Source organism: Ranitomeya imitator, chromosome 4 (assembly GCF_032444005.1).
Source record: "Ranitomeya imitator isolate aRanImi1 chromosome 4, aRanImi1.pri, whole genome shotgun sequence".
Lineage (NCBI taxonomy): Eukaryota > Metazoa > Chordata > Amphibia > Anura > Dendrobatidae > Ranitomeya > Ranitomeya imitator.
Genome location: NC_091285.1, coordinates 678,992,065 through 679,064,153, shown reverse-complemented (window position 1 = coordinate 679,064,153; position 72,089 = coordinate 678,992,065). Strand labels below are relative to the sequence as shown.

At 46.3% G+C, this 72,089-nt stretch overlaps 3 protein-coding genes across 7 annotated transcripts in view; 2 read left to right on the top strand and 1 right to left on the bottom strand.

Moving 5' to 3' along the window:
- The window catches only part of MBLAC1 (metallo-beta-lactamase domain containing 1), a 12,118-nt gene extending 7,055 nt beyond the window's left edge, over positions 1–5,063 (bottom strand). Inside the window, exon 1 of the mRNA XM_069767361.1 lies at positions 4,983–5,063. Within this exon, the coding sequence (XP_069623462.1) occupies positions 4,983–5,024 (42 nt within the window). The 5' untranslated portion in view covers positions 5,025–5,063. The remainder of the gene's footprint in view (positions 1–4,982) is intronic.
- Positions 5,064–5,287: 224 nt separating this feature from the next.
- Positions 5,288–15,357, top strand: TAF6 (TATA-box binding protein associated factor 6). 3 transcript variants are annotated; one of them, XM_069767360.1, is made up of 16 exons: positions 5,288–5,374; positions 5,475–5,580; positions 5,821–5,951; positions 6,879–6,965; positions 7,061–7,214; positions 10,658–10,714; positions 10,804–10,923; positions 11,014–11,156; positions 11,231–11,308; positions 11,489–11,590; positions 11,692–11,874; positions 12,849–12,923; positions 13,009–13,134; positions 13,243–13,416; positions 13,544–13,759; positions 15,007–15,357. In XM_069767360.1, the coding sequence occupies exons 3-16, from the start codon at positions 5,832–5,834 to the stop codon at positions 15,226–15,228; spliced, it is 1,857 nt and encodes a 618-aa protein (XP_069623461.1). In that variant the 5' UTR covers positions 5,288–5,374; positions 5,475–5,580; positions 5,821–5,831; the 3' UTR covers positions 15,229–15,357. The 3 variants fall into 3 exon arrangements, with proteins under 3 accessions (XP_069623461.1, XP_069623459.1, XP_069623460.1); XM_069767358.1 differs by having other exon boundaries at positions 5,821–5,981; XM_069767359.1 differs by lacking the exon at positions 5,288–5,374 and having other exon boundaries at positions 5,443–5,580; positions 5,821–5,981.
- Positions 15,358–30,670: 15,313 nt separating this feature from the next.
- On the top strand, positions 30,671–62,970 carry LOC138677314 (calpain-5-like). Of its 3 annotated transcripts, none has more exons than XM_069767357.1 (16): positions 30,671–30,806; positions 32,177–32,564; positions 34,279–34,413; positions 37,673–37,887; positions 37,984–38,173; positions 39,568–39,761; positions 39,846–39,923; positions 40,599–40,794; positions 40,939–41,061; positions 41,147–41,343; positions 41,435–41,556; positions 41,627–41,760; positions 42,394–42,775; positions 43,216–43,557; positions 57,760–57,871; positions 60,962–62,970. In XM_069767357.1, exons 2-13 carry the CDS (start codon positions 32,409–32,411, stop codon positions 42,562–42,564), a joined length of 1,911 nt encoding a protein of 636 aa, XP_069623458.1. In that variant the 5' UTR covers positions 30,671–30,806; positions 32,177–32,408; the 3' UTR covers positions 42,565–42,775; positions 43,216–43,557; positions 57,760–57,871; positions 60,962–62,970. The 3 variants fall into 3 exon arrangements, with proteins under 3 accessions (XP_069623458.1, XP_069623456.1, XP_069623457.1); XM_069767355.1 differs by having other exon boundaries at positions 60,959–62,970; XM_069767356.1 differs by lacking the exon at positions 30,671–30,806 and adding an exon at positions 31,043–31,160 and having other exon boundaries at positions 60,959–62,970.
- Positions 62,971–72,089: the final 9,119 nt, after the last annotated feature.

Here is a 72,089-nt window from a genome sequence, read left to right as displayed (position 1 = left end):
CTCCCTATATCCGGTCTGTTACACGGGATGTCGGGGGGCACCTCCCTATATCCGGTCTGTTACACGGGATGTCGGGGGCTCCTCCCTATATCCGGTCTGTTACACGGGATGTCGGGGGCACCTCCCTATATCCGGTCTGTTACACGGGATGTCGGGGGACACGTCCCTATATCCGGTCTGTTACACGGGATGTCGGGGGCTCCTCCCTATATCCGGTCTGTTACACGGGATGTCGGGGGCACCTCCCTATATCCGGTCTGTTACACGGGATGTCGGGGGCACCTCCCTATATCCGGTCTGTTACACGGGATGTCGGGGGGCACCTCCCTATATCCGGTCTGTTACACGGGATGTCGGGGGCACGTCCCTATATCCGGTCTGTTACACGGGATGTCGGGGGCTCCTCCCTATATCCGGTCTGTTACACGGGATGTCGGGGGCACCTCCCTATATCCGGTCTGTTACACGGGATGTCGGGGGCACCTCCCTATATCCGGTCTGTTACACGGGATGTCGGGGGGCACCTCCCTATATCCGGTCTGTTACACGGGATGTCGGGGGCTCCTCCCTATATCCGGTCTGTTACACGGGATGTCGGGGGCACCTCCCTATATCCGGTCTGTTACACGGGATGTCGGGGGACACGTCCCTATATCCGGTCTGTTACACGGGATGTCGGGGGCTCCTCCCTATATCCGCTCTGTTACACGGGATGTCGGGGGCACCTCCCTATATCCGGTCTGTTACACGGGATGTCGGGGGCACCTCCCTATATCCGGTCTGTTACACGGGATGTCGGGGGGCACCTCCCTATATCCGGTCTGTTACACGGGATGTCGGGGGCACCTCCCTATATCCGGTCTGTTACACGGGATGTCGGGGGCACCTCCCTATATCCGGTCTGTTACACGGGATGTCGGGGGGCACCTCCCTATATCCGGTCTGTTACACGGGATGTCGGGGGCACGTCCCTATATCCGGTCTGTTACACGGGATGTCGGGGGCACCTCCCTATATCCGGTCTGTTACACGGGATGTCGGGGGCACCTCCCTATTTCCGGTCTGTTACACGGGATGTCGGGGGCTCCTCCCTATATCCGGTCTGTTACACGGGATGTCGGGGGCACCTCCCTATATCCGGTCTATTACACGGGATGTCGGGGGCACCTCCCTATATCCGGTCTGTTACACGGGATGTCGGGGGCACCTCCCTATATCCGGTCTGTTACACGGGATGTCGGGGACACCTCCCTATATCCGGTCTGTTACACGGGATGTCGGGGGGCACCTCCCTATATCCGGTCTGTTACACGGGATGTCGGGGGGCACCTCCCTATATCCGGTCTGTTACACGGGATGTCGGGGGGCACCTCCCTATATCCGGCCTGTTACACGGGATGTCGGGGGGCACCTCCCTATATCCGGTCTGTTACACGGGATGTCGGGGGCACCTCCCTATATCCGGTCTGTTACACGGGATGTCGGGGGCACCTCCCTATATCCGGTCTGTTACACGGGATGTCGGGGGGCACCTCCCTATATCCGGTCTGTTACACGGGATGTCGGGGGCACCTCCCTATATCCGGTCTGTTACACGGGATGTCGGGGGCACCTCCCTATATCCGGTCTGTTACACGGGATGTCGGGGGCACGTTCCTATATCCGGTCTGTTACACGGGATGTCGGGGGGCACCTCCCTATATCCGGTCTATTACACGGGATGTCGGGGGCACCTCCCTATATCCGGTCTGTTACACGGGATGTCGGGGACACGTCCCTATATCCGGTCTGTTACACGGGATGTCGGGGGGCACCTCCCTATATCCGGTCTGTTACACGGGATGTCGGGGGCTCCTCCCTATATCCGGTCTGTTACACGGGATGTCGGGGGCTCCTCCCTATATCCACTCTGTTACACGGGATGTCGGGGGCACCTCCCTATATCCGATCTGTTACACGGGATGTCGGGGGCACCTCCCTATATCCGGTCTGTTACACGGGATGTCGGGGGCACCTCCCTATATCCGGTCTGTTACACGGGATGTCGGGGGCACGTCCCTATATCCGGTCTGTTACACGGGATGTCGGGGGGCTCCTCCCTATATCCGGTCTGTTACACGGGATGTCGGGGGACACGTCCCTATATCCGGTCTGTTACACGGGATGTCGGGGGCACCTCCCTATATCCGGTCTGTTACACGGGATGTCGGGGGCTCCTCCCTATATCCGGTCTGTTACACGGGATGTCGGGGGCACCTCCCTATATCCGGTCTGTTACACGGGATGTCGGGGGGCACCTCCCTATATCCGGTCTGTTACACGGGATGTCGGGGGGCTCCTCCCTATATCCGGTCTGTTACACGGGATGTCGGGGGCACCTCCCTATATCCGGTCTGTTACACGGGATGTCGGGGGGCACCTCCCTATATCCGGTCTGTTACACGGGATGTCGGGGGGCACCTCCCTATATCCGGTCTGTTACACGTGATGTCGGGGGCACCTCCCTATATCCGGTCTATTACACGGGATGTCGGGGGCACCTCCCTATATCCGGTCTGTTACACGGGATGTCGGGGGGCACCTCCCTATATCCGGTCTGTTACACGTGATGTCGGGGGCACCTCCCTATATCCGGTCTGTTACACAGGATGTCGGGGGACACGTCCCTATATCCGGTCTGTTACACGGGATGTCGGGGGCTCCTCCCTATATCCGGTCTGTTACACGGGATGTCGGGGGCACCTCCCTATATCCGGTCTGTTACACGGGATGTCGGGGGCACCTCCCTATATCCGGTCTGTTACACGGGATGTCGGGGGGCACCTCCCTATATCCGGTCTGTTACACGGGATGTCGGGGGCACGTCCCTATATCCGGTCTGTTACACGGGATGTCGGGGGCTCCTCCCTATATCCGGTCTGTTACACGGGATGTCGGGGGCACCTCCCTATATCCGGTCTGTTACACGGGATGTCGGGGGCACCTCCCTATATCCGGTCTGTTACACGGGATGTCGGGGGGCACCTCCCTATATCCGGTCTGTTACACGGGATGTCGGGGGCTCCTCCCTATATCCGGTCTGTTACACGGGATGTCGGGGGCACCTCCCTATATCCGGTCTGTTACACGGGATGTCGGGGGACACGTCCCTATATCCGGTCTGTTACACGGGATGTCGGGGGCTCCTCCCTATATCCGCTCTGTTACACGGGATGTCGGGGGCACCTCCCTATATCCGGTCTGTTACACGGGATGTCGGGGGCACCTCCCTATATCCGGTCTGTTACACGGGATGTCGGGGGGCACCTCCCTATATCCGGTCTGTTACACGGGATGTCGGGGGCACCTCCCTATATCCGGTCTGTTACACGGGATGTCGGGGGCACCTCCCTATATCCGGTCTGTTACACGGGATGTCGGGGGGCACCTCCCTATATCCGGTCTGTTACACGGGATGTCGGGGGCACGTCCCTATATCCGGTCTGTTACACGGGATGTCGGGGGCACCTCCCTATATCCGGTCTGTTACACGGGATGTCGGGGGCACCTCCCTATTTCCGGTCTGTTACACGGGATGTCGGGGGCTCCTCCCTATATCCGGTCTGTTACACGGGATGTCGGGGGCACCTCCCTATATCCGGTCTATTACACGGGATGTCGGGGGCACCTCCCTATATCCGGTCTGTTACACGGGATGTCGGGGGCACCTCCCTATATCCGGTCTGTTACACGGGATGTCGGGGACACCTCCCTATATCCGGTCTGTTACACGGGATGTCGGGGGGCACCTCCCTATATCCGGTCTGTTACACGGGATGTCGGGGGGCACCTCCCTATATCCGGTCTGTTACACGGGATGTCGGGGGGCACCTCCCTATATCCGGCCTGTTACACGGGATGTCGGGGGGCACCTCCCTATATCCGGTCTGTTACACGGGATGTCGGGGGCACCTCCCTATATCCGGTCTGTTACACGGGATGTCGGGGGCACCTCCCTATATCCGGTCTATTACACGGGATGTCGGGGGCACCTCCCTATATCCGGTCTATTACACGGGATGTCGGGGGCACCTCCCTATATCCGGTCTATTACACGGGATGTCGGGGGCACCTCCCTATATCCGGTCTATTACACGGGATGTCGGGGGCACCTCCCTATATCCGGTCTGTTACACGGGATGTCGGGGGGCTCCTCCCTATATCCGGTCTGTTACACGGGATGTCGGGGGCTCCTCCCTATATCCGGTCTGTTACACGGGATGTCGGGGGCACCTCCCTATATCCGGTCTGTTACACGGGATGTCGGGGCCACCTCCCTATATCCGGTCTGTTACACGGGATGTCGGGGGCACCTCCCTATATCCGGTCTGTTACACGGGATGTCGGGGGGCACCTCCCTATATCCGGTCTGTTACACGGGATGTCGGGGGCACCTCCCTATATCCGGTCTGTTACACGGGATGTCGGGGGGCTCCTCCCTATATCCGGTCTGTTACACGGGATGTCGGGGGCACCTCTCTATATCCGGTCTGTTACACGGGATGTCGGGGGCACCTCCCTATATCCGGTCTGTTACACGGGATGTCGGGGGCACCTCCCTATATCCGGTCTGTTACACGGGATGTCGGGGGCACCTCCCTATATCCGGTCTGTTACACGGGATGTCGGGGCCACCTCCCTATATCCGGTCTGTTACACGGGATGTCGGGGGCACCTCCCTATATCCGGTCTGTTACACGGGATGTCGGGGGCACCTCCCTATATCCGGTCTGTTACACGGGATGTCGGGGGACACCTCCCTATATCCGGTCTATTACACGGGATGTCGGGGGGCACCTCCCTATATCCGGTCTGTTACACGGGATGTCGGGGGCACCTCCCTATATCCGGTATGCCCCGCAGTCTCCGCTCCCTGCACACACTCCCGGCCTCCATCCTCCCGCCATGTCTCCCCTTCACCGCTGTTATCCCCGGTCTCCCACCTCCATTCTGCTGCTAGGATCGTTGTACCGGTAGTTTGCCATTTGAAGGATCCTGATTGGCTCTTGCACCCGTCTATCATACCATATAGTATTCCTTCAGCCAATTACAGCTTAGAAGGGTGTGTCTAATCAGTTTTAGAACTACAACTCCCATAATCCACCTCCGTTCTTTTATTCGAGTCATTTTGATAGACTGTACTGTTTTTTTTAAACTTTTTCGTCAATTTTGTTCATATTTTGTCGTTGTTAGATGAATATAATGTTGGTACGTTGATCTATTGTTGCGCATGCGTCAAGTATAAACACGCCCTCTTTTATACGCATGCGTAAAGCTTCCGGTTCCGACCTTCTCAGGTCCTGGCAGAACCACACTAACCTCTCCTCTCTTCTAGGTGATGACGTCAGTTGTGTATTCCGGGGCCGGTCATGGCCACATTTCCGTGTCTGCAGATGTCAGGATGATTTTTATTTATCGTTTTTATCCCCGTTTAGTCCCCCGGGCCGGGGAGGTGTGCACCGTCCTGACAGGATGTTATTGAGGCCGCCGGAAGTTTACCTGGGAACCGGAAGTAGTTAGCAGCTCGTCCTGGAGAGGACGGTGAGTGCGGGAGCTGCTGGTATTGGGGGTCTGTAGGAATGTGCTGCCCCCAGTGATGGCCCGGGCCGGTAATGGTGGGCAGAGCTGCACGGTGTCTGGCCGGGGTACACAGCTTGTCACCTCAGCTGCTGCAGAACGTCTTTTGTTGTAGAAACTTTATGCCCATCAGTCTCTTAAGAAGCTGAGTTGTGTGTTGTTACCCTGAGGTAGCCGGGGCTGACGTGTTCCTTCCTCCCTCAGGCTCTCCTGTCATGGCGGAGGGGAAGAAGATCGGGAACGCCGTCCTCCCCAGCGAGTCCATGAAAGTGATCGCCGAGTCCATTGGAGTCTCCCAGATATCGGAGGAGACGTGTCAGCTGCTCGCCCAGGAGGTCAGCTTCAGGATCAAGGAGGTCTTCCAGGTCAGAGGTCACCACCACTAGAGGGCGGCGCTGTCCTCTCCGCTCCCGCCTCCTAGAGGGCGGCGCTGTCCTCTCCGCTCCCGCCTCCTAGAGGGCGGCGCTGTCCTCTCCGCTCCCGCCTCCTAGAGGGCGGCGCTGTCCTCTCCGCTCCCGCCTCCTAGAGGGCGGCGCTGTCCTCTCCGCTCCCGCCTCCTAGAGGGCGGCGCTGTCCTCTCCGCTCCCGCCTCCTAGAGGGCGGCGCTGTCCTCTCCGCTCCCGCCTCCTAGAGGGCGGCGCTGTCCTCTCCGCTCCCGCCTCCTAGAGGGCGGCGCTGTCCTCTCCGCTCCCGCCTCCTAGAGGGCGGCGCTGTCCTCTCCGCTCCCGCCTCCTAGAGGGCGGCGCTGTCCTCTCCGCTCCCGCCTCCTAGAGGGCGGCGCTGTCCTCTCCGCTCCCGCCTCCTAGAGGGCGGCGCTGTCCTCTCCGCTCCCGCCTCCTAGAGGGCGGCGCTGTCCTCTCCGCTCCCGCCTCCTAGAGGGCGGCGCTGTCCTCTCCGCTCCCGCCTCCTAGAGGGCGGCGCTGTCCTCTCCGCTCCCGCCTCCTAGAGGGCGGCACGTTTTTTTCAGTCGAACCCCCTCTCTGTGGACAGCACTTAACTTTTTCCTGGTTCCAGTCCCTGGGACTTCGTGTTCTCCTTTTTACATTCACGTCCCTTAGAGGGCAGCACTCTGCTTTTCTCAGTCCCGCCCCCTAGAGGGCGACGCTGTACCTCTTCCAGTCTTGTTCCCTGGGGGGGGCAGCACACTCTGCTTTATTTTTTTTTTATCCCAACCCCCACTCAACCCCCCCCCCCTCCCGAGGTCGACGCTTTCCACCTCCACATCTTACTTCCCACTTTCACACTTCTTCTCTTTCCTCCAGGATTCAATGAAGTTCATGCATGTGGGCAAGAGACAGAAGCTGAACCCCAGCGACATCGATGCTGCTCTGAAGCTGAAGAATGTGGAGGTAAGGAGCGGGGGTCTCTGGGTGTCCCTGTGCGTTCCCCCACAGCTGCTCCTATACCTGTACGTTTCAGACTTAACCCCTGCATCTCCCGGCAGCCAATCTATGGATTCCACGCCAAGGAGTTCCTGCCCTTCCGTTACGCCAGCGGCGGAGGACGAGAGCTGCACTTCTATGAAGAAAAGGAGGTGGACCTGTGTGACATCATCAGCACCCCGCTGCCCCGCGTGCCCCTAGACGTCTCCTTGAAAGGTGAGTGACCTGCAGATCTTGTCCTGGTGACCACACCATGATCTGTGGGTGTGCAGTACCTGCTGGGGAAGTGGGAAGTGGCGCCCCCTGGGAACTAGTCCTAGAATTCAGTCACAGATTGTATCACATGATCCTTTTCAGGGCTGCCGATTGGTTTTCAGGCATCATGTGATACCATAGAACTTGACAGTTCTTACATTTTCGCATAGGTCTCATAAAGTGACGTTGTTTGACACAATATCCTTCAGCTACACAGACAGTCTCCTAAAATGTTCACAAGTGTTTTTAATGCTTGAGTTTTTTTTTTTTTTGCCCACTCGCTATGATAGAAATCCGTAGTGTCTGGTGTCACTGTGATGGCGCGGGCCTGGAGGGTCGCGGCATCCGGTGTATAGTGTCTGTCAGGAAAAGTTCACTTTTAGTCTGCTCTCTGGCGCCCCCTACCCTGCTGGCCACTAAGGGTATTGATAGAGGATAAGAAAGTGAGCACTGCTGCTCTAATTTATGTTGAATATTGCGGCACGTGATGAGACGGGATGTACAGTGGGGCAAAAAAGTATTTAGTCAGTCAGCAATAGTGCAAGTTCCACCACTTAAAAAGATGAGAGGCGTCTGTAATTTACATCATAGGTAGACCTCAACTATGGGAGACAAACTGAGAAAAAAAAATCCAGAAAATCACATTGTCTGTTTTTTTTAACATTTTATTTGCATATTATGGTGGAAAATAAGTATTTGGTCAGAAACAAAATTTCATCTCAATACTTTGTAATATATCCTTTGTTGGCAATGACAGAGGTCAAACGTTTTCTGTAAGTCTTCACAAGGTTGCCACACACTGTTGTTGGTATGTTGGCCCATTCCTCCATGCAGATCTCCTCTAGAGCAGTGATGTTTTTGGCTTTTCGCTTGGCAACTCGGACTTTCAACTCCCTCCAAAGGTTTTCTATAGGGTTGAGATCTGGAGACTGGCTAGGCCACTCCAAGACCTTGAAATGCTTCTTACGAAGCCACTCCTTCGTTGCCCTGGCGGTGTGCTTTGGATCATTGTCATGTTGAAAGACCCAGCCACGTTTCATCTTCAATGCCCTTGCTGATGGAAGGAGGTTTGCACTCAAAATCTCACGATACATGGCCCCATTCATTCTTTCATGTACCCGGATCAGTCGTCCTGGCCCCTTTGCAGAGAAACAGCCCCAAAGCATGATGTTTCCACCACCATGCTTTACAGTAGGTATGGTGTTTGATGGATGCAACTCAGTATTCTTTTTCCTCCAAACACGACAAGTTGTGTTTCTACCAAACAGTTCCAGTTTGGTTTCATCAGACCATAGGACATTCTCCCAAAACTCCTCTGGATCATCCAAATGCTCTCTAGCAAACTTCAGACGGGCCCGGACATGTACTGGCTTAAGCAGTGGGACACGTCTGGCACTGCAGGATCTGAGTCCATGGTGGCGTAGTGTGTTACTTATGGTAGGCCTTGTTACATTGGTCCCAGCTCTCTGCAGTTCATTCACTAGGTCCCCCCGCGTGGTTCTGGGATTTTTGCTCACCGTTCTTGTGATCATTCTGACCCCACGGGGTGGGATTTTGCGTGGAGCCCCAGATCGAGGGAGATTATCAGTGGTCTTGTATGTCTTCCATTTTCTAATTATTGCTCCCACTGTTGATTTCTTCACTCCAAGCTGGTTGGCTATTGCAGATTCAGTCTTCCCAGCCTGGTGCAGGGCTACAATTTTGTTTCTGGTGTCCTTTGACAGCTCTTTGGTCTTCACCATAGTGGAGTTTGGAGTCAGACTGTTTGAGGGTGTGCACAGGTGACTTTTTATACTGATAACAAGTTTAAACAGGTGCCATTACTACAGGTAATGAGTGGAGGAAAGAGGAGACTCTTAAAGAAGAAGTTACAGGTCTGTGAGAGCCAGAAATCTTGATTGTTTGTTTCTGACCAAATACTTATTTTCCACCATAATATGCAAATAAAATGTTAAAAAAACAGACAATGTGATTTTCTGGATTTTTTTTTCTCAGTTTGTCTCCCATAGTTGAGGTCTACCTATGATGTAAATTACAGACACCTCTCATCTTTTTAAGTGGTGGAACTTGCACTATTGCTGACTGACTAAATACTTTTTTGCCCCACTGTATATATTCCACCGGTTCCTGATAGGAATGTATATAGATGGATAGTCCCTAATACCACATGAATACGAAATCTATGCTGCCACCACCGACCTATTATAGGTGGATCGGACACCCGTCTGATAGCGTGAATTTGCTCAGAGTATGTGGCGGATCGCTCATAGAGCAAGAAGAACAAAGCTAGCAAATTTATAAGTTTACTCCTGAAAAAAATCGGCAGTGTTTACAAAAGAAACAAATACAAGTATGTACAAAGAGTTATGAAATGAAACGTATGAAGGGATGAAAATAAGAAACGTACTAATTCTCAGTCACAGGTATGATGTGTCGATAATGGGTAGAAGAGATCCCAAAGAAATGATCCAGTACCACAGCATAGTGTTCAGCTGACTCTCCTGGCTATGAATGAATGCCAAAAATGGAGGTTCCTTTTTTATGCTTCGGCCATAAAATTAGGAACTCTCAATTTTCTGACCTCTCATATGAGCTGTTTTCTGGAAGGTACACATAGCTTGGAAAGTTATCGATAACTCCTGTTCTTCCTATCTTGGGCCTGGAAGCCTAGAGGCCAACGATATTGGCATTATTTTTTCCCTTGCGATTTTACTGGGTTTTTTTTAGAGTCCAAACCCGGCATGTCTGATTTTCTGGTGGACAGAAGTTTATTTCTCAGGTTTCTGATGGCCCTAAATGTCGCAAATCGCTGCCATGCGTAACCCCAAGTGCCCAGATCCTGGAAATCTAATTTTCATGTTTCTGGGATTAATGTGTTTTAGTGAATTTGAGTTTTTCGCTTATAAGACAAAGAGGTTTTTTGGATGGAAAAACTGATTCAGCTCCTAGTCCTAGCAGGCAGTAAAACTCACATTCCAAAGCTGAGCATCTTCCTGAAGAGAGAGGTGGGGTGGAAATCCACAGAGAGAGAGAGAGAGAGAGAGAGAGGGGCTGTACGTAGGATTCGGTCCCACAGAAACCTATGGTGGGAGGAGTAGTAGGCCAGCTCAGGCAATGGAAAACAATTCATATTTTCCTGACAGTGTCGCGCGATGAAAACAATGCTGCAATTTGCTGGATTTTTCTTTTTTCCCCAAATTCACCAAACTTTGATTTTTTTCATCATTTTTCATTAAATTATGTGAAAAAGTAATTGGCGTCATTGACACCTACATCTCGTCATCATACGGTTGTGTGGATGGGAAAATAAAAATGTCACGGCTCTTGGAAGAAGGGGAGGTAAAGATAATGGTCAGGGCAGGGTTATAGATGAATAATTCCTGAATTTCGTTTTTCCCTCGCAGCTCACTGGCTGAGTATAGAAGGAGTGCAGCCGGCCATCCCCGAGAACCCTCCACCAGGTGACATGTCTCCCCCTTCATCGTACATTATATCCTCCTGTTTATTTATTTATTTTTTAATTACTTTTTTTTTAATTTTTCTTCTCCAGTTCCTAAGGAGCAGCAGAAGATCGAGGCCACCGAGCCGCTGAAGGCGGTGAAACCAGGACAAGAGGAAGCCCGAGGACTCGCGGGGAAAGGCCAGGGGGCCGGTGCGGTGGACGGTAAAGGTGAGCGCACGCGTGCGTCTGGTGTACCCACTCCTCCTCCGTGGTGTCACCTGGTGGTTTACATGCCGCCCGTGTTTCTGGTCTTTCCAGGGAAGGATAAGAAGAACCCCATCCTGGAGGGCGCTCCTCTGAAGCTGAAGCCGCGCAGTATCCACGAGCTGTCTGTGGAGCAGCAGCTGTACTACAAGGAGATCACCGAGGCTTGTGTGGGCTCCTGCGAGGCCAAGAGAGCGGTGAGTGGAGGCGTCCTCTCCTGGAGTCATCCGCGGCGTCTCCTCACATTCCCTCATCTGTGGTTCTTCTGTAGGAAGCCCTGCAGAGCATTGCCACCGACCCCGGCCTGTACCAGATGCTGCCGCGCTTCAGCACCTTTATATCAGAAGGGGTGAGTATTAGTCATTTTTTCACAGGGTAGGAGGACATCTGTGCTGTGAACGAAAGACCCTGGTCCAGCAGCCTGCGACCTTCTCAAGGGGTCTTCTGCCTCATTGTACCCTAATCTTCACGTCTTCCTATCATTAGTGTCACAGTTGAGATTTTCCACCCCGTTCTGTCTCCCGCTCAGGTTCGTGTCAATGTGGTGCAGAATAACCTGGCCCTACTCATCTACCTTATGAGGATGGTCAAGGCTTTGATGGACAATCCCACCCTGTACCTGGAGAAATACGTAAGTATGGGGGGGTCTTATATAGAGTATGTTTCATCCTGGGCTTCAGATCATATAATGTACAGGTCATAACACGGTCCTCTGTACCAACTCTACTGCAGCTGCATGAGCTGATCCCGGCAGTGATGACCTGTATCGTCAGCCGGCAGCTGTGTCTGCGGCCAGATGTGGACAATCACTGGGCTCTAAGAGACTTTGCTGCCCGACTTATAGCGCAGATCTGCAAGAACTTCAGCACGACCACCAACAACATCCAGTCACGAATCACCAAGACTTTCACCAAGGTGAGCAACTCGGTCATATAAGCTACTGAACAGTATGTTACTACTATAATACTGCCCCTATGTACAAGAATATAACTACTATAATACTGCCCCTATGTACAAGAATATAACTACTATAATACTGCTCCTATGTACAAGAATATAACTACTATAATACTGCCCCTATGTACAAGAATATAACTACTATAATACTGTCCCCTATGTACAAGAATATAACTACTATAATACTGCCCCTATGTACAAGAATATAACTACTATAATACTGCCCCCTATGTACAAGAATATAACTGCTATAATACTGCTCCTATGTACAGGAATATAACTACTATAATACTGCCCCTATGTACAAGAATATAACTACTATAATACTGTCCCCTATGTACAAGAATATAACTACTATAATACTGCCCCTATGTACAAGAATATAACTACTATAATACTGCCCCCTATGTACAAGAATATAACTGCTATAATACTGCTCCTATGTACAAGAATATAACTACTATAATACTGCCCCTATGTACAAGAATATAACTACTATAATACTGCCCCTATGTACAAGAATATAACTACTATAATACTGCCCCCTATCTACAAGAATATAACTACTATAATACTGCCCCTATGTACAAGAATATAACTACTATAATACTGCCCCCTATCTACAAGAATATAACTACTATAATACTGCCCCTATGTACAAGAATATAACTACTATAATACTGCCCCCTATCTACAAGAATATAACTACTATAATACTACTCCTATGTACAAGAATATAACTATTATAATACTGCTCTTATGTACAAGAATATAACTACTATAATACTGCCCACTGTATACAAAAATATAACTACTATAATATTGCCCCTATGTACAGCAGTATACATATATACTATAGTGCCGCCTCCTGAGTATTGGGATGTGCCGTCTCCTCCTCTGTATATTCTCATGCTTTCCTCTCTCTCGCTCAGAGTTGGGTTGATGACCGCACGCCCTGGACCACACGATACGGGTCTATTGCCGGTCTGGCGGAGCTCGGGGCTGATGTGAGTTGCTGGACATTAGTTTCTCTGGGGATTGGGATACAAATCTGATTTTTGACTTAATTTTGTTTTTTGTTTTTTCTTGTAGGTAATTAAAACTCTGATTGTTCCCCGTCTGCAAATAGAAGGCGAGCGGCTGCGCAGCATCCTGGAGGGTCAGGTGTTGTCCAACATTGATAAGATCGGAGCAGACCACGTGCAGAGCCTCCTGCTGGTAATGTGCAGAGTATATACGGCCCCCCGCGTGCTGTACGCGGCCCCCACATAGTGTATACAGGGGCTCTGTGCGCATTATTACCGCGGCTCTTGTGTCTTCCTGTAGAAACACACCGCCCCGGTTGTGGTGAAGCTTCGTTCTCCTCCTGACGTGCCAGATGCTTACCGGGCCGATTACGGGTTTCTGGGCCCAACACTCTGCTCTCACGTGTTGAAAGCCAGAGCTCAGAGCGCATTACAAGGGCCACAGGTGAACCGGACCACCCTGACCGTGACGCAGGTACCTCTGAACAGTATGCCACGTGTAGTGGCCCCTGGGAATAGCGCGTGGCCCGGGGACCCTTAACCATGGACGGACCTGTAATGATGTCTTTGTGTCTCCTCTCATCCCCATCTTCGTCTCTCAGCCTCGTCCCACTCTCACGCTGTCTCAGCCGTCCTCCGGCTCCATCACGCCGTCCCCTCGTACTCCAGGAATTATTAAGATGCCGGCATCCTTGACTGGATCCTTGTCTTTGCCAGTGCAGACCTTAGTGAGCGCCCGGTCTGCAACTCCAACCCAACCGTCACCACCGCCCACCAAGTACATCGTGGTGTCCTCTGCCGGGAGCAGCGGGACCCAGGTAACGTCCTATGGTGCCTCCACCGCTCCGTACTGAGGTTGTGTTATTTTCTTCGGCTTTTGCCTCTTTTCTTCCTCCCCCTCCATGTTCTCTGCTCCTGCCTCCTGCCCAGTTCTAGTTTTGCCATTTTCTCCAGGTCTCTCTGCTGTTCCCTCTCCTCTCGCCTCCCCGGCCCGCGCAGTCACTGTTCTGCCCTCCGGTTTGTCAGCTCCACTCACTCTGCATGCTGTCTCTGCACCTCCAGTCTTGTGCTCTGCAGTATTTCTTAGCTCACTGTTGTAGCGCTTTGCTTTTAACCCTCCACCACACACCAGTATGACGTTCTGACTCTTCCCCATGTTTCCATTTGCCTTCTCCTCCTTCCACCATGTCGCCCTCTGTGCCCATGTTGCGCTCTTGCTCTATTACTACATCCTGAGCACCACCATAGCGCCCTCTGACACGTGCGGACCATCCCCCATGGTGCGCACAGCCTCTCCCCCTTTTATTTTACACACCTCATCCTCCTCTCTCTATGGCATGATGTGCCCATCCCCCCCATGGAACTTTCTGCCTACTTTATCCTCTTTTTTTCCTGCACACTCTGCCTTTTACACCTTGATCCCTCCCCACTTTGGCACACTCTGCCTCTTTGCTATTTCTCCCCCACTTACCAATTGCACACTCAACTTCTTTTGCATCACCTACCCACCCTTTTTTTTTTTTTTTTTTTTTTTTCTGACCGCCTTCATGGCGTGATCTGCCTCGTTTGCCTCTCATTGCATGCCCTGCCTCTTTCTGTACCTTTTCCCACCATCATTTCACACTCTGCATTCTTTGCCCCTTGCCGTGGCTCGCCCTTCACTCTGTCCCCACCCCTTGCCGCGGCTCGCCCCGCGCCCTCTCTGGCCCCCTTGGCGCGGCTCGCCCAGCGCCCTCTCTGGCCCCCTTGGCGCGGCTCGCCCCGCACCCTCTCTGGCCCCCTTGGCGCGGCTCGCCCCGCACCCTCTCTGGCCCCCTTGCCGCGGCTCGCCCCGCGCCCTCTCTGGCCCCCTTGCCGCGGCTCGCCCCGCGCCCTCTCTGGCCCCCTTGCCGCGGCTCGCCCCGTGCCCTCTCTGGCCTCCTTGCCGCGGCTCGCCCCGCGCCTGCTCACACTGACTCCTTTTTGCCTTTGTTCTTTCCTCCATCCCTGTTTTCTACTCTCTGCACTGGCTGTTGTTTTCCTTCCACATCTCTATTTATAATTTTTGCTTATTCTTTCTTTCCAGGTCCTCACATCCTCCAGCGGTCCCTCCCCATCTGCATCTTGCCCCCCGGTGGTCCAGCCCATTGTGAAGCTGGTGTCAGGCGGTCAGAGCGCTGGTGTTGGTTCCACCACCGGGGGCAGTAGTGGGATGCAGAAATACATCGTTGTGTCTCTTCCAACTGCTGGAGACAGCAAGACCCCGCAACCGTCCCCTCCCCCATCCATAGAGACCCCTGGCTTGTGACACAGATTTTTTTTTTTTTTTACGTGTGTATGACTGAGTGTGAGTGTCGTTGTGTCCGCTGTGGGTTACAGCTTGTGTATTTGGTGTAAAACTATAAATATCATTTTGTAAATAAAATTATAAAACCTTTTCTGCTATTTTGCATCATAAAACCCAACTTATAAAAAAATGAGACCCCCTGGGGCACTACTTGGGGCGCCCTCTGGTGGTCGCCCCTACAGGGTTTCTGGTGCCTCCTATTGTACGTCAAAGCTTTGTAGTAGATATTGACCCTGCTATCCCAAGACAAAGGAACCAGAGGTTTCTCCGGTTGCGGACTGGTGTATCGGGTTCTTCTCTCTGGTCAGAGCACGGTCCCTGTAAGGAAAAACAGATGTCTTGTTTCCAAAAATGACTTCCAAAATTCCCGCTGTCCACCAGAAGATTGGTTAGCGCGGCACTCGCAGTTGCTTCTCGTTTGGAGAAAGTGCGTAGCCTCCATATTGAGTTAGTGCTGACTCTAGGCTCCCATGAACTCCTATCAATCACCTGGTCTTCTTAGATCTTAAGGGGAACCTGTGTGAAATCCAGTCCAGGGAGGGCAGGCACTTGTGCATATAGGCTAGGAAGTACTGACAGTGCTTCTACCTCTGGACCCAGTGATCATGTAATGACTGAGTCTAGGATGAGAGCAGGAACTGTCCCAGGAAACCCAAACATCTCGGCTGTGTAGCCAGGATGCCGGATATCCCCTGTACGTAGACCTAATATACCAGCCCTGATTACAGGGGAAATCGGCAATAAAAATAAATGCATTAATATATAGACTAGGAAGTACTGATAGTGCTTCCACCTCTGGACCCAGTGATCATATATTGACAGTCTAGGGGAGGGAGCAGGAACTGCTGGGTCCTAAAAAACCCTAACATCTCAGCTGTGTAGCCAGGATGCTGGATTTCCCCTGTAACTAGACCTAATATACCAACCCTGATTACAGGGGAAATCAGCATTAAAAATAAATTCATTAATACGCCAGATTGCTACTCAAAGGCCTTTCAAGATATTTCGGGCGGGGGTGTATAAAATAAATGAATAAGCAAATATAAAAAAGAAAAAAAATCATAAAACTAAGCAAAAAAGAAAAATTCCGAATCGCTGTTTCTAGCTCCACCCCCTGCAAAAAGAAATGTGTATAATTATGTTCAATATATAAAAATAATTTCTATATAATGGAAACACAATTTAAAATGGTTTTCAGTGGTTTTTCGCCAATGTGAAAAATAAAGGCATACTTACAATTTTTCTTTTTTTACCCCAATATACGCAAAAAAAGGAATATGCAAATGACATAAAAATAGGTTTTAGACCTACCGGTAATTGTTTCCAGGAGTCCATACTGACAGCACCCAGGAGGACGTCCTCCTCCTCCTTGCTGGGACAGGAAACACATGAGAGTACAAATATCCGGTCCCACCCACCGATCCTCAGTGTTGTTACAAGAACCATCTCATGGACTGTTGCAAATAAAAACTTTTTAATGACAGGACCACATTACAATATAGTATGTAAATACATATATAAATATACCTTGAACTTATAACAAACTGGGGGGGGGGAACTACCAGTGCTGTCAGTATGGACTCCTGGAAACATAATTACCTGTAGGTCTAAAACCTATTTTCCAGGACGTCCCTCCTGACGGCACCCAGGAGAGTACCAAAGCGCCTCCTTAGGGCGGGATTACCGCTTGGAGGACCTTCCTCCCGAAAGCAGTGAGCTGACCGGACATAACATCAAGTTTATAATGTTTACAGAAGGTGCCAGCACTGGCCCATGTTGCGGCCTTACAAATTTGGTCTACTGAAGCTCCTGCTCGCTCCGCCCAGGAGGCGGAAACCCCGCGAGTAGAGTGGGCACTTAAGCCCACTAGAGGGGACATACCCTCCGACTGGTAAGCATCTGAGATTACCTTTGTGATCCAACGCGCAATTGTGGCATTAGAGGCCTTCCTACCCCTGTTCTTTCCCCCAAAAAGAATAAAGAGGTTTGGATCTAAACGCCAAGTCTGTCGCCTTCAAGTAATCTAAAACCCCTTGTCTGACATCCAGCGAGTGGAGGGCTTTCTCTTTCTTGTTGGAAGGGTTATTACAAAAAGAAGGAAGCACTATCTCCTGATTCCCATTTTTGGTAGAGCCTACCTTTGGGATAAATGCTGGATCTAGTTTCAGAATTAAACTATCGTCCTAATCTGGAGATATGGGTCTCTGATACATAGAGCTTGAACCTCTCCAACCCTCTTGGCCGTAGTGATCGCCACGAAGAAAGCAATTTTGCGTGTGCGAGTAGGGATAGGCATATCTTCACCCAGGGCATAAGAACCTTTACACAAAGACTTAAGGACTAAGTTAAGGTCCCAGGATGGGGACAACTGTCTAATGGTGGGACGCATTCTCTGGGTGGCTCGAATAAACCTTAATATCCATGGGTGAGATGCCAAACGATAGTCCAGAAAGGAGCTTAGTGTCGACACCTGTACCTTTAATGTGCTGGGTCTAAGACCCATGTTGAACCCTTTTTGTAGGAAGTTTAGGATACCCGAAACATCCGGAGAGCCTGACACAACATCGGACCTGCCACTTTCTAGGCAAAATCGTTTCCAAATTTTCCGATAAATGGCTGACGTTACAGGTTTCCTACTAGCTTGAATAGTAGATATAACCTGATCTGACAAGCCTTTAGACTTCAGGATGTCCCTTTCAGGATCCAGGCTGAAAGACTGAGTTTGCTTGGATCTGGATGGTACACTGGCCGCTGGTGAATGACTTTCCCCCTGAGGGGCAACTCGGCTGGGTTGTCGATCGCTAAAGTCCCCAGTAAGGGAAACCAGCTTCTTCTTGGCCAGTATGGAACGATCAAAATGACCCTCGCTCGATCCTCCTTGATTTTTCGTAGAACAGCTGGAATTAATGCCAGGGGTGGGAACGCGTATGAGAGAGGCTGGTCCCACTGCTGGCTTAGTGCATCTACCCCAACTGGAAGATCTGAGGGGTTCAGCAAGAAGAATCTTGAGACCTTCGAGTTTCTTCTGTTTGCAAACAAGTCTATGTTGGGGGTTCCCCACCTGCGACATAACTTCTGGAAGATACTCTGATTCAGTTCCCACTCTGTTGGACACAGTTGCCGTCTGCTCAGATAATCTGCTATCACGTTCTGAGAACCTTCTAGGTGGATAGCTGTATCGATAGAACTGTATCCTCTGCCCAGTTGAAAATCGTCTCTGCTAGATCCTGCAGTTGGTGATATCTTGGGCCTCCCTGATGATTCAGAAATGAGACTGTCGTCACATTGTCGGAAAAACTTTTTACATGACGATCTGAGAGCGTGAGCCGATTTTGCCTTAACACTTCCCATACGGCATATAGTTCCTTGATATTGGAGGACCTGTCGCTAATGCTTGCTGGCCACCAGCCCTGGAAGATTTTGCCCTGTAGATGAGCTCCCCAGCCCCATGCGCTGGCGTCCATGATGATGACTACGTAAGGGAAGGTGGACCATAGAACGCCCACCTTCAGGTTCTCGGTCTGCATCCACCAGTAGAGAGATCTTCTTGTTGGACCTGCCAATCTCAAGGGAGCATCTAGAGAAGACTGACGGCGATCCCAAACCGACAGGATCTGTCTCTGCAGGGGTCTTGAGTGTGCCTGCGCCTGCCGGAGCGCCTGCTCTCCCTGCTCATAGAACGCCACCGGAAGTGACGTTTTGCCAGCCCCTGACGAAACCAGAAGTGACGCGGCTCCCCTGATCCGGAAATGCTCGTCAGGTGCGGCGTCTCCCGAACAGCACGCCTAGCCGAATGGAGGCCCGCCAGGATCACCGCCACATCCTGAGCCGAGAGCCTCCCATCGGGAGGAGTGGCTCAATCCCGGAGCATCGTCCTGCTCCGGGCCTTTGGGGTAGAGGGACTCCTCACTGGGGAGTTTCGACCCTGAGCCACTTGACTTGACAGGGGGAAGGATTGGAAGACCGCACGATCCCCCTGAGCTCAGTAAGCCTGCGCAGCTTTTCCCTCGTGTGTCCCTCCATGCAGGGACAGGAAAAACACTGAGGATCGGTGGGTGGGACCGGATATTTGTACTCTCGTGTGTTTCCTGTTCCAGCAAGGAGGAGGAGGACGTCCTCCTGGGTGCTGTCAGGAGGGACGTCCTGGAAAATTATGCTCCACATAAGGAGCAAAAAATAATTGGATATTTAAACAAGAACATTTTTTCTAGACCCGTTAAAAATACATATATGATAAAACCCCAAAATAATCCTAGTCAGGAAAGTGAGTCGCACCAGTATCATGTGAACACAATCCGATTTTTCACACCGGCAATTCATGTGCCGCGTACAGTCAAATCAGAGTGACAAGTAAGAAGAGAATGGATATCTACACAGAATACATAGATACAGTATATAGCTATCAGTGACATATATATGTATTTATATTACATAGATATACAAACAATCGCCCCCTGACGAAGCTAACGCGAAACGCGCGTTGGGGCCACCTGGTGGGTTATTCTAATTGCCTCCTTTCTGGGTAAGGATCATTTTTGATTTACTTATAGCGGTTCCTTATATCTGACTGGCTTATTACTGATCTTATATTGGTCACTCAGTCTGTGCGCAGGGCTGACACCATTGTTTCTATTTAACATCAGTCCGTTAGATTTACAAACTGAGAACCTCATACTCTGTGGTCCTTGCCCCTTTATGTGTACTGCACTATGCACTTTAAAAGTAATTACTGGGCATTAGTTTAACCCATTCCGGTGCTCGTTTTCCATCTTTTGCTATCATTTATCTTCCTTGATATGATCTATATAAAGGTATCACTTGAGAACACCTGTATTTATGTATGTTTTGCATTATGGTTGTTATTTGTATAATAAAATATATTTATCTATGGACATGAACTCCATTCTTTCCTTTTGTTGTAGATATACAAACAAAACCTGACCAGCACCTTCTAAATGTGAATAGGCGCAAGCTGAGACAACTGCAAAATATGTATAATAAAGCACAGCAGCACTCTGAATGCCAAGACCATGGAAATAACTTCCAACCGCATTGTCCCCCATCAAGGTGCACTTACAGAAAAAGGTTCTTGGAGCATAAAGTGGCCAATTCATGTGTGCCCATCAACCACGGCAAGGTGACACTTCTCTGAAGGGTCCTATCATAACTCTTCCCTATCCTACTGTACATGCCACTTTTGCACTAAAACGCCTACAATAATGGACAAACGTGTCTCTCCTGGGCTACAAGCCTACAATTTGGGCAAGTAATATTGGTTGAGAACGCCTGCACCTGAAAATTTTCCACGGCGCTCCCAATGACATCAGAAAGGTTGAAGTGAGTTCATTGGCCGTGAAATCGCAGGACCTGTGTGACGGCACTGCGAGCAGGAGAACCTTCTCATGCTCATGTTGCCGTCAGATTGGTAATAGGAGTTCATAGGGAGAAACTGAGCATATGGTGCTCAGTGTCTGCTGGATGACAGGCTGTATGGTCGCATCATGCAATCATGCTGCCTGCCATCTAGATGTAGCAGAGCTAGACCCATTATCGGACAAATGGATTAAAAGCATCTGCAGAAAGGTGAGGAATATTGTTTTTTTATTTTTAACTCTTGCAGATGACGAGGGTGTCGAGGGAATGGGCGAGGTCGTAAATATGGTTTAATTAAGATTATTCTATGTCATTCCTTGAATTAAAGGACTTATTTTCTGGGCGGCTGTGTTTTCTTACATTGTGACTATGGGGTTAGTAATGAGGGCGTCTTATTGATGCCTCTCTATTACCTCGGGGCTTGATGTCACCTGACAATACAAAAGTGACATCAACCACCCCCAACTATAACCCCACTTGCAACCACTACAGGCCCAGTGGGAAGAGCGAGGCTTAGTGCCAGAATTGGTACATTTTATAGATGCGCTTTTTCTGGGGTGGTTGAGAGCTGTTTTTAGCCTGGGGGGGCCAGTGTCAATGGCCCCTTCCTCGGCTATTAATATCAGCCCACAGCTGTCTGCATAGCCTTTGCTGGTTATTATAGGGAACCCTACGTCATTTATTTTAGAATCCTCCATTTTATTAGCTAGTAAAGGTTAAGCATACAGTTGTGAACTGACATTAATAGCCTAGGAAGCTCCATGGGTATTACCCCCTTCCCAGGCTATGAACATCAGCCATCGACTTTCCCTATGCTGGTTATGAAAATTACACGGGAGCCCACACCATTTTATTCAGAAAAATTATCTTTTATTAATTAGATACAATTAGTGCAGCTTACTGTACATGTTATTTGTCACTGACATCTATATATCTACCTATTCTATTTGTGTTTACTGTATGTAATCCATCTTTGCTCTCCTGTTGGTTCCTGCTGTGATTTTACAGTACACGGCACATGAATGGCCTGCTTTTATTCTATGTAACATAAATATATACATATTCTATGTGTATATATATATATATATAAATATATATATATATATTTACACACAGTACAGAGCAAAAGTTTGGACACACCTTCTCATTTAAAGATTTTTCTGTATTTTCATGACTGAAAATTGTACATTCACACTGAAGGCATCAAAACTATGAATTATCACATGTGGAATTGTATACTTAACAAAAAAGTGTGAAACAACTGAAATTATGTCTTATATTCTAGGTTCTTCAAAGTAGCCACCTTTTGCTTTGCACACTCTTGGCATTCTCTCTTCTTGGCAGAAAAATCTTTAAATGAGAAGGTGTGTCCAAACTTTTGGTCTGTACTGTACATAGTCAATATTATATTCTATATAATTGTCTAAGGGTCACTTCCGTCTGTCTATCTGTCACAGATATTCATTGGTCGCGGCCTCTGTCTCATGGAAATCCAAGTCGCTGATTGGTCGCGGCAAAACAGCCACGACCAATCAGCGATGAGCACAGTCCGGTGGAAAAATCCCCGCAGTCACTGCCCGGCGCCCGCTCCATACTCCCCTCCAGTCACTGCTCACACAGGGTTAATGCCGGCGGTAACGGACCGCGTTATGCCACGGGTAACGCAATCCGTTACCACTGCTAATAACCCTGTGTCCCCAACTTTTTACTATTGATGCTGCCTGTGCGGCAAAAAATCATTATATACTCACCTTTCGCCGCCTTTCCTGCTCCTCGCGACGCTCCGGTAAGCGCTCCATGCAAGCGGCAGGTTCTGGTGGCAAGGATGGTATGCGACAAGGACCTGCCATGACGTCACTGTCATGTGACCGCGACATCATCACGGGTCCTGCGCTCATACCAACCCTGGGACTGCAAGCTGCCGAGTGCACCGCACACAGGCGACATGGCTACAAGGGCTCCCTCGGAAGGTGAGTATATGTTTATTTTTCATTTTTTAACCTGTGACATACGTGGCTGGGCAATATACTACGTATCTGGGCAATATACTATGTGGGCTGGGCAATATACTACGTCGCTGTGCAATATACTACGTAACTGGGCAATATACTACGTGGCTCTGTGCTCTATACTACGGAGCTGGGCAATTTACTAGGCGGACATGCATATTCTAGAATACCCGATGCGTTAGAATCGGGCCACCATCTAGTAGTAGTTATATTCTCGTACATAGAAGCAGTATTATAGTAGTTATATTCTTGTACATAGGGGCAGTATTATAGTAGTTATATTCTCGTACATAGGAGCAGTATTATAGTAGTTATATTCTTGTACATAGGGGCAGTATTATAGTAGTTATATTCTTGTACATAGGGGGCAGTATTATAGTAGTTATATTCTTGTACATAGGGGCAGTATTATAGTAGTTATATTCTTGTACATAGGGGCAGTATTATAGTAGTTATATTCTTGTACATAGGGGCAGTATTATAGTAGTTATATTCTTGTACATAGGGGGCAGTATTATAGTAGTTATATTCTTGTACATAGGGGCAGTATTATAGTAGTTATATTCTTGTACATAGGGGCAGTATTATAGTAGTTATATTCTTGTACATAGGGGCAGTATTATAGTAGTTATATTCTTGTACATAGGGGCAGTATTATAGTAGTTATATTCTTGTACATAGGGGCAGTATTATAGTAGTTATATTCTTGTACATAGGGGCAGTATTATAGTAGTTATATTCTTGTACATAGGGGCAGTATTACAGTAGTTATATTCTTGTACATAGGAGCAGTATTACAGAAGTTATATTCTTGTACATAAGGGCAGTATTATAGTAGTTATATTCTTGTATATAGGAGCAGTATTATAGTAGTTATATTCTTGTACATAGGGGCAGTATTATAGTAGTTATATTCTTGTACATAGGGGGCAGTATTATAGTAGTTATATTCTGGTACATAGGGTCAGTATTATAGTGGTTATATTCTTGTATATAGGAGCAGTATTATAGCAGTTATATTCTTGTACATAGGGGGCAGTATTATAGTAGTTATATTCTGGTACATAGGAGCAGTATTATAGTAGTTATATTCTTGTATATAGGAGCAGTATTATAGTAGTTATATTCTTGTATATAGGGGCAGTATTACAGTAGTTATATTCTTGTACATAGGAGCAGTATTACAGAAGTTATATTCTTGTACATAGGGGCAGTATTATAGTAGTTATATTCTGGTACATAGGGAGCAGTATTATAGTAGTTATATTCTTGTACATAGGGACAGTATTATAGTAGTTATATTCTTGTACATAGGAGCAGTATTATAGTAGTTATATTCTTGTATATAGGGGCAGTATTACAGTAGTTATATTCTTGTACATAGGAGCAGTATTACAGAAGTTATATTCTTGTACATAAGGGCAGTATTATAGTAGTTATATTCTTGTATATAGGAGCAGTATTATAGTAGTTATATTCTTGTACATAGGGGCAGTATTATAGTAGTTATATTCTTGTACATAGGGGGCAGTATTATAGTAGTTATATTCTGGTACATAGGGTCAGTGTTATAGTAGTTATATTCTTGTATATAGGAGCAGTATTATAGTAGTTATATTCTTGTACATAGGGGGCAGTATTATAGTAGTTATATTCTTGTAAATAGGAGCAGTATTATAGTAGTTATATTCTTGTATATAGGGGCAGTATTACAGTAGTTATATTCTTGTACATAGGAGCAGTATTATAGTAGTTATATTCTTGTATATAGGGGCAGTATTACAGTAGTTATATTCTTGTACATAGGAGCAGTATTATAGTAGTTATATTCTTGTACATAGGGGGCAGTATTACAGAAGTTATATTCTTGTACATAGGGGCAGTATTATAGTAGTTATATTCTGGTACATAGGGAGCAGTATTATAGTAGTTATATTCTTGTACATAGGGACAGTATTATAGTAGTTATATTCTTGTACATAGGAGCAGTATTATAGTAGTTATATTCTTGTACATAGGGGCAGTATTATAGTAGTTATATTCTTCTACATAGGGGCAGTATTATAGTAGTTATATTCTTGTACATAGGAGCAGTATTATAGTAGTTATATTCTTGTACATAGGAGCAGTATTATAGTAGTTATATTCTTGTACATAGGAGCAGTATTACAGTAGTTATATTCTTGTACATAGGAGCAGTATTATAGTAGTTATATTCTTGTACATAGGAGCAGTATTATAGTAGTTATATTCTTGTACATAGGGGCAGTATTATAGTAGTTATATTCTTGTACATAGGAGCAGTATTATAGTGGTTATATTCTTGTACATAGGAGCAGTATTATAGTATTTATATTCTTGTACATAGGGGCAGTATTATAGTAGTTATATTCTTGTATATAGGAGCAGTATTATAGTAGCTATATTCTTGTACATAGGGGCAGTATTACAGTAGTTATATTCTTGTACATAGGAGCAGTATTATAGAAGTTATATTCTTGTACCTAGGGGCAGTATTATAGTAGTTATATTCTTGTACATAGGAGCAGTATTATAGTATTTATATTCTTGTACATAGGAGCAGTATTATAGAAGTTATATTCTTGTACCTAGGGGCAGTATTACAGTAGTTATATTCTTGTACATAGGGGCAGTATTACAGTAGTTATATTCTTGTACATAGGGGGCAGTATTATAGTAGTTATATTCTTGTACATAGGGGGCAGTATTATAGTAGTTATATTCTTGTACATAGGAGCAGTAGTATAGTAGTTATATTCTTGTACATAGGAGCAGTATTATAGGAGTTATATTCTTGTACATAGGGGCAGTATTACAGTAGTTATATTCTTGTACATAGGGGCAGTATTACAGTAGTTATATTCTTGTACATAGGGGGCAGTATTATAGTAGTTATATTCTTGTACATAGGGGGCAGTATTATAGTAGTTATATTCTTGTACATAGGAGCAGTATTATAGTAGTTATATTCTTGTATATAGGAGCAGTATTATAGTAGTTATATTCTTGTACATAGGGGCAGTATTACAGTAGTTATATTCTTGTACATAGGAGCAGTATTACAGAAGTTATATTCTTGTACATAGGGGCAGTATTATAGTAGTTATATTCTGGTACATAGGGAGCAGTATTATAGTAGTTATATTCTTGTACATAGGGACAGTATTATAGTAGTTATATTCTTGTACATAGGAGCAGTATTATAGTAGTTATATTCTTGTACATAGGGGGCAGTATTATAGTAGTTATATTCTTGTACATAGGGGCAGTATTATAGTAGTTATATTCTTGTACATAGGAGCAGTATTATAGTGGTTATATTCTTGTACATAGGAGCAGTATTATAGTATTTATATTCTTGTACATAGGAGCAGTATTATAGAAGTTATATTCTTGTACATAGGGGCAGTATTACAGTAGTTATATTCTCGTACATAGGAGCAGTATTATAGTATTTATATTCTTGTACATAGGAGCAGTATTATAGAAGTTATATTCTTGTACCTAGGGGCAGTATTACAGTAGTTATATTCTTGTACATAGGGGCAGTATTACAGTAGTTATATTCTTGTACATAGGGGGCAGTATTATAGTAGTTATATTCTTGTACATAGGGGGCAGTATTATAGAAGTTATATTCTTGTACATAGGGGCAGTATTATAGTAGTTATATTCTTGTATATAGGAGCAGTATTATAGTAGCTATATTCTTGTACATAGGGGCAGTATTACAGTAGTTATATTCTTGTACATAGGAGCAGTATTATAGTATTTATATTCTTGTACATAGGAGCAGTATTATAGAAGTTATATTCTTGTACCTAGGGGCAGTATTACAGTAGTTATATTCTTGTACATAGGAGTATTACAGTAGTTATATTCTTGTACATAGGGGGCAGTATTATAGTAGTTATATTCTTGTACATAGGGGGCAGTATTATAGTAGTTATATTCTTGTACATAGGAGCAGTACTATAGTAGTTATATTCTTGTACATAGGGGGCAGTATTATAGTAGTTATATTCTTGTACATAGGAGCAGTATTATAGTAGTTATATTCTTGTACATAGGGGCAGTATTACAGTAGTTATATTCTTGTACATAGGGGCAGTATTACAGTAGTTATATTCTTGTACATAGGGGGCAGTATTATAGTAGTTATATTCTTGTACATAGGGGGCAGTATTATAGTAGTTATATTCTTGTACATAGGAGCAGTATTATAGTAGTTATATTCTTGTACATAGGAGCAGTATTATAGTAGTTATATTCTTGTACATAGGAGCAGTATTACAGTAGTTATATTCGTGTACATAGGGGCAGTATTATAGTAGTTATATTCTGGTACATAGGGGCAGTATTACAGTAGTTATATTCTTGTACATAGGGGCAGTATTATAGTAGTTATATTCTGGTACATAGGGGCAGTATTACAGTAGTTATATTCTTATATATAGGGGCAGTATTACAGTATTTATATTCTTGTACATAGGGGCAGTATTATAGTAGTTATTTTCTTGTACATAGGGGCAGTATTATATTATACTCTTGTACATATGGGCAGTATTATAGTAGTTATATACTTGTACATAGGGGCAGTATTATAGTAGTTATAATCTTGTACATAGGAGCAGTATTATAGTAGTTATATTCTTGTACGTAGGAGACAGTATTACAGTACTTATATTCTTGTACATAGTGGGCAGTATTATAGTAGTTATATTCTTGTACATAGGGGCAGTATTACAGTAGTTATATTCTTGTACATAGGGGCAGTATTATAGTAGTTATATTCTTGTACATAGGGGGCAGTATTATAGTAGTTATACTCTTGTACATGGGGGGCAGTATTATAGTAGTTATATTCTTGTACATAGGGGCAGTATTGTAGTAGTTATATTCTTGTACATAGGGGGCAGTATTATAGTAGTTATATTCTTGTACATAGGGGCAGTATTATAGTAGTTATATTCTTGTACATAGGGGCAGTATTATAGTAGTTATATTCTTGTACATAGGAGCAGTATTATAGTGGTTATATTCTTGTACATAGGAGCAGTATTATAGTAGTTATATTCTTGTACATAGGGGCAGTATTATTGTAGTTATATTCTTGTATATAGGAGCAGTATTATAGTAGTTATATTCTTGTATATAGGGGCAGTATTACAGTAGTTATATTCTTGTACATAAGGGCAGTATAATAGTAGTTATATTCTTGTATATAGGAACAGTATTATAGTAGTTATATTCTTGTACATAGGGGCAGTATTATAGTAGTTATATTCTTGTACATAGAGGGCAGTATTATAGTAGTTATATTCTTGTACATAGGAGCAGTATTATAGTAGTTATATTCTTGCACATAGGGGCAGTATTATAGTAGTTATTTTCTTGTACATAGGGGCAGTATTATAGTAGTTATATTATTGTACATAGGGGCAGTATTATAGTAGTTATATTCTTGTATATAGGAGCAGTATTATAGTAGTTATATTCTTGTACATAGGAGCAGTATTATAGTAGTTATATTCTTGTACATAGGAGCAGTATTATAGTAGTTATATTCTTGTACATAGGGGCAGTATTACAGTAGGTATATTCTTGTACATAGGAGCAGTATTATAGTAGGTATATTCTTGTACATAGGAGCAGTATTATAGTAGGTATATTCTTGTACATAGGAGCAGTATTATAGTAGTTATATTCTTGTACATAGGAGCAGTATTATAGTAGTTATATTCTTGTACATAGGAGCAGTATTATAGTAGTTATATTCTTATACATAGGGGCAGTATTATAGAAGTTATATTCTTGTACATAGGAGCAGTATTATAGTAGTTATATTCTTGTACATAGGAGCAGTATTATAGTGGTTATATTCTTGTACATAGGAGCAGTATTACAGTAGTTATATTCTTGTACATAGGAGCAGTATTATAGTAGTTATATTCTTGTACATAGGGGCAGTATTATAGTAGTTATATTCCTGTACATAGGGGCAGTATTATAGTAGTTATATTCTTGTACATAGGGGGCAGTATTATAGTAGTTATATTCTTGTACATAGGGGCAGTATTATAGTAGTTATGTTCTTGTACATAGGGGAAGTATTATAGTAGTTATATTCTTGTACATAGGAGCAGTATTATAGTAATATTCTTGTACATAGGGGCACTATTATAGTAGTTATATTCTTGTACATATGGGCAGTATTATAGCAGTTATATTCTTGTACATAGAGGCAGTATTATAGTAGTTATATTCCTGTATATAGGAGGCAGTATTATAGTAGTTATATTCTTGTGCATACTATTTAGTAGTATTATAATAGTTATTTTTGTACAGCGGAGGCAGATTTACTCTGTAGTAGTTAGGCTATGTTCACATATTGCATTTTTGTTCAACTGCGTTTTAGCAGCAAAGTCTGAGATTTCAGAAACAACATGCATATAGCTTTTTTTTTGTCCTCAGTGTTTTGTGCAATACCTTGGTTTTTGCAAAATGCAGCATGTCACTTTTTAGCATTTTTTCAGCCATTGAAAGCACTGGATGGTGCAAAAGGGGCTACAATAATGCAGGTGTCACTTTTTGTTTCGTTTTTAGTGAAAAAAAAATCAGGTACAGCTTTATGTGAAACCCATTTAAATTTCTGATTTTTCCTAAGTTTAAACCATAATGCCTTGATGTTCATAGCAGTTTAGGATTGGTATAATTTAATTAAATTAGTGATGTGTACAAAGTAAGCATTGGACGACCAAGGTGTGAAATTGAAAAGTGTCTGTGGCCGAAGAAAGTGTAAAAAGTAAACAGTGTCCTACCAGCTCAGTTCACTATCAATGTCTAAAGGTACCGTCACACTTAGCGACGCTGCAGCGATACCGACAACGATCCGGATCGCTGCAGCGTCGCTGTTTGGTCGCTGGAGAGCTGTCACACAGACAGCTCTCCAGCGACCAACGATCCCGAGGTCCCCGGTAACCAGGGTAAACATCGGGTAACTAAGCGCAGGGCCGCGCTTAGTAACCCGATGTTTACCCTGGTTACCAGCGTAAAAAAACAAACAGTACATACTTACATTCAGCTGTCTGTCCCTTGTCGTCTGGTTCCTGCACTGACTGCTGGCCGTAAAGTGAAAGCAGAGCACAGCCACAGCGGTGAGTCACCGCTGTGTGACTCACCGCTGTGTGACTCACCGCTGTGCTGTGCTTTCACTTTCACTTTACGGCCAGCAGTCAGTGCAGGAACCAGACGGCAAGGGACAGACAGCTGAATGTAAGTATGTACTGTTTGTTTTTTTACGCTGGTAACCAGGGTAAACATCGGGTTACTAAGCGTGGCCCTGCGCTTAGTTACCCGATGTTTACCCTGGTTACCAGTGAAGACATCGCTGAATCGGTGTCACTCACGCCGATTCAGCGATGTCTACGGGGAGTCCAGCGACGAAATAAAGTTCTGGCCTTTCTTCCCCGACCAGCGACATCACAGCAGGGGCCTGATCGCTGCTGCCTGTCACACTGGACGATATCGCTAGCGACGACGCTGCAACGTCACGGATCGCTAGCGATATCGTCTAGTGTGACAGTACCTTTAGGTAAACTATTCCCCACCAATTCACCTCCCTCCATTGTTACATTTTCCAAAAATGGTTCTGTGGTGTCACATGTGTTTTGCATTTGTGACCTGTGTTCATGCTTCTGTGGTGGAAGTAAAGCTGAACTTTGGGTTCCTGAAAAGCGCAGATTTTTCGAACATAGCCTTATATTTGTGTTCCCTGCTGCATTCCTCCTGTATATCATTTTCTTGTTAGGATCCTAGCTGTGAGATTATTAGGCAGTATGGTTTGTCTTAGAGAAATGATTGTTGAAAGTGTAGTAATGTATCGTGGTAGTGTTGGTGGATAACCTCGCACATATCTCACACATGCGTCCTCAGTGCAGGTGAATCACAGATGGGTGTGGACACTGCCCAGACCTGCTTACACCTGACAGCTTCCCTTCTGTCACTTTCCTCCATGATGGTTTGTGTTTCATTGATTTGTGAGCACCTACTGTTACGGTCTACCAGATGACCTCCGCTTGTCTCCGCACCATCTTGTGTGGTCTCCTATGAATCTCTAGCTCATATGACGTTGCGGTAAGTCGCTCTCACTCTTTGATGTATCACTGTCCACTTTCGTGTTGTCTTCTCTCTCTCTCGTCTCATGAGTATATGTCTTTCTCTGTTTATACCTGTACAACTGTGTTTTAACCTTTGTCCTGGTGTCTAAATTCACCCTCCCTCCAGAACCACAAATAGTAACTCTGTGAGAGTCACCTAATCGTTATCTCTATAATGCTCGGACTTTTTCCCTTCCCTTATTACTACGGTAATTTGTCATATTGTCTGTCTTTCATTGAAATACTTTACTGTTTTGCTGTCTACATTTCCGGTGACGACTGCTCTTTTTTTCTGTTTGGGTGGACTACTCGTCATACTATTTTTCTTCAGGTGGGTTATTCTTCGGTCCTACTGTGGGCGGATTACTTCCCTCTCTTTGGGTGCACTGTCAGTCTTTGTTTGGTCTACTCTTCTGTTTTTCTGTTTTGTATTTTAGTTGACTACTCTTCTTTCTGTTGTTGGGTGTACCACTCACTCGTTTTTCTTTCCTTGCATGGCTAACTGTCTTTAGGCGGGCTACTCTTCTGTCCACCTTTAGGTAGACTACTTTTTTATCTTTCTATATTTGGGCGGATCACTTTCTGTCTTTGGATATGTTGTTAAGTGGTCTACTCTTATCTGTCTTTAGGTGGACTGTTCTTCTTTCAAACTGTCTATCCGTGGATCAACTTCTCTTCTTCCGGTCTGTCTTTGGGTGGATTGTTCTTATCTGTTTGTCTTTGGGTGCACTACTCTTATCTGTCATTGGGTGGACTTCTCTTCTTTCCTACTGTCTGTCTTTGGGTGGACTACTCTTCTTTCTGTCTGTCTTTGGGTAGACTTGTCTTCTATCTTTCTGTCTTTGGGTCGACTACTTTTCTGTCTGTCTTTGGGTGGACTACTCTTCTGTCTTTCTCTCTTTAGGTGGACTACTTTTCTGTCTTTCTCTCTTCAGTTGGTCTACTCCTGTCTGTTTTTGAGTGGACTTCTCTTATTGGTCTGTCTTTCGGTGGACTACACTTCTGTCTTTCCGTCTATTTGTGAGCCAACTACTCTTCAGTGTTTCTCTCTGTCTTTGCGTGGTCTACTGTTCTGTTTGTTTTTGGGTTGACTACTCTTCTATCTTTCTCTCTTTGGGTGGACTACTTCTCTGTTCTTCTGTTTTTAGGTTGACTACTCTTATCGGTCTGTCTTTGGTGGACTACACTTCTGTCTTTCTGTCTATTTTTGAGCCAACTACTCTTCAATGTTTCTCTCTGTCTTTGGGTGGACTACTAGCTGCCTGTCTTTCTCTCTAGCTTTGGGTGTTGCTGATAAAAACCAGCTTGGCAAGTTAGATTTACCATCACACCCTCTGATAATTCCAGGACTGGGAAAATACATCAAGATCTCTGATACAAAAATGGAGAAACTTTGAACCCTCGGACTAGCATGGTCTCGATAATTTTCAGCAACTTTGTTGGTGGCTAATGGAGTGTGTTGCTGGCAAAAATACAAGACAAGCAATTTACCTTTAATAAAAGTGATTTACGGACTTATCCTCCATTAACCTGGTGCAACACTTCCTTCACTGTATGGTGGTGGTGGAGAGTTCACACAATGGTGGTTCATTTCCAAGACCAACATTATGACAATCTCAAAAAGCAGTGTCGTCAGAGAAGTCGTCTCTTTGAGGACCCCAACTTTCCAGCTAGTAACCAGTCCCTTTACTATAGCAGAAGTCCTCCCAGAGTTGTAGAGTGGAAGCGTCCCCAGGTAATTATGACGCTGTGTTATTGGTACACTTATGTGACGCTCTCATTTGACTGGTCTTCATTCGAAGTGGTTGGTCTTGGGAGGTGCTTTAAGCAAGTTGTGGGGAGATTTTCAAAATTTTGCCATGGGTCTCTTTAATATTTGGTCATACATTTTCTATTGCTACTTGATCTCTAGCAGTATAGCACAACTGTGGTGCCCAAGCCCACAGAAGCTAAGGTGCCCCCTTCAACTCACACTCAAAGCACTATGAGGAGCTTGTCACAAATCGGGGGTGACCTTCGGCCAGCACACGGCTATCACATGTGCAGGGGGCTTATCTTAGTTATCCCACCACTGCTACAATGTGATGAAAACACAAGCAAGGCTATTGACCTATCAATTTACCGCAGGGGCTTATTTTAGTTATCCCACTGCTGCTACAATATAACACGAACTGCAGGGATTTATGTATATCCCGCTTTCCAATTCCGCTTCAGAACTTACAGCTCTCCGGCGCCCCCCTTACCTTCAGGTCAGTCAGGGAAATACAACTAGGATAATTAGTCACCGGACAGGCCGCTTTACTGTGGACTGGCTAGCAGGCACAATGCAGCGAGGGAATTCTAAATGCTCTGGCCGCAACCAGACAACAGCTTATAAAACCCTGTTTTATCACCGCCATCTGTACCCACCTGGCCCAGAACATACTTCGCTGCCAACAGCTCAGATTTCTCACAGAAGGGTTCGAGCCAACCCAAATTAGTAGCGTAATTAACTTCAGAGGACTTAGGGTTTTAGAGCAAGGAAAATATTATAACTTTCACTCCAAAAAGATTAGGCAGTGTTTTCAAAAGGTCTATTCAGATTTTACAATATGAGACAAAGTATGTACAAGCAATTATAAAAAATAGGGATTAAATAAGATAAAACTCACATTTTGCTTAGATCATCCTAGCTAACCATGCTGGTAGGCGGAGCCAGATATCCCAGTTCATCTGGAAGTCTTGCTGCAGTGAGGTCTCAGGTAAGAATGAAGGCCAGGCTGAGTGCAGGGACTTATACTTGCAGGCTTGTGACATTTTTAAAGGGGCTGGTTTACCTGCACCCTCCCCTAGCTGCCAGGGTGCACATTTTGGTAAGAAACTTCTAACACTCCTAAATGGGCTCGAGAGCCTAGCAGAGTAACAGCACACACATCATTCATCTTATATTAAAATTGGCTTTCTGATGACTCTAAACTCGATATTCCACTCTGTTTAGGAGAAATCCATTTCTCTGATTCTCTTGGTGCCAGACTCCAGCAAAAGGCCCCATTGTGACGCTATACCAAAGCACGTTCCGAATATGTATCTGGAATATTCCTATCATACACTGGTGACGCATTATGGCTTATTTAATATCTCCCCTTTGCAGCAAGCACGTGGGTTTGGAAACAAAAGAGACTTGCATGGCTAATTAACATTCCGATGGGAAGGGGGAAAGAGCAGAGAGGAGTTTCAAGGCTCCCCCTGGAGTTTCAAGTTACACAGGGATGGTGCCTAGATCAGCAAAGGTAGTGGGAAGGGGGGGGTCGGAGCCCACAGCGTGTGTGATAACAAGGGAGAATGAAAAATTGTCTGCGATTTTATACATTAACGTGACAGAGCTCAAGTACTTTGTGCTCTTGAAGGGAATGTGCCCACCCTACAGATCCAGGTACTTCGGAGAATGATTGTGCCTGTCTTCTTCATAGGATCTTGTGCGGTCACCTCGTCTGTTTTCCGATGGTGGCATCAGTCCACGGGACCTGCAGCAGGGAAGTCTGGGCAATTGCTGGTTTGTAGCTGCTGTTTCTTGTCTGGCTGGAGATTCATCAATTTGGAAGAAGGTAAGTTGCCTCCATTCCCGATGTGGCCTCTCCAATAACGTGGCTGACTGGTGTTTAGGGATAGCGAAACACCTGCCCAGGGGTTGTGTCTAATATTGCAGCTTGGCTCCATTAAAGAGTCCAATACTGCATACGATCTGAGGATAAGTAGGGTAGCCATGTTTTCTAATATTTCTAAAGCATGTTGACTCCTTTATTGGGCCGGTTTAATGGCACATGGATGTTTTTGGATTTTCACCACATGTAAGGCTGGAGATTCAGAACGAGAACTTATAGGAACTTGGACGGCAAAAATTTAGAGTTGAGCATAATGATTTGCAGATGCCTGCTCCAAAGGTGACATCAGTACTCCGAGGCCACCAGACTGAAGCCATGGGAGCCTTCTCCTAACTGCTGGCATTCCCGATGTGTCTTCTGATTAGTAGACCCAGGGCAAATTACATAATTGGAGGAGGTTTGCAAGGCTCTAGCTCGCGGTCACTGACTACTGCCGATTGTATATATCTGTGATCAACTTTACAAATGTTCAATTACACGGATAACTGAAGACCCGAGAGAAATCTCCAGGACCCAAAGTCAAAATATGTAACAAGGCCTCCCAATTATTATGGTATTGTATGTCTCCAATGGCAGTGTCCAAGTACCAGGACCTGGATGTGACTGCTCCCTCAGCACTGCCATTGGCTAGGTTCCTATCCAGGACCAATGGCACTTTGACTTTAGGTTTGGGGTGCACAACCATTTTTAGTCCAAGAGCCATATTGGCAGATTGAACCAACCACATGGGCAGCAATTAAAACATCACAACATGATGTGTAGAAGCCACAAACCTCTTGAGAAACTTGTTTTCCTGGTTCTGTTGCATGCAGTGACTTAGTGGTTGTGCTCTGCTTGGGTGGGAAATTATAAAATTATACCCTGACTCCTTCCTTTCTGATGAAGGCTTCATTTACTGCATGTCACAGGTTAGGAATTAGCCAGGAAAACTCTTCTATATAGTAATCCAGCATGCCGCCATAACCTTATCTCCTGTACCTAATTCTATATGCACAGCTGGTATAACCTGAGCATCTCCTGCATATAATTATACATGTACAGCTGTTACAGCATGGGTATCCTCTGTATATAATTATATACCGTGGTGTGAAAGTGTTTGCCCCTTTCCTGATTTCCTATTCTTTTGCATGTGTGTCACACTTAAATGTTTCAGATCACCAAAGAAATTTAAATATTAGACAAAGAGAACAGAAGTAATCACAGAATGCAGATTTTAAATGAAGGTCTTTTATTATTAAGGGAAAATTAAATCCAAACCTACAGGGCCCTGTGTGAAAAAGCGATTGCCTCTAAATCTACTAACTGGTTGGGCCGCCCTTAGCAGCAACAATTACAATCAAGCATTTGCGATAACTGGCAATGAGTCTTTTACAACGCTCTGGAGGAATTTTGGCCCACTCATTTTTGCAGAATTGTTGTAATTCAGCCACATTTGAGGGTTTCCGAGCACAAACTTGTAGATTGTGAGCCCTCGCGGGCAGGGTCCTCACTCTTCCTGTACCAGTCGTGACTTGTATTGTTTAAGATTATTGTACCTGTTTTTATTATGTATACCCCTCCTCACATGTAAAGTGCCATGGAAAAAATGGCGCTATAATAATAATAATAATAATAATAATAATAATAATAATAAATTGACTTTTTAAGGTCATACCACAGCTTCTCAATCGGATTAAAGGTAGGACGTTCACTAAGCCACTCCAAAGTCTTGATTTTGTTTTACTTAAGCCATTCAGAGGTGGACTTACTGGTGTGTTCTGGATCATTGCCCTGTTGTATAACCCAAGCGAGCTTCAGCCTTAGGTCACGAATAGATGGACATTCTCCTTCAGGATTTTTTTTGTAAAAAGCAGAATTAATGGTATAATTTGCCACAGGAAGTCTTCCAGGTCCTGAAGCAGTAAAACATCCCCAGACCATCACACTACCACCACCATATTTTACTGTTGGTATGATGTTCCTTTTCTGAAATGCTGTGTTACTTCACCACCAGATATAATGGTACATACACCTTCTAAAAAGTTCAGCTTTTGTCTTGTCAGTCCACAGAGTATACTCCCAAAAGTCTTGGGGATCATCAAGATGTTCCCTAGCAAAAATGAGATGGGTCTTTATGTACTTGTTGCTCAGCAGTGGTTTTTGTCTTGGAACTCTGCAAAGCAGGCCATTTTTGTGCAATCTCTTTCTTATGGTGGAGTCATGAACACTGACTTTAACTGAGGCAAGTGAGGCCTGCAGTTCTTTGGATGTTGTTGTGGGGTCTTTTGTGACCTCTTGGATATGTAATCGCTGCGCTCTTTCAACAAGGTTCACCACTGTTCCTTGTTTTCACCATTTCTGGGTAATGACTCTCACTGTGGTTCGCTGGAGTCCCAAAGCTTTACAAATAGCTTTATAACCTTTTCCACACTGATCGATCTCAATTATTTTGTTTATCATTTGTTCCAGAATTTCCTTGGATCGCAGCATGATGTCTAGCTTTTTTAGAATCCTTTGGTCTACTTCACTTTGTCAGACAGGTCCTATTTAAGTGATTTCTTGATTGAGAACAGGTGTGGCAGTAATCAGGCCTGCGTGTGGCTAGAGAATTTGAACACCGCTTCTCAAAGATGTGATAAACCAGTAAGTTTATGTTTTAAGGGTGGCAATAACTTTTTCACACAGGACCCTTTAGGTTTGGATTTCTTTTTCCTTAATAGAAAAGATCTTCATTCATAAACTGCATTTTGTGATTACCTGGGTTATATTTGTCTAACATTTAAATGTGTTTGGTGATCTGAAACATTTAAGTTTGAGAAACATGCAAAATAATAGGAAATCAGGAAGGGGGCAAACACTTTTTCACGCAACTGTATACATTTATAGCTGCTAACCCAGGTATCAACTGGTATATGGTTATATGTGTACAGCTGGTATAACCTGGGCATGGTCTGGTATATAATTATATTCAGTACATAAATAGCTTGTATAACTTAGGCGTTCTTTGGTATATAACTATATACAGCTGGTATAACCTGGGCATGCTCTGCTATATAATTATATTCAGTATATAATTATATTCAGTATATATATGTATATATATATATATATAGCTTGAATAACCTAGGCATTCTCTGGTATAGAGCTAAATTTACAGCTGGTGTAAGTTCTCCATCTTGTATATAGTTTTTTGATCCCATCTCAATGATGCCTTCTGTTACAGGTTATACCTTCTCCTGAAGAACAGGACTGGCCTCGCTCGGGTTCAGGTTCCCCACACTCTGGCATCTTCAGGTTCCGGTTTTGGCGCTTTGGTCGGTGGGTGGAGGTTGTGATTGATGACCTTCTGCCCACATCTGGAGGGGAGTTGATATTCTGTCGGCCTGGTCAGAAGGGTGATGTGTTTTGGTGTTCTCTTCTTGAGAAGGCGTATGCAAAGTAAGGTTCGCTATACTTCTGTGGTTTCATGCTGCTGCTCTTGATTCATCCTTGTTTCTATTCTTCCATCTTTTACTACCGTATGTTTTTTCACAGACTTATTGGGAATTACGAAGCTTTGGATGGAGGCAGCACAGCCGAAGCTCTAATTGACTTCACTGGAGGGGTGTCTGAGGCCATCAATCTTTATGAAGGGAACTATAGGTCGGATGAGGAAAAGAAGAAGTTGTTCAAGTTGTTGATGAAAGCACACTCCCGAGCATCTCTCATTTCTGCTGCTATCAGGGTAAAGCCTTTATACAATGAATACTACTGCCTGATACAATGATTGAGCCCAGTGGTCAATATGGAGAGAAGATGATTCATGGTACCTCTGATTTGGGTCATGTTGATGGGAGAAGAAGAGGTGACCATTAGGCTAGGTAGTAGACAATGCTTGCGTAGAGGACCACATCCCATGTTCAAATATTCAGTGGAAATATGGAGCATTTTCAATGACTGAGGGTAAGACTCTGAAGACTTTCAATAATCTTGCCGATAACCAATATTTATGAGGAAAGTAATGAATGGATCAAGGTCAGATAAGTAGTGATCTTGATAACCTGCCCAGGCAAGTGGAGATAGCAAATCTGATACTTGGACCTGGCAGGGGAAGACTATCACCAGGAAAGAACATTATAGAAGAGATGGGAAAATCGATTTGAAGGACACCTGTCCATCGGCAAAATCAGTAATCTGTGATTATTGGAAAGGAGGGCCTCCTTACTTCCCGGCATTCCTTGGCTGTTCTTATGACTAGCCATGCTAGGGCACCATCATCATTGCGGTGTAACACACATATGACACTGTGCCAGATCTACTAATCAAAAGAGGAGTCAGAAATGCCAGGAGGTAATGAGATATGTGGGCATATCATTTAGCGGTCACAAATTACTGACCAGGCCGATGGACTGGAGTCCCTCCTATCATTTCTTCTGTCTCTTAGCATTTTAGGAGATGAAGATTACAGTCCCCAACATTGAGATTAAAATTGTCCAAGAATCTTACCAAATAGATGGAGATTTAGAACCTAGTAGGCATCTCTAGAAGCCATCATCCACATTTGATGAAAGTCAGCCCAACCTATTTATTTCAGCTGTCTTGACTATGCTTTTAGCGTTGTATAAGGATCTTCCACTTCCAAAATAAGGGTTTCATAGCTTGTTTAATCCTTTTGCACACCCTCTTCTTCCGTTTTTACCCTAGAGAACACATCAAGGCTTGGCTAAGTGTTTTGTGTATTAGGGAATCTGGAGAGAATACACTAGGTGTATAGGGGCAGCTCACGGCTTGGCCAAGAGCTAAGTTGTAGCATTAACGAGAGGTCCTAAAGAGCTAACCAGAATCAAACCATAGAGAATGTGGTAAGAATTGAGGAATCTAGAGAAGATAATGAAGTGTAAACTAGAATCAAACCATAGAGAATGTGGTAAGAATTAAGGGATATAGAGGACATAATGGAGCGTTGTAATGAATAGGACAAAATAAAGCTCGTAGAGATGGGATAAAATCGAGTCATGTAATTTTCAAATACCTGGGCAGAATATTGGTGATTCCAAAGTTTAGAAGCTGTTGAAATTTCACAAAGAGACACTACTTGATTGTTTCCATGCTGAAAAATGCAACTCCATTTCCATTCAGCCAAGTCCAAGTCAAGGTATTGAAGAGGTCCTTTCCAGCGGCCTCGTCACCGGTCATGCCTACAGCATTACAGCCATTAGGAATATTAACCTACAATCCGGACTGTTATCCCTCTTTCGGACACATAAATTACGACTTATTCGTCTGCGAAATCCATGGGGGAGCGGAGAGTGGACTGGAGCCTGGAGCGATAAGTAAGTGATGAACTTAGCTACTAAGGAAAGCTAGAAGCTGTATGTTTACGGCACTTTATTTGGACTGATACTCTGTTTTCGTAGGTCAGAAGAATGGAAGAAAGTGAGTCGAAGACAAAGAGAGGATCTCGGGGTCACTGTTGACGATGATGGAGAATTTTGGTAAAGAAGTTTTACTTTGGACCATAAGCTGGATATAGGAAAGGTTTGTAGGGCACATCCCTATATGTCCACCACTGCCTTGGGAACAATGAAAATCTTCACCACTCATCATTTCTCTCAGACTGGTTTAACAGCTCTGTTAATAATTTTAAAGGTGAACTGGTTGTCTGGAAGATATAAAGTAGCCTTCATCTTCACATGCATTCACCATCATTTTTCTTGTAGACCTGGCAGTCACTATTTGTATGACTTGTGTATACACAGCTCACCTCCTCGACCCCACCTCAGAAGTCAGGGATCATCTAATGACCATGTAGAAATCATATCCACATGAAAAGAGGTGAAGTCTTAAGACTTTTCTTTGGCTGTCCCTATAAATTCTGTAGACCCATTAAGAGGGTTGTCAGGATTTGGGCCCAACTCTTCTCTATGTGTTTGCAACAGAAAGTGAAGTGGGATCTAAGTTCTTGAGCTAGGAATGAGATTCCTACCAAATGTTTATCTCAGAGACCTCCACCAACCTTTATCTGGTCCTATGTAAAGAAATAAATGCAATTACTCCATAGTTCCAGGGTTTTGTGGTGATTCCGACTCATGGCCTGTTTTCTTATGCACATTTGAAGAGCGGTAATGCCACTAGTGCTAACATAAGTCATAATTCTTACTCTTTACTAGGATGTGTTGGGATGATTTCTGCTCTCATTTCACCGATATCACTCTCTGCCGAAGAGTCAACACTCACCTTCTAAGCACTCAAAAGACGTGGAAAGAAGAGTCAGTTTTCTCAGCTTGGAAGCAGCATCAGGATCCCTTGAAGGACAGGAGTGGTGGCTGCCCAAATAACAAGGCTACCTACCTACACAATCCACAGGTATATAAATGCATCATAATGAAAGAACAAGCTAGGTATTTGATGTTCATGTCAACACCATACAAAGCCCAATGCCTCAAAGCCTCTGGTAAAGCCTCCACAAGAAGCAGGCTGACCATTGTAAATAAGTCTCTTGTATTGCAGTTCTCCTTTGACGTCACGTTAGACCACGACAATGTTCTCATTTCCTTGGAGCAGGAGGACCAAAGAACTCAACGCACGGCAGGGGGTGGCGAAAATCTGCCCATTGGATTCTTTGTCTTCAAGGTGCCAACACTGAAATTCAAGATCATTCTTGTTCTCTTTCATACTCTACTGTTGTTGATCCTTCACTGTTCCCTTCTTTGGTCAGGTGGAGATGAATCGTAAATACCGTTTACACTGCACTCCTGCTAAAGTTACTTCTTCAACTTATATAAACTCTCGCAGTGTCTTGGTTCATACGGAGCTACAAAAAGGGCGCTATGTCATCCTACCGACAACTTTTCAACCAGGATTGAAAGGCTCCTTCTTTCTGCGACTGTATACAGACCGTGGCAGCCACCTAAGGTACAAAATTAGACAGCTATTTTCACTACTTGTGCCCCTCTTGGATGATTGTATGGAGTTAAATATGGAAAAACTGAATTCCTGTCCACAGGGAACTGACACAAGATGTTCCTCAGCCATCCTGTATGTCCTTCTTGGTGGGTACTCCGCGAGTGGTCACCTCTATCACAGTGCATGCAGCATCTGGAATATCTGTGCCAGGAGATAGCAGAGGTACAGTAATACTGCTGTACTGACCCTTTTAAGACTTTTTATAGGACCTGACTAATATTCTTTCTACTAGACCCCGCTTTCTATGCTACAGTTCATTGCGAGGGCAAAAAAGTGACCTCGAGGACAGTCAAGGGCCAAATTCCGGAGTTTGACCTGAAAGCGGTATTCTATCGTAAGCGTGAGAAAAAACCTCTTATTGTTCAGGTTGGTATAATGTAAATGTAATGTTTTATGTATTTTTTACTCACAGCCTACGTCCGTTCCTCAATATTCTCCGGGACATATCCAGATTGCCATGTGTGCAAGTAGGATCTCCTTGAGGAGGACTTGATAGTTCATGAATGTCAAGTTAGCCTTGTGGGCTATTTGTTTTTAAAAAAGACTGAAAGGGAAGCTATGGGAAAAGGGGGATCATTGGGGCTCAGTAGTGTATAGTTGTCTCATTAACTAGACCTTGACCTCTCCCCAACCTAAAATTCAATGTTTTCCACTGAATGACAGAAGAAAATTAGGTCAACTTGAAAAATAGCAGACCCAAGTTTGGTTGGGTTTGTCTTCCTCTATGTATTATTTTTGGTTCCGTTCTCTCACCTGGTTCTAGATTGCACATTCTAGATATCTCTATGATATTTGCAAGTGGACAATTACCGAGAGCAGCATTTTCGAGGTCAATAATGAAGAAGAAGACTATGTACCTACCAGGACAAAAATGTTTTGGCTCTTGTTTACCCATTAGTTTCTTCCCCTTCCTCTTCTAGGGCCCATTAGTATCCACGGTCGCTCTCTATATGATGTTAACAAACCAAGAACCTTTCCTAACGATGTGTTCAATTTCAGGTCTGGCTTTCTCGTTGGTCCAGGAATGTTCTATTGGGAAGTGTATCCATTCCTTGTGCCGTTGGAGAATCCAACCAGTCCTCAGTCCTGAGACTGCAGAGGAAAGATCTGACATCTGCTGGATACATCATGGTGGAGACGTCGAGCAGTTCTGACCTGACTGCTCTCTGACTCTTTCCATTCCTTCTTGTCTTTATCTCAGCTCTTTATTTTACCACATACATTCTGGTTGTAGCTTTCTCGTTCTCTCCCCCTCTTTCCTGTTTTGCAGTACTGTCGCTCAGCACTTCCTTTCTAGTTGTCAGTATCTCTCGTCTATTGCGTCTGAAGATGAAGAAACTGCTCCTGGTAGTCCTCTACTTTATAAGTGGAGCAGGGTCAGGTAAGAGATTTTTTTTTGTTTTTATGTCCTTGATCAGTCTGGTGGTAGAAGATCAAAAACCATAACTAGTCATGTCTTTCAGTGATGGTGGCCTTGTAGACATGTAGAGTCTTGGACCATACTGGAAGACATGTGGTTGGTTCAGGACCACCTTATGCTCTACTCATAGTGCACTAAAGGTTCAACACCGTCTAAAGGGGGCTTATGAGGGTATGTTGGTGTTCTATGAGGACAATAATACTAACGATGACCCCATGAAGGTTGGGGCCTAGTAGAGTTTTCACACAGTAAACAACATGCTTCACATAATGTAGGATTACACTTATAACCCCAAAATGTCAACAGAAAGAGACAAGCCCATAGAGTGAGCAAACGACCCACCACTGACTTCTAGAGATGGTGGACTAAAAATGATATTGTCTTCTCCATTTATTGACCAGCGCAAGAATCATCTCCTCTTCTGGATGTACAATTCACTCAAAGATCATCCGATTCCTACCTGGTCATATGCACCATTCAGGTACCTTCAGAAGAATGGGTGACCCAGGTGCATTGGAAAGAAGAGCACACCAACGGAACGTACAGTGTCATCGCCGTACTAAACCCTCACTGGGGAAATTACACCAAATCTCCTTATCAAGAGTTGGTGAGATTACACAAAAAGGATAGCAAAACCTACGAGATGGATGTAAAAGCCCTGAAGATGCACGTCTGCTGTGAGGTGGTAACATTCCCATACGGGAGTATTTACAAGAGCTGCATAACCGTGGAGGGAGACTCAGGTAAAACAGTGGTATCCTTAAAAGTTAGAGACAGATATAATGATAGTAAACTAATATTATAACACATGTCCAAAGGACATTACATGAATACGGCACCTATGGACAAGAATATAACTGCTATAATACTGCCTCTATGTACAAAAATATAACTGCTATAATACTGCTCCTATGTACAAGAATATAACTACTGTAATAATGCTCCTATGTACAAGAATATATCTACTATAATACTGCTCCTATGTACAGAATATAACTACTATAATACTGCCCCTATGTACAATAATATAACTACTATAATACTGCTCCTATGTACAAGAATATAACTACTATAATACTGCCCCTATGTACAGGAATATAACTACTATAATACTGCCTCCTATGCACAAGAATATAACTACTATAATAATGCTCCTATGTACAAGAATATAACTACTATAATACTGCCCCTATGTACAGGAATATAACTACTATAATAATGCTCCTATGTACAAGAATATAGCGACTATAATACTACTACTATGTACAAGAATATAACTACTATAATACTGCCCCTATGTACAAGAATATAACTACTATAATACTGTCCCTATTGACAAGAATATAACTACTATTATACTGCCCCTATGTACAAGAATATAACTACTATAGTACTGCCCCTATGTACAAGAATATAACTACTATAATATTGCCCCTATATGCAGGAATATAACTACTATAATACTGCTCCTATGTACAGAATATAACTACTATAATACTGCTCCTATGTACAAGAATATAACTACTATAATACTGTCCCTATTGACAAGAATATATCTACTATAATACTGCTCCTATGTACAAGAATATATCTACTATAATACTGCTCCTATGTACAAGAATATATCTACTATAATACTGCCCCCTATGTACAAGAATATAACTACTATAATACTGCCCCTATGTACAAGAATATAACTACTATAATACTGCCCCTATGTACAAGAATATAACTACTATAATACTGCTGCTATGTACAATTATATACAGGTGTTTCTCACAAAATTAGAATATCTTTAAAAAGTTAATTTCATTTCTTCAATAAAAAAATGTGAAACTCTATATTATATAGAGTCATTACAGACAGAGTGATCTATTTCACGTGTTTATTTCTGTTAATGTTGATGATTATGGCTTACAGCCAATGAAAACCCAAAAGCCATTATCTCTGTCATGGGGGTATTGGGTAGACTAAGGCTGGTTACCGGGCCTCTGCGTTATCCCACAGACTAGGGGAAACCCTGTCTGTCCCTCTCCCAGAATTTACACTGATGGTGTGCTTGTCTGGGCCGCTAGGCCTGGCCCTAACTCCTGTTTCAGCCCTATGCTGAAACCTCCACCCGCCACCCAGTGATAAGACCACACACCAATCCCTCACAGAAAGCACAGACAGGGAAAACTAAAAACGCACCACGCCGCAAGCACACAGGAAAATACGATAATGTGCACAGGGCAAAACAAATACAAATATAGGAAGGAGAAATATAACGACGGATCATACACCACCAGATACAATATCACTTCTCCAAGACCACCACTCCAGACCGGAATCACTAGGCACGAGGCACAAGTTATAATCGGTGACGCCCAAAGTCCAGCAAGACTATTTAAAGGCCATGGGCGTAACCCAACCTCCAACCCGATTACCAACTTAATGAACCCCGAGAAACCTGGATAAAGTCTAGCCGGCGCCACTGAGCGTATAGTGGACATAAATGGAATTACCACTGTCTGTTGGACACCCTAGTGTGAATAGCGTCCGACATGACAGTACCCCGCCTTCTACGAGGGACCCCAGGGCCCTCAAGACTTATAGGACCCAGCTTGTCCGGATGATGGCGGTGAAACATACTGACCCGCCGGTCCGCATGTATGTCCGAGGCTGGTACCCAGGACCTCTCCTCCGGCCCATAACCACGCCAGTGTACCAGATACTGTAATGTGCGATGCACTACTCGAGAGTCAACCACCTTGGAGACTTCAAATTCCAAATTGCCATCCACCAAGACTGGAGGTAGCATCGGCGCCGCGTCCACGGAACCCACCACCTTCTTTAACAGAGATCTGTGAAACACGTTGTGTATTTTATATACCGTAGGAAGCTCCAATCGGTAGGCTACCGGGTTGATGATGGCGGCGACCCTAAATGGACCAATAAACCTTGGACCCAATTTCAAAAATGGTTTTTGAGTTTTATGTTTTTTGTGGACAACCACACCCAGTCACCTACACTCAGGTCCGGACCTGGCACACGTCTGCTGTCAGCCACACGTTTGTACCTTGCACTCATGCTTAGCAAGCGCTGTTTCACTCTCCTCCAGACTGATGACAGTTGTGCTCCTAACTGGTCCTCCTCCAGAACACCAGCAGAGCCCCCCTGATGCAGAGTACAAAATTGAGGATGGTGCCCGTAAACACAAAAGAACGGGGACACCCCAGACGATTCCTAGCGGTAATTATATATGGCAAACTCAGCCAAAGGAAGGAACGTCGACCACTCCTCCTGGTTGTCAGAAACAAAGCAGCGTAAGTACTGCTCCAAATTTTGGTTCATACGCTCGGTCTGACCATTTGACTGAGGATGAAACGTCGAAGAATGCGACAACTTGATCCTTAACCGTAAGCAAAATGCCTTCCAAAATTTTGCCACAAACTGAGCACCCCTATCAGACACGATGTCAGACGGGACCCCATGAAGTCTGACCACCTCCTGCACAAATACCTGAGCCAGAGTCTTAGCATTAGGCAACGAAGGCAAGGACACAAAGTGCAACATCTTTGAGAACCGATCAACAACCACCAAAATGACCGTGTTCCCAGCTGAGGAGGGCAAATCTGTGATAAAATCCATGGAGATCTCTGTCCATGGTCTACTGGGTACCCCAAGAGGATGAAGTGTGCCCGCAGGACGGGAACGGGGTGTCTTAGCCCTAGCGCACGTGGTGCATGCTGACACATACGAGACCACGTCCTGTCGGATTTTAGGCCACCAAAATCGACGCGACACCAACTCCAAGGTACCCCTCACCCTCGGATGGCCGTCCAGAACAGCATCATGATGCTCACCCAACACCTTTAGGCGAAGATGGAGTGGTACAAATGATTTGTTAATGGGAAGCTCTAGTGGTACTTCCTCCTGAGCCTTGGCAATCTCAGCCTCAACCTCGGTCGTGAGAGCCAAGACCACTACACCCTTTTGGAGGATGGGTACCGGATCTTCCCGAGGTTCTCCCCCCGGAAAACACTTGGATAAGGCATCCGCCTTAGTGTTCTTAGACCCAGGACGGTAAGTAACAACAAAGTTGAAACGTGTGAAAAACAATGCCCAACGAGCCTGCCTGGGGGACAGACGCTTGGCTGACTCCAAATAAAGTAGATTTTTATGGTCAGTGAAAACTGTAACCTGGTGGACCGATCCCTCCAAGAAGTGACGCCATTCCTCAAAAGCCAACTTGATAGTTAACAACTCCCTGTTGCCGATATCGTAATTACGTTCGGCGGATGACAGCTTCTTGGAGAAGTAGGCGCATGGACGCAACTCGCCCAATGATGAGCCTTGTGACAGCACCACCACCACTCCAACCTCAGACGCATCGACTTCCACGGTAAACGGTTTCGATACGTCCGGTTGCACCAGAATGGGGGCCGAAGCAAAACTGTTCTTCAGAAATTCGAATGCGCGCACAGCAGCCTCCGGCCAGGCGGAGAAATTGCTACCCTTATTCGTCATGTCAGTAAGCGGTTTAGCAATGGTAGAAAAATCTTTGATAAATTTGCTATAATAATTAGAAAATCCAAGGAACCGCTGGAGTTCTTTTAGGTTATCAGGACGTTCCCAATGCACCACCGCTTGCACCTTAGCGGCGTCCATTTTAAACCCTGAAGCAGACACAATATAACCCAAGAAAGGCAACTCCTGAACCGAAAAAAAACACATTTCTCAAATTTTGCATAGAGCTTATTTTCTCTGAGTAGCTGTAACACCTGCCTCACATGCTCTAAATGAGTATCACAGTCGCATGAATAAATGAGAATGTCATCTAGGTACACAATAACGAATTTCCCCAGTACATGCGAGAACACATCATTTATGAAATGTTGGAATACAGCAGGCACGTTTGTCAACCCAAATGGCATCACCAAATTTTCAAAATGACCCTCAGGAGTATTAAAAGCTGTCTTCCACTCATCACCTTGACGGACTCTTATGAGGTTGTATGCCCCCTGAGGTCAAGCTTGGAAAACCACTTAGCACCAGCCACCTGGTTGAACAAATCAGGTATTAGTGGCATAGGGCAGGGGTCCCCAACTCCAGTCCTCAAGGCCCACCAACATGTCATGTTTTCAGGATTTCCTTAGTCTTGCCCAGGTGTTGTGAATTCTGTTGTTAAGCTCCCTCCTGTGGTCATGAATGGTACTTCGGCTGGTTCTGTCCATGGGCTTCCTCTGGTGGTTGTGAGTGGGGTTGCGGCTTCTGAGGTTCCTTCCACAGGTGACGAGGTTAATTCGTTAGCTGGCTGATCTATTTAACTCCACCTAGATCATTGCTCCATGCCACCTGTCAATGTTCCAGTATTGGTCTAGTTCTCTCCTGGATCGTTCTTGTGACCTGTCTTCCCAGCAGAAGCTAAGTTCCTGCTTGTTTTTCTCTGTTTGCTATTTTTTCTGTCCAGCTTGCTATTTTGATTTTTGTCTTGCTTGCTGGAAGCTCTGGGACGCAGAGGGAGCGCCTCGGCACCGTGAGTCGGTGCGGAGGGTCTTTTTGCTCCCTCTGTGTGGTCTTTTTGTAGTTTTTTGTGCTGACCGCAAAGTTACCTTTCCTATCCTCTGTCTGTTCAGTAAGTCGGGCCTCACTTTGCTAAATCTATTTCATCTCTGTGTTTGTTATTTTCATCTTAACTCACAGTCATTATATGTGGGGGGCTGCCTGTTCCTTTGGGGAATTTCTCTGAGGCAAGGTAGGCTTTATTTTTCTATCTCTAGGGCTAGCTAGTTCCTTAGGCTGTGACGAGTTGCATAGGGAGCGTCAGGAGCGCTCCACGGCTATTTCTAGTGTGTGTGATAGGATTAGGGATTGCTATCAGCAGAGTTCCCACGTCTCAGAGCTTGTCCTGTATTGTTAGTAACTATCAGGTCATTCCGTGTGCTCTTAACCACCAGGTCCATTATTGTCCTCACCACCAGGTCATAACAGTACAGGTGGCCAAAAGTACTAATGCATCTCAATAGAGGGATAAGAGAAGTTCTGAGACCATTTTTTTTTCTTTGCAGTGTGTTTTGTCTCTATTTTCCCCTTTACCTCTGGGTGGTTCAGGATACAGGTGTAGATATGGACATTCAAGGTCTGTTCTCTTGTATGGATAATCTCACTACAAGGGTACAAAACATTCAAGATTTTGTGGTTCAGAATCCGATGTTAGAGCCTAGGATTCCAATTCCTGATTTGTTTTTTTGGGGATAGATCTAAGATTCTGAATTTCAAAAATAATTGTAAATTGTTTCTTGCCTTGAAACCTCGCTCCTCAGGTGACCCTGTTCAACAAGTGAAAATCATTATTTCTTTGTTACGTGGCGACCCTCAAGACTGGGCATTTTCCCTTGCGCCAGGAGATCCGGCATTGTGTGATGTTGATGCGTTTTTTCTGGCGCTTGGATTGCTTTATGATGAACCAAATTCAGTGGATCAGGCAGAGAAAATCTTGCTGGCTCTGTGTCAGGGTCAGGATGAGGTAGAGATATATTGTCAGAAGTTTAGGAAGTGGTCTGTACTCACTCAGTGGAATGAATGTGCGCTGGCAGCAATTTTCAGAAAGGGTCTCTCTGAAGCCCTTAAGGATGTCATGGTGGGATTTCCCATGCCTGCTGGTCTGAATGAGTCTATGTCTTTGGCCATTCAGATCGATCGACGCTTGCGTGAGCGTAAAGTTGTGCACCATTTGGCGGTATTATCTGAGCATAGACCTGAGCCTATGCGATGTGATAGGACTTTGACCAGAGCTGAACGGCAGGAACACAGACGTCGGAATGGGCTATGTTTTTACTGTGGTGATTCCACTCATGCTATCTCCAATTGTCCTAAGCGCACTAAGCGTTTCGCTAGGTCTGCCACCATTGGTACGGTACAGTCGAAATTTCTTTTGTCCGTTACTCTGATTTGCTCTTTGTCATCCTATTCTGTTATGGCATTTGTGGATTCAGGCGCTGCCCTGAATTTGATGGACTTGGAGTTTGCCAGGCGCTGTGGTTTTTTCTTGGAGCCCTTGCAGTATCCTATTCCATTGAGAGGAATTGATGCTACGCCTTTGGCCAAGAATAAGCCCCAGTACTGGACCCAATTGACCATGTGCATGGCTCCTGCACATCAGGAGGATATTCGCTTTTTGGTGTTGCATAATCTGCATGATGTGGTCGTTTTGGGGTTGCCATGGCTACAGGTCCATAATCCAGTATTGGATTGGAAATCTATGTCTGTGTCCAGCTGGGGTTGTCAGGGGGTACATGGTGATGTTCCATTTTTGTCTATTTCGTCATCCACCCCTTCTGAAGTCCCGGAGTTTTTGTCGGATTACCGGGATGTATTTGATGAGCCCAAATCCAGTGCCCTACCTCCTCATAGGGATTGCGATTGTGCTATCAATTTGATTCCTGGTAGTAAGTTTCCTAAGGGCCGACTGTTCAATTTATCTGTGCCAGAACACGCCACTTTGCGGAGTTATATAAAGGAATCCTTGGAGAAGGGTCATATTCGCCCGTCATCGTCACCATTGGGAGCAGGGTTCTTTTTTGTGGCCAAGAAGGATGGTTCTTTGAGACCTTGTATTGATTACCGCCTTCTTAATAAGATCACAGTCAAATTTCAGTACCCTTTGCCGCTGCTGTCTGATTTATTTGCTCGGATTAAGGGGGCTAGTTGGTTCACCAAGATAGATCTTCGTGGTGCGTATAGTCTTGTGCGTATTAAACAGGGCGATGAATGGAAAACAGCATTTAATACGCCCGAGGGCCATTTTGAGTACCTGGTTATGCCATTCGGGCTTTCCAATGCTCCATCAGTATTTCAGTCCTTTATGCATGACATCTTCCAAGAGTACCTGGATAAATTCCTGATTGTATATTTGGATGATATTTTGGTCTTCTCGGATGATTGGGAGTCTCACGTGAAGCAGGTCAGAATGGTGTTCCAGGTCCTTCGTGCTAATTCTTTGTTTGTGAAGGGGTCTAAGTGTCTCTTTGGAGTTCAGAAGGTTTCATTTTTGGGTTTCATTTTTTCCCCTTCTACTATCGAGATGGACCCTGTTAAAGTCCAGGCCATTTATGAATGGACTCAGACGACATCTGTGAAGAGTCTGCAAAAGTTCCTGGGCTTTGCTAATTTCTATCGTCGCTTCATCAGTAATTTTTCTAGTGTTGCTAAACCGTTGACTGATTTGACCAAGAAGGGTGCTGATGTGGTCAATTGGTCTTCTGCGGCTGTGGAAGCTTTTCAGTAGTTGAAGCTTCGTTTTTCTTCTGCCCCTGTGTTGTGCCAGCCAGATGTTTCGCTCCCGTTTCAGGTCGAGGTTGATGCTTCTGAGATTGGAGCAGGAGCTGTTTTGTCGCAGAAAAGTTCTGATGGCTTGGTGATGAAACCATGTGCCTTCTTTTCTAGAAAGTTTTCGCCTGCTGAGCGCAATTATGATGTTGGCAATCGAGAGTTGTTGGCCATGAAGTGGGCATTCGAGGAGTGGCGTCATTGGCTTGAAGGAGCCAAGCATCGCGTGGTGGTCTTGACGGATCACAAGAACTTGACTTATCTCGAGTCTGCCAAACGGTTGAATCCTAGACAGGCTCGTTGGTCGCTATTTTTCTCCCGTTTTGATTTTGTGGTTTCGTACCTTCTGGGCTCTAAGAATGTGAAGGCTGATGCCCTGTCAAGGAGTTTTGTGCCCGACTCTCCGGGTGTTCCTGAGCCGGCGGGTATTCTCAAAGAGGGGGTAATTTTGTCTGCCATCTCCCCTGATTTGCGGCGGGTGCTGCAAAAGTTTCAGGCTGATAGACCTGACCGTTGCCCAGTGAAGAAACTGTTTGTCCCTGATAAATGGACTAGTAGAGTTATCTCTGAGGTTCATTTTTCGGTGTTGGCTGGTCATCCTGGAATCTTTGGTACCAGAGATTTGGTGGCTAGATCCTTTTGGTGGCCGTCTTTGTCACGGGATGTGCGTTCTTTTGTGCAGTCCTGTGGGACTTGTGCTCGGGCTAAGCCCTGCTGTTCTCGTGCCAGTGGGTTGCTTTTGCCCTTGCCGGTCCCGAAGAGGCCCTGGATGCATATTTCTATGGATTTTTTTTCGGATCTCCCTGTCTCTCAAAAGATGTCGGTCATTTGGGTGGTTTGTGATCGCTTCTCTAAGATGGTCCATTTGGTACCCTTGTCTAAATTGCCTTCCTCCTCTGATTTGGTGCCATTGTTTTTCCAGCATGTGGATCGTTTACATGGCATTCCGGAGAACATCGTTTCGGACAGAGGTTCCCAGTTTGTTTCGAGGTTTTGGCGATCCTTTTGTGCTAGGATGGGCATTGATTTGTCTTTTTCCTCAGCTTTCCATCCTCAGACAAATGGCCAAACCGAACGTACTAATCAGACTTTGGAAACATATCTGAGATGCTTTGTTTCTGCTGATCAGGATGATTGGGTGTCCTTCTTGCCTTTGGCTGAGTTCGCCCTTAATAATCGGGCCAGCTCGGCTACTTTGGTTTCGCCGTTTTTCTGCAATTCTGGTTTCCATCCTCGTTTCTCTTCAGGGCAGGTTGAGTCTTCGGACTGTCCTGGTGTAGATACTGTGGTGGATAGGTTGCAGCAGATTTGGACTCATGTGGTGGACAATTTGACATTGTCCCAGGAGAAGGCTCAATGTTTCGCTAACCGCCGGCGCTGTGTGGGTCCCCGACTTCGTGTTGGGGATTTGGTTTGGTTGTCATCTCGTTATGTTCCTATGAAAGTTTCCTCTCCTAAGTTTAAGCCTCGTTTCATTGGTCCGTATAAGATTTCTGAGGTTCTCAATCCTATGTCATTTCGTCTGACCCTTCCAGCTTCTTTTGCCATCCATAATGTATTCCATAGGTCTTTGTTGCGGAGATACGTGGCGCCTGTGGTTCCATCCGTTGATCCTCCTGCCCCGGTGTTGGTTGAGGGGGAGTTGGAGTATGTGGTGGAGAAGATTTTGGATTCTCGTATTTTGAGACGGAAACTCCAGTACCTGGTCAAGTGGAAGGGTTATGGTCAGGAAGATAATTCCTGGGTTTTTGCCTCTGATGTTCATGCTGCCGATCTGGTTCGTGCCTTTCATTTGGCTCGTCCTGGTCGGCCTGGGGGCTCTGGTGAGGGTTCGGTGACCCCTCCTCAAGGGGGGGTACTGTTGTGAATTCTGTTGTTAAGCTCCCTCCTGTGGTCATGAATGGTACTTCGGCTGGTTCTGTCCATGGGCTTCCTCTGGTGGTTGTGAGTGGGGTTGCGGCTTCTGAGGTTCCTTCCACAGGTGACAAGGTTAATTCGTTAGCTGGCTGATCTATTTAACTCCACCTAGATCATTGCTCCATGCCACCTGTCAATGTTCCAGTATTGGTCTAGTTCTCTCCTGGATCGTTCCTGTGACCTGTCTTCCCAGCAGAAGCTAAGTTCCTGCTTGTTTTTCTCTGTTTGCTATTTTTTCTGTCCAGCTTGCTATTTTGATTTTTGTCTTGCTTGCTGGAAGCTCTGGGACGCAGAGGGAGCGCCTCCGCACCGTGAGTCGGTGCGGAGGGTCTTTTTGCTCCCTCTGCGTGGTCTTTTTGTAGTTTTTTGTGCTGACCGCAAAGTTACCTTTCCTATCCTCTGTCTGTTCAGTAAGTCGGGCCTCACTTTGCTAAATCTATTTCATCTATGTGTTTGTTATTTTCATCTTAACTCACAGTCATTATATGTGGGGGCTGCCTGTTCCTTTGGGGAATTTCTCTGAGGCAAGGTAGGCTTTATTTTTCTATCTCTAGGGCTAGCTAGTTCCATATGCTGTGACGAGGCGCCTAGGGAGCGTCAGGAGCACTCCACGGCTATTTCTAGTGTGTGTGATAGGATTAGGGATTGCGGTCAGCAGAGTTCCCACGTCTCAGAGCTTGTCCTGTATTGTTAGTAACTATCAGGTCATTCCGTGTGCTCTTAACCACCAGGTCCATTATTGTCCTCACCACCAGGTCATAACACCCAGGTAATAATTGCATCACCTGTGCAATGCAAAGGAAATCCTGAAAACATGACCTGTTGGTGGGCCTTGAGGACTGGAGTTGGGGACCTCTGGCATAGGGTATGGATCACGAACCATAATCTGGTTTAACTCCCTAAAATCCAGACACGGGCGTAGTATGCCATCTTTCTTCTTAACGAAGAACCCTGCTGCCACTGGCGAGGATGAAGGCCTGATGTGCCCTTTGCTCAAACTTTCAGCAATGTAGTCCTTTAGGGCTTGCCTCTCAGGACCAGAGATGTTAAACATCCTAGCTTTCGGCAACTTGGCCCTTGGTTTAAACCTAATAGTACAGTCATAGGGTCGATGTGGCAATTCAGAGCAACCCGTCTCTTGCGCCCCCTGACGCAAACGGCGATCAATGCGGACAACAAGACTCATAGCAGGCTCTAGAGAAGCAGGAGTCTCATACATAAGGAGGGCTTGTTTAACCCTTCTCGAAACCCCATGTACAAATTGACTCCGCAGCGCAGGGTCATTCCACTGTGTGTCCACCGCCCAGCGGCAAAATTCAGAACAGTAATCCTCCGCCATTCGCTCCCCCTGGCGGAGAGCGCGTATTTTAGACTATGCTAGAGCCAGTCTGTCAGGATCATCATAAATGAGTCCAAGAGCAGAAAAAAAAATCTCCACTGAGTTAAATGCAGCTGAATCAGATGGTAATGAAAACGCCCATGCTTGGGGGTCTCCGTTCAGTAATGACAATACCAGGCCCACACGCTGAGCCTTATTACCTGAGGAAACCGGGCGCATATGAAAATACAATTTGCAAGCTTCACGAAAAACAACAAATTTACTGCGTTCCCCAGCAAACCTCTCAGGTAAAGGGATTTTTGGCTCTGCGACTTTACTTGCAGTTTCAGCTTGCACATTAGATACTACAAGACCTTGTTGCTGAACTGCCCCCTTCAACTCAGTGACCTGTTAGGACAGCGCCTCCAACTGGCGGGTTATGGAAGTCATGCGATCCATGGCATCCAAAATTTATTTAGGCCGATTATAATGTCACGGGGGTATTGGGTAGACTAAAGCTGATTACCCGGGCCCCTGCGTTATCCCTCAGACTAGGGGAAACCCTGTCTGTCCCTCTCCCAGAATTTACACTGATGGTGTGCTTGTCTGGGCCGCCAGGCCTGACCCTGACTCCTGTTTCAGCCCTATGCTGAAACCACCACCCGCCACCCAGTGAAGAGACCACACACCAATCCCCCACAGAAAGTACAGACAGAGAAAACTAAAAACTTACCACGCCGCAGACGCACAGGAAAACACTATAATGTGCACAGGGCAAAACAAATACAAATATAGGAAGGAGAAATATAACAACGGATCATACATCACGAGATACGATATTACTTTTCCAAGACCACCACTCCAGACCGGAATCACTAGGCACAAGCTATAATCGGCGACGCCCAAAGTCCAGCAAGACTATTTAAAGGCCATGGGCGTAACCCAACCTCCAACCCGATTACCAACTAAATTAACCCCGAGAAACCTGGATAAAGTCTAGCCAGCGCCCCTGAGCGTATAGTCGACGTAAATGGAATTACCGCTGTCTGTCGGACGCCTGTTGTGAATTCTGTTTTCGAACTCCCTCTTGTGGTCATGAATGGTACTTCGGCGAGTTCTGTCCATGGACTCCCTCTGGTGGCTGTGAGTGGAGCTGCTGCTTCTGAGGTTCCTTCCACAGGTTACGTAGTTTATTCTTTGGCTGGCTGTTCTATTTAACTCCACTCAGATCGTTACTCCATGCCAGCTGTCAATGTTCTTGTACTGGTTCAGTTCGCTCTTGGATCTTTCTGGTGACTTGTCTACTCCAGCAGAAGCTAAGTCCCTGCTGGCTAATTATTTGTTCATTGTTTCCTTATCCAGTTGGCTATCATGATTTTTTCTTGCTAGCTGGAAGCTCTGGGATGCAGAGTGGCACCTCCGCACCGTGAGTCGGTGCTGAGGTCTTTTTGCACACTCTGCGTGGTTTTTTGTAGTTTTTTGTGCTGACCGCAAAGATACCTTTTCTATCCTCAGTCTGTTTAGTAAGTATGGCCTCCCTTTGCTGAAACCTGTTTAATCTCTGTGTTTGTGACTTTCATCTTAACTCACAGTCAATATATGTGGGGGGCTGCCTTTTCCTTTGGGGAATTTCTCTGAGGCAAGGTAGGCTTTATTTTCTATCTCTAGGGCTAGTTAGCTCTTTGGCTGTGAAGAGGCATCTAGGGAGTGTCAGGAACGCTCCACGGCTATTTCTAGTTGTGTGACAGGATTAGGGGTTGCGGTCAGCAGAGCTCCCACTTCCCAAAGCTTGTCCTGTGTGAGTTTAACCATCTGGTCGTTCCAGGTGCTCTTAACCACCAGGTCCATAACAGACGCCCTAGTGTGAATAGCGTCCGACATGACAATCTCAGTAAATTAGAATAATTACAATAAACACCTGCACTGGCTTCCTAAGCATGTATAAAGGTCTCTTAGTCTGTTTCAGTAGCTCCACAATCATGGGGAAGACTGCTGACCTGACAGATGTCCAGAAGGCAGTCACTGACACACTCCACTAGGAGGGTAAGCCACAAAAGGTCATGTCCTAAAGAAGCCGGCTGTTCACACAGTGCTGTATCCAAGCATATTAATGGAAAGTTGTGTGGAAGGAAAGAGTGTGGTAGAAAAAGGTGCACAAGCAACCGGGATAACCGCTGCCTTGAAAGGATTCTTAAGAAAAAGCCATTCAAAAATTTGGGTGAGAATCACAAGGAGTGGACTGCTGCTGGAGTCATTGCTTCACCACACACAGACGTATCCAGGACATGGCCTACAAGTGTCACATTCCTTGTGTCAGGCCACTCATGACCAATAGACAACGCCAGAAGGGTCTAACCTGGGCCAAGGAGAAGAAGAAGAACTGGACTGTTCTCGGTGGCCCAAGGTGTTTTCAGATTAAAGTAAATTTTGCATTTTGTTTGGAAATCAAGGACCCAGAGTCTGGAGCAGTGGTCCCCACCTCCAGGCCTCGAGGGCCGCCAACAGTGCAGGTTTTCAGGATTTCCTTAGTATTGCACAGGGGTTGGAATCATCACCTGTGCAGATGATCACATTACCACCGATGCAATACTAAAGAAATCCTGAAAACCTGCACTGTTGGCGGCCCTTGAGGCCTGGAGTTGGGGACCCCTGGTCTGGAGGAAGAGTGGAGAGGCCACAATCCAAGCTGCTGGAGGTCTAGTGTGAAGTCTCCACAATCAGTGACGCTTTGGTGTCATCTGCTGGTGTAGGTCCACTGTGTTTTATCAAGACCAAAGTCAGTGCAGCCGTCTACCAGGAAATGTTAGAGCACTTCATGCTTCCCTCAGCTGACAAGCTTTTTGGAGCTGGAAATGTCAGTCTCCAGCAGGACTTGGCCCCTGTCCACACTGCCAAAAGTACCAATACCTGGTTTACAAACAACAGTATCACTGTGCCTGACTGGCAGCAAACGTGCCTGACCTTAACCCCATTCTCTATGGGATATTGTCAAGAGGAAGATGAGACACCAGACCCAACAATACAGACGAGCTGAAGGCTGCTGTCAAAGCAACCTGGGCTTCCATAACACCTCAGGAGTGCCACAGGCTGATCGCCTCCATGCCACGCCGCATTGATGCAGTAATTGATTTCAGTAGGCCAATATTTCGGATTAAATGACTTTTGGATTTTCATTGGCTGTAATCATCAACATTAACAGAAATAGACACGTGAAACAGATCACTATCACTTTATAGAATATATGAGTTTCACTTTTTGTATTTTAGAACTGAAGTAAATGAACTTTTTGATGATATTCTAATTTACTGAGAAGCACCCTTAACTTTACAGATATAAATATGAAGCTGTTGATATATTTTGCTATATAATTGATCATACTCATTATCTATTCTTTCCCCAGATGTGAACACGTTCCGGTATGCCGTCCTGGGGACATTATTGGTGGGAGGATTTTTTGCTTTCGGTTCTTTTGTCCTCATTTGTCATATCTGTTGGATAAGGAAGGTTTCCCGGTAAGGTCTTGTGATGCTACTCACGGTTTATGACTTTTTGTCTTTTTTTTTATTATTGAAGTGTTGATGTTGATGTTCCTCGAGGTGAAAATGGGAGAGTTATTGTTGTTCCTTTTTTTTAGATATAATAATACGTTTGTGTCAGGGTGCAAGACATGTGTATAGTATTATTTTTACGAGGAAATGGCCGATTAGATTTTTACTACCTTGTGGGTGGGGGATGGACTTTCTGTACTTTGGAATTACCACACCAAGAAGTAAAAGTCGTGAAAATCACTGGATGGAGACATTTCTGATCTGCAAATGGTGGAAAAATGAACAGAGCATTTTCAGAACATCTCAATTTTCCAACTAGTGACGTCCCAGATGTGTTCGATGGGAGCACATCGGGGACGTCATTGATCGGTGATTACACAGAAGCTGCCAGCAGCGGATCTTGATGATTTGTATATTCAGCGGCAGAACCTTCCTCAGACGACCATTAATAACCTCAGTGATAGCAGCCGAGGCTGGAAGTGCACGTAACTCAGACGTCAGACTGAAAAAATCCAAATGTTTTGATAATGTAGTTTCCTTTTTTATCATTTGCAGATCAGTCTCCATCCTTATAATTCTTGGTGGGGTAATTAAATACAATGTTGAGAATTTAAGTTATATGGCAGTAAAACAGTTTATATTTCACATATTCAATGTTTGCAGATATCTCCATGCGTAGACGGTACTGCTGCATTTTGCTCTTGAATTTGCTTATTTTTTTGCTTTTTGCTGTAAATCTCACACAAAAACGGTTATGCATTGTATTTGTTATGTTTATTACTTGTTATTTTTTTTAAACTTTTTTTGTGTAACTATTTTATTACTCTAACTCTAACCTTAGAGATTCACACTTACCCTATCTCTTGCACTAACCTTAGCACTTGCCCTAAGCGTGACACTCTGCTTAAACCTAGCACTTGCTAGAACTTGTCCTAAACCTAGCACTTGCTGTAACCCTAGCACTCGCCCTGACCCTAGCACTCATCCTAACCCTGGCACTCACAGTGACCCTAGCACTCGCCCTAGCACTATCACTCGCCATAACGCACTCTATGTAACCCTAGCACTCGCCCTAACCCTGGCACTCGTCCTGACCCTAGCACTCATCCTAACCCTGGCACTCGTCCTGACCCTAGCACTCATCCTAACCCTGGCACTCATCCTGACCCTAGCACTCATCCTAACCCTGGCACTCGTCCTGACCCTAGCACTCATCCTAACCCTGGCACTCACAGTGACCCTAGCACTCACCTGTCAGGGTTCATGGGGAAGATAGCTTTATCATCCCCACCACTCACACCAATTTGTCATTTATCTATATCCCACGTTCCGGTTTGGAACTTGCAGCTTTCTGGCCCCCCCTTACCCTCAGGTCAGTCAGGGTACTGCACCTAGGGTAGTTAGTTGCCAGAAAGGCTGCTTGCTATGTACTGGCTATTGAGCACGCTGCAGCGAGGGCGATATAACTACTCCCACTCAGGCGGGAACAATAATTATCAACGCCTGCGATCGCCACAAAGCCTCCCAATTGCACAGGACAAATTCTGCTCCGATTTTTCAAGTATTAACGGATCAGGAGCCAACCCAAATCAGTAGCGTAATTCACTTCAGAGGACGTGACAGTACGTTATAGAACAAGGAGAGACAAGCTAGTACTTTTATATTTTACTCCAAAAAAGGTAGGCAGTGCTTACAGAGGTATAAAAAGATATTAGGAGACAAATCATATTTACAATACAATTACAAATAAAATGGGATTGAAATTGAAAAGAACACTTACAGGTCATTATGTCATTGCATCATCATGGCTGGTCGTGTGCTGAGGAGGAGGGGCTACATATAGATGCATATCACACACCTGTACAGCAGCTAGACCCCGGACGAAAGACACGTGAACACTGCCTGCTCCACTACTTATTTCCTAGCCTAAAACCAAAGGCACTCCCCCTGTGGTTACCTTACTTAGAGGCTGAAACCTCCCCTTTACTTAGCATTATGAAAACCATTTTTATGCCTAGCTCGCTGTATGAATCTCGTATACGAAAAACACGATGATCAGAATGTGCCCCACATCATGAGGATTCTTTTAAGTGTAAACACGGAGTAATTACCTAAACCATTTATGGAGAAATTCACGCTTTGCACTCGTTGCGTTTAGCTGCTAGCGGTTTCAGTGAGATATAGATCTATTGAGGGACATCCGGAATATATCATTCTTATATCTCTAGCCTGGATCGGTGCCCATATTAACAGAACAATAGACGCTCATGGTTTCCACACTAGTTTCAATCAGTACCAGGTGGGAGGGGGAATGAGTAGTTTCGGGAGACTGGTCTGCCCGCAGCATAGAACCATATAAACTCTTGTGGCTGGAGTGAAATGAGGGGTTTTGGATTCACACACACAAGCAGCAGGCAGAGTGAGAAGGGGGGTCGGGATTGGCCAACAGCGTGTGTCTGCCATGGAACCTTCTGGAACTAAACTCACAATATGACATCTTTACATTATTGTGACATCGCCCTAACCCTATCACTCTGCATAACCCCAGTACTCTATGTAACCCTAGCACTCATTGTAACCCTAGCACTCGCCCTGACCCTAGCACTCCTCCTATCCCTGGCACTCGCCTTGACCCTAGCACTCATCCTAACCCTGGCAATCGCCGTGACCCTAGAACTCGACGTGACCCTAGCACTCGCTCTAAGCCTAGCACTCGCTCTAAGCCTAGCACTTCCCCTAACACTATCTCTTGCTCTAACCTTAGTACTTGCCCTAAAACTAGTTATGGTTAGAAAACTGCAAAAAGATAAAATTAGCTAATGAAGATAATATTGCATCTTTTGCAGTACACACGAGTCGATACTGACTTCATTCATTACTTGCTCAGCTTTCTTATTTCAGGCGCTGGCTTTGCAGAGTGCAGCAGCCAATGACAAACTCATCTTGACTGCTGGGCTCTGCATATTAGATGTTGAAGCTCCAGGCTTTGTATAATGCTTCTGTACTGTTACTATGTGGGTGCCTTGGCTAACCTATGTTATATTTCCATAGTAGAAACTTCAATTTACGAAGTACAAGACATCAAGTGTTGACTAGAAGTGACGGATCCCAAGTGCCCTACAGAAGAACTTCACCCTCCATGAACCTCGCATATGAGCCTCCTCACGATACCGATCTACAAGATGACACTCCACCACGCTCCAGGGCTCATATCCTGCTATCGCATGAGGATCTACCACCAAGAAACCCTACTCTGAACAGTCACTGGGCTTCTGAAGACCTTTCTCCAAGAAATCCTTCATTTTGTAATGTCACACCTCTGAGGCACCATGCCATACATGAAGCCTTACCCAACCCGCACCAAGTCTATAGTAATATTCAATATCGTAACAAGCAATACACAAAAGTACAACATGTCAAAAGCTTGCAGATTGAACCAACCATAAACCAACATCACGCTGAGGTGTTCTCATATAAAGGTACAGACTCTTCGTCATCCATACCACATTACCAGGCAAATTCATGCCCTTGGTTATTCAAGGCTACATCTTTTTCCACAGAAGATACTACTCTACATCCATCCAGATTAAATAATCCAAGGACACCAGAATCTCCCTTCTCGACCATCAATCCCATGTACCATAGTGGGGCGGGTTGGGCTTCACATCTTAACAATCCCCCTCCAAAGTATGAAGCCTCCATGAACTTTTGAAAAACTATCATTTTATAGGAATTTTGTACATACTCATAATATTGACTTTGAAATGTCATCTGGTGCCCCCGGACCAAGGATAAAGGCTAAATGATAGATACTGTTTGGGAGCAATTATATTCTATTTATGACCATTCTCCAGACTTCCAAATGTTATTGAGCTTGGAAATGAGCACCTTACCTCTATGCTTCTGTTACTCCGCACACCTGAGCATTGGATTACTTAAAGGACTCATGCACTGGCCAAGGACAGATTTTGGTCAGAATCATTAATGAGAATGCTCAAGTAAGAAGATCCTGCATCGAGAGTGTTCAGCCAAATGAATATGTTCTACTGAGAGTGCTCAACCAAAAGGAGATCCGCCACTGAGCGTGTTCAACTAAGAGAAGATCCTCAACTGAGACTACTCAACCAAAAAAGGATTATCAACTGAGAGTGCTCAACCAAGAGAAGATCCTCAACTAAGAGTGGAGTGCACAACCAAGAGAAGATCCTCAACTGAGACTACTCAACCAAAAAAGGATTCTCAACAGAGTTCTCAACCAAGAGAAGATCCTCAACTGAGAGTGCTCAACCCCCCAAAAATCTCAAATGAGAGTTCTCAACCAAGACAAGATCCTCAACTGAGAGTGGACTGCTCAACCAAGAGAAGATCCTCAACTGAGAGTGGAGTACTCAACCAAGAGAAGATCCTCAACTGAGACTACTCAACCAAAAAAAGATTCTCAACTGAGAGTTCTCAACCAAGAAAAAATCCTCAACTGAGAGTGCTCAACCCAAAAAAAATTCTCAACTGAGAGTTCTCAACCAAGAGAAGATCCTCAACTGAGAGTGGAGTGCTCAACCAAGAGAAGATCCTCAACTGAGATTATTCAACCAAAAAAAGATTCTCAACTAAGAGTGCATAACCATGAGAAGATCATCCACTGAGAGTGCTCACCCAAGAGAAGACCATCCATTGAAAGGAAATTCCAGTATGGTGTGTAACATGGGGTTTATGTGGATGGGTGACACCAGTAGAACTCCACGCTCCAATGTAGATTCATTAGAATCATTACCATTTAGTGGAAGGACTGGTTGCCAGTATCAATACAGACCACTATCGGCACCCTTTAACCCTGATGCCAGGGTGATGAGATGCCACCTAATGATTGAACATGAAATGTTCAATAAGTGTTATGGAAGGTTCAGATGTCGAGGATACGTGGGTGCGACCAGCTGGGAGCTTATTGGTTTTCTCAGCTCGGGTCTGATCATGATGGATTGTGGTACCAGTTGCATTTACAAATGTTACAGACCCTCGTTACATTCACTTCTATTCTCATTGTTCTAATAAAATTGTAAAAATAATGTAACCAAAGTCTGAAATATTTTGGGGGGTGTCAACTAGAATATATGGATGACAAAAGCATGGAAAGGGACAGGTCTTATTATTGGGGGAAATTAATGGAGACAGTGGGAGATCTTGAATAGATAGAAGTCTTTACATTGAGGGAGGGAGCCCCTAACAGTATCATCGTCAGGCCTGTACTGTACTACCTGCGGCGTTGTGTAAGATGCCAGCGCTCGGAGAAAGGCAAGTGTTGTGCTCTCTAACCCAGAAATAATGTTCCCCTGTGTGTGCCAGACAAATATGGACTAATAAGGACCCCTTTTAGAAAGCTTTTATGCCCACTTAGAGCCCCTAATAAAAACTGTTCATACCATTCTAGTGTCGACTCAAAAATTAATAATGTGCCCCCCCCCCCCAGTAAAAGATAAATACTCGTCTGACCTGAGCAATCAAGTCTTCTACTCGCCCGCACAAAAAGTGTCCCAGCACAGGGAGCAGTAAAAGGGACATAATTGTGCCGCTTTCACCGCAATCTTGACGTTTTGCAGTCTATAGACCTACAGCAGTCTGCCCCCTACAGGACGGAGAGCGTCCCGCACCCTACAGGACGGAGAGCGGCCCGCACCCTACAGGAGAGAGAGCGGCCCGCCCCCTACAGGACGGAGAGCGTCCCGCACCCTACAGGACGGAGAGCGGCCCGCACCCTACAGGAGAGAGAGCGGCCCGCCCCCTACAGGAGAGAGAGGAGCCCGCCCCCTACAGGAGAGAGAGCGGCCCGCCCCCTACAGGAGAGAGAGGAGCCCGCCCCCTACAGGAGAGAGAGCGGCCCGCCCCCTACAGGAGAGAGAGCGGCCCGCCCCCTACAGGAGAGAGAGGAGCCCGCCCCCTACAGGAGAGAGAGCGGCCCGCACCCTACAGGAGAGAGAGGAGCCTGCCCCCTACAGGACGGAAAGTGGCCCGCACCCTACAGGAGAGAGAGCAGCCCGCACCCTACAGGAGGGAGAGCGGCCTGCCCCCTACAGGACGGAGAGCGGCCTGCACCCTATAGGACGGAGAGCGGCCTGCACCCTACAGGACGGAGAGCGGCCCGCACCCTACAGGAGAGAGAGCGGCCCGCCCCCTACAGGACGGAGAGCGGCCCGCCCCCTACAGGAGAGAGAGCAGCCGCCCCCTACAGGAGAGAGAGCAGCCCGCCCCCTACAGGAGAGAGAGCAGCCCGCCCCCTACAGGAGAGAGAGCAGCCCGCCCCCTACAGGAGAGAGAGCAGCCCGCCCCCTACAGGAGAGAGAGCAGCCCGCCCCCTACAGGAGAGAGAGCAGCCCGCCCCCTACAGGAGAGAGAGCAGCCCGCCCCCTACAGGAGAGAGAGCGGCCCGCCCCCTACAGGACAGAGAGCGGCCCGCTCCCTACAGGAGAGAGAGCAGCCCGCCCCCTACAGGAGAGAGAGCAGCCCGCCCCCTACAGGACAGAGAGCAGCCCGCCCCCTACAGGAGAGAGAGCGGCCCGCCCCCTACAGGATGGAGAGCGGCCCGCCCCCTACAGGATGGAGAGCGGCCCGCCCCCTACAGGAGAGAGAGCAGCCCGCCCCCTACAGGAGAGAGAGCAGCCCGCCCCCTACAGGAGAGAGAGCAGCCCGCCCCCTACAGGAGAGAGAGCAGCCTGCCCCCTACAGGAGAGAGAGCAGCCCGCCCCCTACAGGAGAGAGAGCAGCCTGCCCCCTACAGGAGAGAGAGCAGCCCGCCCCCTACAGGATGGAGAGCGGCCCGCCCCCTACAGGACGGAGAGCAGCCCGCCCCCTACAGGAGAGAGAGCAGCCCGCCCCCTACAGGAGAGAGAGCAGCCTGCCCCCTACAGGAGAGAGAGCAGCCCGCCCCCTACAGGATGGAGAGCGGCCTGCCCCCTACAGGAGAGAGAGCAGCCTGCCCCCTACAGGATGGAGAGCGGCCTGCCTCCTACAGGAGAGAGAGCAGCCTGCCCCCTACAGGATGGAGAGCGGCCCGCCCCCTACAGGATGGAGAGCAGCCTGCCCCCTACAGGAGAGAGAGCAGCCCGCCCCCTACAGGAGAGAGAGCAGCCTGCCCCCTACAGGAGAGAGAGCAGCCCGCCCCCTACAGGATGGAGAGCGGCCCGCCCCCTACAGGAGAGAGAGCAGCCCGCCCCCTACAGGATGGAGAGCGGCCCGCCCCCTACAGGATGGAGAGCGGCCCGCCCCCTACAGGAGGGAGAGCAGCCTGCCCCCTACAGGATGGAGAGCGGCCCGCCCCCTACAGGAGAGAGAGCAGCCCGCCCCCTACAGGATGGAGAGCGGCCCGCCCCCTACAGGAGAGAGAGCAGCCCGCCCCCTACAGGATGGGGAGCGGCCCGCCCCCTACAGGATGGAGAGCGGCCCGCCCCCTACAGGATGGAGAGTGGCCCGCCCCCTACAGGAGGGAGAGCCGCCCGCCCCCTACAGGAGGGAGAGCAGCCCGCCCCCTACAGGAGAGAGAGCAGCCTGCCCCCTACAGGAGAGAGAGCAGCCCGCCCCCTACAGGATGGAGAGCGGCCTGCCCCCTACAGGAGAGAGAGCAGCCTGCCCCCTACAGGATGGAGAGCGGCCTGCCCCCTACAGGAGAGAGAGGAGCCTGCCCCCTACAGGAGAGAGAGCAGCCCGCCCCCTACAGGAGAGAGAGCAGCCTGCCCCCTACAGGAGAGAGAGCAGCCTGCCCCCTACAGGATGGAGAGCGGCCTGCCCCCTACAGGACGGAGAGCAGCCCGCCCCCTACAGGAGAGAGAGCAGCCCGCCCCCTACAGGAGAGAGAGCAGCCTGCCCCCTACAGGAGAGAGAGCAGCCCGCCCCCTACAGGATGGAGAGCGGCCTGCCCCCTACAGGAGAGAGAGCAGCCTGCCCCCTACAGGATGGAGAGCGGCCTGCCCCCTACAGGAGAGAGAGTAGCCTGCCCCCTACAGGAGAGAGAGCAGCCCGCCCCCTACAGGAGAGAGAGCAGCCCGCCCCCTACAGGAGAGAGAGCAGCCCGCCCCCTACAGGAGAGAGAGCAGCCTGCCCCCTACAGGAGAGAGAGCAGCCTGCCCCCTACAGGAGAGAGAGCAGCCCGCCCCCTACAGGAGAGAGAGCAGCCTGCCCCCTACAGGAGAGAGAGCAGCCCGCCCCCTACAGGAGAGAGAGCAGCCCGCCCCCTACAGGAGAGAGAGCAGCCTGCCCCCTACAGGAGAGAGAGCAGCCTGCCCCCTACAGGAGAGAGAGCAGCCCGCCCCCTACAGGAGAGAGAGCAGCCCGCCCCCTACAGGAGAGAGAGCAGCCCGCCCCCTACAGGAGAGAGAGGAGCCCGCCCCCTACAGGAGAGAGAGCAGCCCGCCCCCTACAGGAGAGAGAGCAGCCCGCCCCCTACAGGAGAGAGAGCAGCCTGCCCCCTACAGGAGAGAGAGCGGCCCGCCCCCTACAGGAGAGAGAGCAGCCTGCCCCCTACAGGAGAGAGAGGAGCCCGCCCCCTACAGGAGAGAGAGCAGCCTGCCCCCTACAGGAGAGAGAGGAGCCTGCCCCCTACAGGAGAGAGAGGAGCCCGCCCCCTACAGGAGAGAGAGCAGCCTGCCCCCTACAGGAGAGAGAGGAGCCTGCCCCCTACAGGAGAGAGAGGAGCCTGCCCCCTACAGGAGAGAGAGCAGCCCGCCCCCTACAGGAGAGAGAGCAGCCTGCCCCCTACAGGAGAGAGAGCAGCCCGCCCCCTACAGGAGAGAGAGCAGCCCGCCCCCTACAGGATGGAGAGCGGCCTGCCCCCTACAGGAGAGAGAGCAGCCCGCCCCCTACAGGATGGAGAGCGGCCTGCCCCCTACAGGAGAGAGAGGAGCCTGCCCCCTACAGGAGAGAGAGGAGCCTGCCCCCTACAGGAGAGAGAGGAGCCTGCCCCCTACAGGAGAGAGAGCGGCCTTCAAATGTAAAAAAAAACAAAAAACAAATGTACACCCTATAAACCTCCCCTGTGCTCCCCCGACGCCATTGAGTACATAACAGGGCCATACTGCGCACACAGGTTATGTCGGCACAAGAACAGTAAAGACGTCAGACATGGCGTCACCTCACACTCAGCAGGACTAGTCCGGGCTGTCACTGTGCTGGATGGGGCCCGGTGCTGTCCGCCTGTCATAGCGCCATCTACTGTGCTCTCACTATACCGCTAAGGCTACCCGTGACCTGTCTGTATGGATATTAGGAGCATGATACCGCCATAGACATGTAACTCTGTTATTATGAGACATTTCACCGGCTAAGAATATAAATCATCGCCGCCGTCTGGAGCAATGTGCGAACACAAGAAATCTGCACAAACATTGAGGTTAGTGTGCCACCTAGTGGAGCGTGTGTGCATAGCAGTCATCCAGTACATGGTCACCGCCACACACAGCACACACCGCAGGAAAGACTGACACTGACCCACAATGCACCGCTCCCCGACCTCCACTGTGCCGCAGTGCCCCCCTCCACCACCACCGGGGTCACATCACTGCTCATATAGTATAGATGTATGTGAGAGGCACAGTGCCCCATAACAACAGCGATATCCACAGTGCCCCATAACAACAGCGATATCCACAGTGCCCCATAACAACAGTGATATCCACAGTGCCCCCATAATAACAGCGATACCCACAGTGCCCCATAATAACAGTGATATCCACAGTGCCTCCATAATAACAGTGATATCCACAGTGCCCCCATAATAACAGTGATATCCACAGTGTCTCCATAATAACAGCAATATCCACAGTGCCCCATAATAACAGCGATATCCACAGTGCCCCCATAACAACAGTGATATCCACAGTGCCTCCATAATAACAGTGATATCCACAGTGCCCCCATAACAACAGTGATATCCACAGTGCCTCCATAATAACAGCGATATCCACAGTGCCCCATAATAACAGCGATATCCACAGTGCCCCCATAACAACAGTGATATCCACAGTGTCCCCATAATAACAGTGATATCCACAGTGTCCCATAACAGTGATATCCACAGTGCCCCCATAATAACAGCGATACCCACAGTGCCCCCATAACAACAGTGATATCCACAGTGCCCCCATAACAACAGCGATATCCACAGTGTCCCCATAACAACAGTGATATCCACAGTGCCCCCATAACAACAGCGATATCCACAGTGTCCCCATAACAACAGTGATATCCACAGTGCCCCCATAATAACAGCGATATCCACAGTGTCCCCATAACAACAGTGATATCCACAGTGCCCCCATAATAACAGCGATATCCACAGTGTCCCCATAACAACAGCGATATCCACAGTGTCCCCATAACAACAGTGATATCCACAGTGCCCCCATAATAACAGTGATATCCACAGTGTCCCCATAATAACAGTGATATCCACAGTGCCCCCATAATAACAGTGATATCCACAGTGCCCCCATAATAACAGTGATATCCACAGTGTCTCCATAATAACAGCGATATCCACAGTGTCCCCATAATAACAGTGATATCCACAGTGCCCCCATAATAACAGCGATATCCACAGTGTCCCCATAATAACAGCGATATCCACAGTGCCCCCATAATAACAGCGATATCCACAGTGTCCCCATAATAACAGTGATATCCACAGTGCCCCCATAATAACAGTGATATCCACAGTGCCCCATAATAACAGTGATATCCACAGTGCCCCATAATAACAGCGATATCCACAGTGTCCCATAATAACAGTGATATCCACAGTGCCCCATAATAACAGTGATATCCACAGTGCTCCCATAATAACAGTGATATCCACAGTGCCCCCATAATAACAGCGATATCCACAGTGCCCCCATAATAACAGTGATATCCACAGTGTCCCATAATAACAGTGATATCCACAGTGCCCCATAATAACAGCGATATCCACAGTGCCCCCATAATAACAGCGATATCCACAGTGCCCCCATAATAACAGTGATTTCCACAGTGTCCCCATAATAACAGTGATATCCACAGTGTCCCCATAATAACAGCGATATCCACAGTGCCCCATAATAACAGTGATATCCACAGTGCCCCATAATAACAGTGATATCCACAGTGCCCCATAATAACAGTGATATCCACAGTGCCCCCATAATAACAGTGATACCCACAGTGTCTCCATAATAACAGTGATATCCACAGTGCCCCATAATAACAGCGATATCCACAGTGTCCCATAATAACAGTGATATCCACAGTGTCCCATAATAACAGTGATATCCACAGTGCCCCATAATAACAGCGATATCCACAGTGCCCCCATAATAACAGTGATATCCACAGTGCCCCATAATAACAGTGATATGCACAGTGCCCCCATAATAACAGTGATATCCACAGTGCCCCCATAATAACAGTGATACCCACAGTGTCTCCATAATAACAGTGATATCCACAGTGCCCCATAATAACAGCGATATCCACAGTGTCCCATAATAACAGTGATATCCACAGTGTCCCATAATAACAGTGATATCCACAGTGTCCCATAATAACAGCGATATCCACAGTGCCCCATAATAACAGCGATATCCACAGTGCCCCCATAATAACAGTGATATCCACAGTGCCCCATAATAACAGTGATATGCACAGTGCCCCCATAATAACAGTGATATCCACAGTGTCCCCATAATAACAGTGATATCCACACTGCCCCATAATAACAGTGATATCCACAGTGCCCCATAATAACAGTGATATCCACAGTGCCCCATAACAACAGTGATATCCACAGTGCCCCCATAATAACAGTGATATCCACAGTGTCCCCATAATAACAGCGATATCCACAGTGCCCCCATAATAACAGTGATATCCACAGTGCCCCATAATAACAGTGATATCCACAGTGCCCCCATAATAACAGTGATATCCACAGTGCCCCCATAATAACAGTGATATCCACAGTGCCCCCATAATAACAGTGATATCCACAGTGCCCCATAATAACAGTGATATCCACAGTGCCCCCATAATAACAGCGATATCCACAGTGCCCCATAATAACAGTGATATGCACAGTGCCCCCATAATAACAGTGATATCCACAGTGCCCCCATAATAACAGTGATATCCACAGTGCCCCATAATAACAGTGATATCCACAGTGCCCCATAATAACAGTGATATCCACAGTGCCCCATAACAACAGTGATATCCACAGTGCCCCCATAATAACAGTGATATCCACAGTGTCCCCATAATAACAGCGATATCCACAGTGCCCCCATAATAACAGTGATATCCACAGTGCCCCATAATAACAGTGATATCCACAGTGTCCCCATAATAACAGTGATATCCACAGTGCCCCCATAATAACAGTGATATCCACAGTGCCCCATAATAACAGTGATATCCACAGTGCCCCCATAATAACAGTGATATCCACAGTGCCCCCATAATAACAGTGATATCCACAGTGCCCCCATAATAACAGCGATATCCACAGTGCCCCCATAATAACAGTGATATCCACAGTGCCCCCATAATAACAGTGATATCCACAGTGCCCCCATAATAACAGTGATATCCACAGTGTCTCCATAATAACAGTGATATCCACAGTGCCCCCATAATAACAGTGATATCCACAGTGCCCCCATAATAACAGTGATATCCACAGTGTCTCCATAATAACAGTGATATCCACAGTGCCCCATAACAACAGCGATATCCACAGTGCCCCATAACAACAGCGATATCCACAGTGCCCCCATAACAACAGTGATATCCACAGTGCCCCCATAATAACAGCGATACCCACAGTGCCCCATAATAACAGTGATATCCACAGTGCCTCCATAATAACAGTGATATCCACAGTGCCCCCATAACAACAGTGATATCCACAGTGCCCCCATAATAACAGCGATACCCACAGTGCCCCCATAATAACAGTGATATCCACAGTGTCTCCATAATAACAGCAATATCCACAGTGCCCCATAATAACAGCGATATCCACAGTGCCCCCATAACAACAGTGATATCCACAGTGCCTCCATAATAACAGTGATATCCACAGTGCCCCCATAACAACAGTGATATCCACAGTGCCTCCATAATAACAGCGATATCCACAGTGCCCCATAATAACAGCGATATCCACAGTGCCCCCATAACAACAGTGATATCCACAGTGTCCCCATAATAACAGTGATATCCACAGTGCCCCATAATAACAGCGATACCCACAGTGCCCCCATAACAACAGTGATATCCACAGTGCCCCCATAACAACAGCGATATCCACAGTGTCCCCATAACAACAGTGATATCCACAGTGCCCCCATAACAACAGCGATATCCACAGTGTCCCCATAACAACAGTGATATCCACAGTGCCCCCATAATAACAGCGATATCCACAGTGTCCCCATAACAACAGTGATATCCACAGTGCCCCCATAATAACAGCGATATCCACAGTGTCCCCATAACAACAGCGATATCCACAGTGTCCCCATAACAACAGTGATATCCACAGTGCCCCCATAATAACAGTGATATCCACAGTGTCCCCATAATAACAGTGATATCCACAGTGCCCCCATAATAACAGTGATATCCACAGTGTCTCCATAATAACAGCGATATCCACAGTGTCCCCATAATAACAGTGATATCCACAGTGCCCCCATAATAACAGCGATATCCACAGTGTCCCCATAATAACAGCGATATCCACAGTGCCCCCATAATAACAGCGATATCCACAGTGTCCCCATAATAACAGTGATATCCACAGTGCCCCCATAATAACAGTGATATCCACAGTGCCCCATAATAACAGTGATATCCACAGTGCCCCATAATAACAGCGATATCCACAGTGTCCCATAATAACAGTGATATCCACAGTGCCCCATAATAACAGTGATATCCACAGTGCCCCATAATAACAGCGATATCCACAGTGCCCCCATAATAACAGTGATATCCACAGTGTCCCATAATAACAGTGATATCCACAGTGCCCCCATAATAACAGCGATATCCACAGTGCCCCCATAATAACAGTGATATCCACAGTGTCCCATAATAACAGTGATATCCACAGTGCCCCATAATAACAGCGATATCCACAGTGCCCCCATAATAACAGTGA

Bases quoted from the DNA above. Each gene is read 5' to 3' on its own strand.
- TAF6 (XM_069767358.1), top strand. From the start codon at position 5,832: ATGGCGGAGGGGAAGAAGATCGGGAACGCCGTCCTCCCCAGCGAGTCC. The intron at 5,982-6,878 runs GTCAGAGGTCAC...TCTTTCCTCCAG, and splicing joins GGATCAAGGAGGTCTTCCAG to GATTCAATGAAGTTCATGCA. The intron at 7,215-10,657 runs GTGAGTGACCTG...TTTCCCTCGCAG, and splicing joins CCTAGACGTCTCCTTGAAAG to CTCACTGGCTGAGTATAGAA.
- LOC138677314 (XM_069767357.1), top strand. From the start codon at position 32,409: ATGGTGGTTCATTTCCAAGACCAACATTATGACAATCTCAAAAAGCAG. The intron at 32,565-34,278 runs GTAATTATGACG...TCTTCTTCATAG, and splicing joins TAGAGTGGAAGCGTCCCCAG to GATCTTGTGCGGTCACCTCG. The intron at 40,795-40,938 runs GTATATAAATGC...CTTGTATTGCAG, and splicing joins CCTACCTACACAATCCACAG to TTCTCCTTTGACGTCACGTT.